Raw genomic sequence first — 61,637 nt, 5'->3', positions numbered from 1 at the left:
CAATGGAAGTTGCATCATTGTACTGGACTTCTAACCAGGAAGTTTCAGAATAATGATGATGCTCACTGAAACAGATAAAACAGTTCATCATTGTGTTTCTAGAAAGTACTGTAAAAATTCATTCCTATATTTATCAGAGATGTAAGTGCTGACTATACAATTAGAACTATCAATATAGCTTGCCTGTAAAGGTTCTGTAACAAATCTTTATGTAGTAGAACCTCAAAGTTGGCTAACTTAGGCACGACATTTAGCTTTTGTAAAACTTGCAATCCACAGAAATAATTTATACTCGCATGTTATATCTTCCAGGAAAACTTTTTGCAGTATTACTGCTACAGCATGTCTGCTACAAAGGCAGGCAGGCACCAATTTAGCTTTGATGAAAAGCACAGATTTGGTTTTATGCAACTGTGTAAACAAGAAAATAAGGGGGTGGGGAAATAAGGATACAGAGTTCTCTCTAAAGTGGCTCACTGACATACATATTACATCATCCATTTGGCTGTACAGGGAATATTTCCAGACAAGCTATGCCGGTAGCCAAAACCTGCCAACCTTGTCTCAGACATCCATTTAAGCTTAAAAGCAGCATATCAAATGCAGAATTGCATGTTGGGATCCACCAGTTGGCTTGGATTCCTGCTTAGTTCACTGCTCCCCAGCATCTTCACTGAGTATATTCAGCCACTGTTGTAAGTTGTCCCTTCATTACACATATTCTGCTCATTGTTCCAAGATCACATCTGATGCAAAAGTATCATTGAAAGAAAACATACACGTGAACTGTGTGCAAGAACTTAAAATGGAATTAAAGAAAATGGATGTCCAGAACACATGCAGGACTCTCACAGTCTGGCTGGACAGCATTCAAAACTAAAAGTACTCAGCTCTCTCTTCTTCCTTTCCGATCCCTATACCTTTGTTTTAGAGATACTAGTTAGGATACTAACAATTGAAAGGTTTCAGAGTAGCAGCCGTGTTAGTCTGTGTTCGCAAAAAGAAGAGGATTACTTGTGGCACCTTAGAGACTAACAAATTTATTTGAGCATCCGATGAAGTGAGCTGTAGCTCACGAAAGCTTATGCTCAAATAAATTTGTTAGTCTCTAAAGGTGCCACAAGTACTCCTTTCCTTTTAAAACTGAAAAAGGAACAGTCAAGAGAATAAACAAAGTGACAATTTCCTGTGCTTTTAATAGGATCATGGCATTCATAACAGATTTAAGAGGTGCAGTGAAGTAACATTAATAGACATAACACTATCTGTTGGCCCTGGAATGAGTGGGTAGGAGAGAGTTAAGAAAAATGGAGTATAGGAGATCTGGGTGAATGTAATACCATATACTTTTCTAATTATTTGAGGATCAAAAAGCATTAACTAATTAATAGTCAGCTATATGCCTATTAAGTGTGTCTAGAGAAAAAGATACTTTTTATATACTAAAAAAACCCAACGAGCTAGCTAACATGATTTGAAACACTATTTAGCACCTAAAGCTGACAGTAAGTGTTGTTTCAAATTATGTTAGCTAGATCAGGTTTAAAATAAAACGACACCTTTTCCCATTTTAGACAGATCCCTGCTGTTGAGCGTTTAGCACTATTGAATCAGGCTACTGTTATTTACCTAAATATGGATTTAGATATTTAACTTTAGATATCCAAATTTTAAAATGTTGGCTTAAGTTTCATTTGTAAGTTGTATTTGGATAGTTTTAATTTTTAATGATTTCCCCCCGCACACACAAAAACTTAGTTGTTTTTACAGTGTCTGTAATATTTTTAAAATTTACATTTTTGTGCTTATACTGCATAGTTTTTGTCAAACTGGATAAAGTGTTCTTGCATGCATCTGGTATATATTATACAATTGAAACACTCCGTAGTCTCCTCAGAGATTAGAATAGCCATGTTAAAAGTCTCTATATCCATACTAAAATATCCTTAGTTTCTAAAGGATTCAAATCCTGTGTTAAGAGAATTCTATAATTTACAAGGTAAATTATAACTTGTTTGTTATACACTAAGAAACATTTTGGATCTTACAGTTTTTCCACTTCAGTTTGCCTGTGATTCTTTCCTGAAAAATGATGCAATACTCCAAATAAAGGCAATGCAGAATGAGTACTTGCAAGCAACAGATCAATGATAGATGAGACAACAATGTGTTTACAAGAGCAGAAAACATTCTGAATATCAAATATCTACAGAGTTGTCTGAACTGCTCTGTATCTTTGCCATGAATAGTAGCACAGAAAAGCGGTATCATTAATCCCCAAGACACAAATGCTTTATAGCTTTTCATTCAAAGTATTGCGCAGATATACATTTACAGCAATCTTTTCTAATGCAATTCACAACAATCTAATCTTTAATTCACACAAAGACCTGCAAGGGGAAGAGTGAAGATATGCATATTAATACCTGCATGTTTCATCAACATAATTTAATCTTCATTTGTGAGTAATTACGGAAACCAGAGAGGGATTAGCCTGTGGCCCAAAGATAAGTTTACTGAAATTAACATATCATGCCCACAATTGTAAAAGGTGAATTTTGAAACAAATTAAACCAGGTTCTATTTGTGTACAAATTTAGTTACATTCTTATTCTGAAACAAACACTAAGTCAACCACTTACAAAATACTTCAATGTAAAAAGATTAACCATTATGGTTCAAGTTAGGACCTTTTAGTTCTTCAAAACACATGAATTTTGGCACCTTAAAAATCAAAGTAACTTTATTTCAGTAATATCAAACATCTAATATTGTGCCTCTTATCCTGAAATCAATGTGTGCTCTGGGTCATTATGCATGTATTCCTCAACATATTTGAGAAAAAACTTCAAAAGTCATACATATATGCGATACAGTTAGAATAAAAAACTTTTATTTAAACAAGTGTCTTTCGAAGAGGATTTAAATCCCCCACCCCCACCCGCAATCAACTTTCCCAGTATTTATGGTTATTGCAAAGGGAGACTGATTTAATTATTTTAATGAGGAAGTATTCAAGTAGACTGGGCTAAGTAGTAAAAACCAACAAATGCTCCCCCTAACTCATTTTAATGGGAGATGTTAGCATGTAACTGACAGAATGGTCAGGGCCTAGATGGCTAGTAGTACATCAATTTTCCTCAGCACTGCAATTAATACTTATAGAGAGAGTTATAAAAGCTCTCAAACCAATAAAAAACAAATTCAGAGTTAAGGCTGCTTCTCTTAACTTACTTGTCTTTCACTCTGTAAGAACTCTGCTTGCTGAAACAAAAACTGGACTGGCAGTTTACACACCAAGGCCCAGATCCCCAAACGTATTTAGGCATCTAGCTCCCACTGAATTCAATGGCAGTTAGGCACCTAAATATGTTTGGGGATTGGCCAAAAGCCTGATTCTTCTTTCACTTAGACCATTTTCAGACTGGCATTGTAACTCCATTGATGCCCATAGGGTTATGCCTCATTTACACAGATACAGATGACCAGAGAATCGGGTCCTGAGAATCTCCTTGTTTTTGCCGATTCAGAGTACAAACAAAACAATCATATATTATGCATGCAGGCACCTGTTTCAATGCCAGCTGGGGTACTTTGAGGGTATACTCTGCCTGAAATCAGAGTACAATTCATTAAAATCATAGCAAACATTACTCACTGAGCAGAGTCTGTATAATGGTTGCCAGGAACATACTGTGCCAGTTCAGTCTACTATCTAGCAGTGAATCATTGATATAACTGACTTACCTAGCCACAATGGCCAACTACTACTAAATATGAACTTTGGTGCACTGTAAGGATCGCAATTCTTTTTCCTTTCTTGTTATATGAACAAAGTCCATAAAATTGGATGCACTGGTGCCTATTTTAACCTTAAACCAATTGAGTAAAACATAAAAATGTTGCAATCTGAAGTAGGCAATCCCAAGACAGTAAACGTTAACTTTGCTGTTACTAAGTAAATGCCCAACATTAATAAGTAAATTGGTGCATTTACACATACAGTCTCTTAAACCCAGTAATCCTTCCTCTTCTTATTCCCACCCCTGCCCCCCTAAAGGCTGCAAAACTTAGAGACAGTTAGTTTCCTCTGTGAACAGCATAGAAGTGTTGATTTTCTATTTACTATATTCAGTATGGTTAATTTATTTGTCATAGATCTTCTCTCTGTTTGGTAGCTCGGTTGTCTTCGAGGGGTTTTGATTTCTTGTCTGCATTTTTTTTCTTGTTAGTTTTCTCTGGTTTGGTTTTATTTTTTACTTTTTCACTTTCTTCTGCTCCTTTCCCAGGATACACTTGACCTTCTAGAGTTACATCTGCACACCTCTCCTGATTTACCAGAAAGTCTTTGATCTCCCACGCATAGCTCCCATCACGTAGCATATAGATGGCACGATTTGAGCCAACAATAAACCTAGATGAAAAAATACTGTCAATTAGCATTAGGTCTTTGAAGTGCTAAAAACATGATGTTTCATTTAGAGCAATTCCAAGAGTAGGGTGCACTTAGTAGCATTAAGTGGTACATCTGCTTTTTTTAAAAAAAAGCAGATAGTGCTCAACCTAAATACACACCACGGCAGCAAGTACAATTTCTTATTAGTCTCTCCAAAAATTTGCTGTTATACAACTATGGCTATTAGCTACACATAAAAGTGTTGATATCTTATAATTAAGCCTGCGAGTTTGTCACAGAGGTCACGGATTCTGTGACTTTCCATGACCTCCATGACTTCTGCAGCGGCCAGTGTGCCTGGCTCGAGGCGGCTCAGGAAGCTCCTGTGCCAGTCGCATCGACCGCTGCTGGGGCAGTCTGGCCACCATGTGCCCAGCAGCAGAGTTTGGGTGTGGGATGGGGCAGGAGGTTGGGGCATGGGACGGGGTGAGGCAGATTCTGGGCAGCGCTTACCTGGGAGGCTCCCCAGAAGTGGTGACATCCCCCTTCGCTCAGCTGCTAGGTGGAGGCATGGCCAGGCAGCTCTGCGGGCTGCCTCTGCTCAGAGCGCTGGCTTTGCAGCTCCCATTAGCAGGGAGCCACGGCCAATGGGATCTTCGAGGCCAGTGCCTGCAGGCTGAGGCAGCAGGCAGAGCTCCCTGGCCCCCCTGCTTAAGACAGAGCTGAGCGAGGGGGGTGTCGCCGCCTCCAGGGAGCCCCCCAGGTAAGCACCGCCTAGAGCCCGGCTCACCCCGTCCTGTGCCCCAACTCCCTGCCCCCTCCCACATCCAAACTGAGTCTGCTGCCGCAGATGCTGGGAGGGGGGGTGGGGAGAGGCGTGGAGGCAGGTAGGCAAACCCACCCCCGCAAGTTTTAGTCATGGGTATTTTTAGTGAAAGTCAGAGACTGGTCACGGGCCATGAATTTTTGTTTACTGCCCGTGACTTTTACTAAAAATACCTGTGACTAAAACATTGCCTTACTTATAATAAATACTCATTAATATGTATAAAACAAAGCAAAGAGGAAAAGTGAAGAATATAAGCTCAAAAACTAAGTAAGAACCAGGACATTAAATTATCTAAAGTTTGTGGCTGTACTGAGACTTGGTGCCTTCAAGGAAACCACAGAAAGACACATTTGCCTATGTTTCAAAAATGTGGTTGATGAATACTTAAGAATATATGAAAAATATTACAAAATTCCATTAAGTAGCTCATAAATAAACTGCCAACATGCATTAAATCTTTCATATAAAAAGAAATAAACAGTATTCCATTACTGGTTGTAAGATCAATATAACAACAGAACTTTGTCTGCCTTCTCATCAGCACAGGCAATCCATCATCCTTCTATTTCAAAAGGATCTCTGAACGTTTATTTTTAGTAAAAGGAATTAAAAGCTTAGTGGTGACACAGACTTCCAGGTGCAATGCTTTCCCATCAAGCACATAAACAATTACAATTAAAAAGACAGATGGCTGGATTGAGTTAGAAAAAGGCTAGGCCATACAGACACTATGACTAAGGGCTGGTCTACACTATACAGTTAGGTCGACATATGGCAGCTTATGTCAACCTAATTATGTCAACGTCTACATTCCAGCCTTCCTCCCACCAATGAAAGTGCCCTACCACGCCAATATAATAACTCTACCTCCATGAGAGGTGTAAGGCTTAGTTGGTATAGTTAGTGCAACACAGTGTCTGTGTAGATGCTGCATCCCTTACACTGGCTGTCTTGTCAATTTCACAGCAGGCAAAAGAAACCCCCCCCGCTCCCTGCAGAGTTGGGCGGCTGGACCCTGCCCCCAGCTGAGAGCCAGGGCAAGAAGCCCAGGTGGCTCCCTGCCCGCTCCTGGCACTACTGGCAGGAAGCTACCAGCGGAGCTGAGAGACTGGGTTCTCAGGTCCCCACACTACCCCTCTTAGGTTGGTGGAAGCGCTGCTGGTGAGGATGCACACCACTGACCCAAGGAGGGTAGTGTGGACATGCACCACCACAGAGATTACTTCGATGGCTGTAAGTCGACCTCATAAAGGTTGACTCACGTTTATAGTCTAGACCAGGGATCGGCAACGTTTGGCCCGTGGCCCGCCAGGGTAAGCCCCCCGGCAGGCCGGGTCGGTTTACCTGCCGCGTCCGCAGGTTCAGCTGATCACAGCTCCCCACTGGCCGCGGTTCGCCGTGTCAGGCCAATGGGGGCTGTGGGAAGCGGCGCAGGCTGAGGGATGTGCTGGCCGTGACTTCCCGCAGCCCCCACTGGCCTGCAGCGGCGAACCGCAGCCAGTGGGAGCTGTGATCGGCCAAACCTGCAGATGCAGCAGGTAAACAAACCGGCCCAGCCCGCCAGGGTAACGCAGGCCAAACGTTGCCGATCCCTGGTCTACACATACCCTAAGTTTTAAAAAGCTTTGTATAACTGACCACATTACTACCAAGGAGGCTTGAAGAAAGGTTAAAAAGGTATAAACAGTGATTTAGGAGAGCAAAGGGACTGAAAGAAACAGAACAGCTTTGAAGAACACTCTGAGAAAGAAACATCAGGGTCCTGTCAAAGCAATACAGAACTTTGAAGACAATTGTTTACCTTTGTACATCATAGTTTGCATTGAAGAGACTGCCCTGCCACAGGCTGGTAATTTCCTCAGTCTCCTTTTCAGTGGGATTTCCTGACACTGTGACAAACATCATAAGAGTCTTCCCTTTTTTGGTCATTTTCAGGATACTTTCAGGCTTGCTTGGATCAATTTTGGAGAAGTCTATTGGTGCTGATGGCCTTTTGTGTTCAGGAAGATCTCCCTCTTCTATGTCATCATCTTTCTGTTTTGAAACAAACAGATTTTAATTACACATAAAACTTAAGATGCCACCTCGATATAAACTCCAACCTATTGCAAAACTATTCTTTTAATATTTGTCACTGTTTAGCTTAGAGAATTATTAGACGCTGCTTGTGATAAAGAGAATGTTGTGTTTGATTTAATGATGAGGATTCCAAAATAAAGACAAATATAGCAAATTGCATCTCCTGAACTCTTTACTGGGAGACTGCTCCAATTCTTAAGCGATATTTACTGACCTTCTGTGAATCCTTCCCTTCCCTCCCCCATCACCTTATATATGCCACATGCTTAGGGAAGAATTCTGCCCTTATTCACACCCCTGAAGTCCCACTGACTTCAATAGGGATACAAGGGTAAAAAACTACAAACAAAATTTGACACATTCATTGCATACTACATAAGAAATGTAATTTAATTGGCACCAAGACAGTTACGTCATCCACATGTTCTATATACTCATTTATGCAAGACACAAAGAAGCAATAAACACTTCAATGCATCTTGTGTACTTTGTGGAACAAACAAAGGCAGTGTTGCAATGTACATGTACAACCCCCCCCCCGCCCCTTTCAGGGTTAGTAGCTTTTTTTTTTTTTTTTTTTTTTTTTTAAATTTAGGTCTCCTGTACATTTACTTTCATTTCTACACCATGCCCTATACCATCTTATGTATCAGGTATTATCCTCTGACCACAAGATGGAGACAGGAAAAGACAATGCAATGTATCTTCCCCTTTAAAGGGGCTGGTTCGGATGAATGAGTGCAGCTGTTTTCCTGTCTGGAACAAGTGGAGTTTGCTTTTTTACTGATTAACCTAAGTTTTTAAATTGAATCTCTATCACAATGTTGTTCTCCAGTCTTTTACTTTGGGGAATTAAAGTGTCACTTCTTAAATAGGTATTTAAGCTTTTCCTTCTTCAGTGCTTGCAAACTAGTTTTGATTGAACTTTTGTGAGTTGTGTATAGAAAGCATGGCGGGAGGGAGGAGAGAACAGTTGCCTAATGGATTGAGCTCAGAAATTCTAACTGTGTTCCCAGCTCTGCTACCGATTTACTGTGTAGCCTTGAGTAAATCATTTATGGTGGATTTTTCACAAGCATCTAAGTGATTTAATACCACAAACCCCATGGGAACAAAAAAAAAAAAACCACACTTCTGAAAATCCCATCTTTATTCTCTCTGTCTTAGTCCCCATTCCTGCAAATTGGGAATAGCACTTTTTGGGGATGCTAAGAAAAGCCATGTTTGTAAAGTATTGTGAAAGCATAAAGCATATTACTGAGAAATAATTTTTCGGAAACAGAAAAGCAATTCTCAGTACTATTTTAAAATTAGCTTAAGCCCCACAAATGTAGCTTATTTTGTACTTGTGAAAAGGGGAGCTAGGAATACAAAGTTTCAGCTAATCCTTATACTTTACACAAACTGGCTAAGACTGCAGTAACAACACATGCCTGTTAATATCCATTAGCTGAATGGCTGTAAACATTTATTCGTTTTCTCAAAGTAGTATTGCTTTGGTTTGAGTAAGTATAACCTTCCATCAAAAGGAGTGATTGACAGCTTCTCCACATGGCACTTCATCACTTGAAGACCTCTCAGAAAGCTTTATAAGAGATACATATTACTGTGTGAAGTCCAAAACTACTAACTGAAAGCAAGACAAATAAGTGATTTTCAAGTTTAAAATGAATACGTACGTCTGCCAGGCAAGTATGAACATGAAGTTTCACAAAGAAAGTACTAAATGGATTAAATGATACACATACATTTCTTCTTTATCTGTTTTCTCCTCACATACCGCTTCCTGAACTATGAATGAAAAATGAACTCTCTCTGTTATTGATTTCCACATACTGTATTGTATATATTTCTATTACAGAATTAGCCAAAGAAACTACAATGATTTATGAATTTAGCTCTGAGTCAAGTCTGGGGAATGCCGAAGTTTAAAATTAGTGCAAGAATAAATGGTTTTAAAGAATATAGGTTTTAGCCATGGAAAGAATTCTGGCGCAGATTTTGGCTCCACTTCTAGCTCTCTTATGCTCTTTAGACTATACAAAGTAGAGGGAAAGCAACCGTGGAGGGGCTGTTAGAGATTACCCTGACATTTTGGAACCCTTGGGTGGCATAAAGAAGATGTACTGTGCTCTATGCTACTTGCCCCCCCTAGTATAATGGGAAAGGCCTGAGCACAATGCATGCTGGCCAATCACTGCCCTCTTTAACTCCCCCTGGAGCCATTAAAAGCATAAATTAAAAACCCTTAAATTCCTTTAACTGTTACATGTCTGGTTCAGTCCCATGAGCTCGCAGGTTTGAGACAGGCATAAAGGGGGCTTAGTGGTAACTTTGCCTTCCTCATCTGTGTCAAGAATGAGTTCAGAACAATTGAAGATTATGCCCTGTGTATATAAAAAGATATATGGTAGATTATTTTAGGATGAATACAAACTTTATTTAATAATCAGGAATTAATCCTCAAAATCCCGGTGAGACCAGCAAATATTTTCATTATACAAGTGGGAAAGCTGGGGGGGGGGGGGGGGGGGAGAAGGGGGCGTAAAGTAACTTGTCCAAAGCCACCCAGTAAGTTAGGAGAAGTCAGGAAGTATTAAAATTCAAATCCTGGCTCAGCTAACACTACAACCAACCATTCTTCCATATGGTCTCATTTTTATCAATCACATTCTCTGTTATAACGCTCCTTTTCTTCCCTGCCCTTTATCTGCCACTTCCAGTTTGCTCATCCCACACATTTACAACTACTTCAAATTTCCCTTCCGACACCCAGAAGGTTGGGGGAGTGGGTGACAAAGGCAGGGGGACATGAAGAGGAGGAGGAGAGTGCACATATAGCCCTCTTACAAACACTTCAGCCTCCCAAGGCCTGTGTGCTCTTTTGGCAGCCCCCTGGGAAGGCAGGGTGTGACTCCCACTTTCCAATCCTTGCTGTTGGTTACCATAGAGATAGGAAACACTAAAAAAATAAGGCTGTTCACAAGGAAATATATTAGCTAGTCATGATTACCATCATTTTAAACCAAGGGTTAAATCATGTTTTAACATCATTTTAGTTAAAATATATTAGGTTACATAATTTCTAATGCAACGCTTTTTTCCTGTAGACAAGGCCTTAGTGCCAGTTCATCGAACGAGAAGTCCAGAAGCTGTTCAACAAAAATACTCAATTCAGCAGAATCAGGTGGCTTTTCTCTTCTCTGCAAAAATCTCCTGTGTGAAAGGCACAAGCAAAAACCAGTTCCCACACTTTGACTTGGAACCCTGTGTAACTGGGTACAGACAAAAGTGATATATCTTCACCTCTGCTCTTTTCAAAAACTGAACAAAACATTCTGGATAAGAACCATAGGGGAAGGAATGGAATCAGAAGGTTCTGTGGCATTTGGGAGAGGCAAATAGAAAAGACAGCAGATGGGGAGGAAAGAAATAGAAGAGTGTGTAGCAACAGAAGGATCCAGGGAGAGACAGGGAACAGGCAATAAAGGAAAGTTAACAGAACATAAGAACCATCTGACCTAGTATGGCCAATGATCCATCTAGCCCAGTATCCTTTCTTCCTATAGTGGCCGATGTCAGATTCTTCAGAGGAAATGAACAGAACCGGCAATTACTAAGTGATCCATCCCATTATCTGGCAGTCACCATTTTGTATGTATAGCTGGGATTATGTTTTCTAGCGTGCATTACTTTGCATTTAACAGCATTGAATTTCATCTGCCATTTTGTGCCCAAACCACCAAGTTTTGTGAGAGCTGCAGTCAGCTTTGTAACTTGCTGCAGTCAGCTTTGGTCTTAACCCTAACCCTAACCAATCTGTCTTGAGTAATTTTGTATCATCCCCAAACTTTGCCACCTCACTGTTTACCCCATTTTCCAGATCTCGTATGAATATGTTTGAACAGCAATAGCCCCAGAACAGATCCTTGGAAGACACTGCTATTCACCTCTCTCCATTGTGAAAAATCACCATTTACTCCTTCCCATTGTTTCCTTTTAGCCAGTTACTGATCCATCCTCTTAGCCCATAACGGCTTAGTTTGCTTAAGAGCCCTTGGTGAGGGACCTTGTCAAAGACTTTCTGAAAGTCCAAGTACACTATATCCACTGGATCCTCTCAAAGTGACTCTTCCCCAACTAAAAAGAAAAGGAGTACTTGTGGCACCTTAGAGACTAACCAATTTATCTGAGCATGAGCTTTCGTGAGCTACAGCTCACGAAAGCTCATTCTCAAATAAACTGGTTAGTCTCTAAGGTGCCACAAGTACTCCTTTTCTTTTTGCGAATACAGACTAACACAGCTGTTACTCTGAAACCTTCCCCAACTAATTGTGTTCATCTGTGTGTCTGATAATTCTATCCTTTAGTATAATTTCAATCAATTTGCCTGGTACTGAAGTTAGGCTTACCAGCCTGTAATTGCCAGGAACACCTCAGAAGCCTTTTTTAAAAAAACTGGCTTTTACCAGCTGACTGGTAGATAGCTAATGTAACAGGCTAATTTAAGCAATAGGTTACATACCACACTTAGTAGTTCTGCAATTTCATATTTGAGTTCCTTCAGAACTCTTGAGTGAATATCTTCTGGTCCCGGTGACTTATTACTGTTTAATAAATAAAGTTATTAACATGTATGAGTTGTACATGTCTGCAAGATTGGGGCCTCAAATAGGAACCAGTTTGAAAGTCAGTCTAGTTGGGAAGAGACAGTGGAGAACAAAGTGGGCTACAATTAGTTGAACCGAGTGATATGTGGTACCTTAATTTGTGCTCTTAACCACAACTACCTAGTAGAAGTCATTTATCTGTTCATTCAATCTCACAAAATAACAATCTACTTGCTCACTAGCGTTGACCACAGCAGAGCTCTCAAGCAGGGAGGGAATCAAGTACTGGCCATGGTGAAGTGGAGAGGGCTCAAACTGCTCGCTCCCAGGGTTACTTGTACTCAGCCCAAACTGTAACTGGGGGTTTCAGGAAGATGAGGGAAGGGGGGTCAAGGGTGACTAGGGTCCTACCTATTCCATCAACACCCCCCCCCCTCCAACCTTTTAACGCAACCACCTGATGGAGGTGGAACATGTCACAGCGGGGCCGAACCCCTTGGTCAGCCGGGGAACCCCGACGCCACTAGCACAGTTCGCCCCCCCCCCCTTGCCAGGGGAACCCCGGCCCGTTCTCCCCCGCCCAGCGGCGGGAACTGGCCATCGCGCTCCCCGCCCAGGCGCACACCGGCTCCAACAGCGGCTTTGCGGGAAGGGCCCCGCCGCCCGTTGGGGCAGCAGAGCGCCCTCCCATCGGCCGCGCCCGAGCTGCGCGGAGCCCCGGGGCGCGGGAGTGCAGCGAACAGCGATGGCGGGGGGAGGATCCGAGAGACCGGAGGCGGCCGAGGGGCCAGCGGGGAGCACACGTCAGTTGGGGCTCAGCGGTGGGGGGCGGGGAAGCTGAGCGGGGACGTGGACACAGGGGGAGCGGTGAGGGGCTGAGGGGGGCTCAGTGACGGGGGCACCATGTGGCCTGAGCGGGGCGCCGCGGGTCCCCGGCCCAGCCCGTACCTCCCACTGCTCCAGCAGCCGCGCCATGTCCGCATCGTTATAATCCCGAATGTCCTTCTTCTTGGCGGGCTGGGCCCGCCGCTTCCCCTCCGGCTCACCGGCCCCGGCGGCCGCGACCAGCAGCAGCACCACCAGGCCCAGGCGGGCCCAGCTCGCGGCCGCCGCCATCTTCTCCGCGCGGAGGAGGTGGCTCCTCCGCGTCCCGCCTCCGGGGGGCGGGGGCAACAGCGGCTCGGCCTCTGCCCGGGGGCCCGGCCTGAGATCCGGGAGCTGGGGCGGCGGCCGGCCGGCGGGAGATGGCGGTAGGGCAGCCGCTGCCCCCGGCCTGCGTGGAAGCCCGAGGGAGCTGGAGCAGGGGCTGGCCGTATAGCGGTCAGGGATAGGAAACCCGAGGCAGGAGGCCCGCCCGCCTCACCCTTATCAGGAAGGGGTCACGCCTCGATTCCCAGCCGGGCGTGACACTGGGGGCCAGCCTCTGCACGCGTAGGCCCAGCTCAAGCCCTCCTGGAGGCTGAGGGACTGCCTGGGCGTAACCCAGGGCGGAATTTGGCCCGGTCGCTGTAATGAAAAGACACCCAAGGTTTGAAAAGACCGTTCAAAAAGTGATGTAAACGTTTAACGTCTTTGAGAGATTGCTCACCGCTCTCCTTTCCTTCAGCAGGGTGAACGGCTGCCCCAAATGTTCAAAAGTCATGAGTCAAGCTTGAGATTGGCTTTAAAATCATGAGACTATGTAAAAATAAGAGCTGTAGTGTTTTTATTTGCTATCTGCTTTTTGAGCCTTTTAGACGCACTGGGTGGGGAGGTCACATTTTAAAGCTTTCTCCACAGCCACAAGGGCGAGAAATGTGCTGTTTCCTTAAGAGCCAAGGCTGACATCATCACATATCCACTTGACTCCAGGAGCTGGAGCTTTAAAGAAAACAATAATTATCATGAGACTCAGGACAAAAGCACGAGAGTTGGCAATACTGCAGATGTGTTTAGTCTGTGCTGTAAGGATTGGCTCCCAGCGTTGGAGAGCTTCTGGAACTCGTCCCAGAGATCTCATGCATTTGTAGCAGAAGTCTTGCTTTAACTGACATGTAGTCTCTGCAGGGTGAAACAGTAATCGATGGAGGGGTCATAGCTTCTAAGGCAGCTTGGAGAGGGCCAGCACTGCTTTCAGGACCTTGGCAGGTGGACTGGAGTCCATATGACAGGAAGGGCAGCTGGATAGAGGATGTGTCTGAGTGTATGCCCAGAAGTCCAGAGTTTAAGGAAGCAACTGGCCTCTGTTCCAGAGCCAGCAAATCTAAGAACCCATGGGATCCAAGGCTTGGGTCTGGTACAGCTGCCTTGGTCTGCCAAGGTGTGCTCAGCTAGGGCTGTAAAAACCATAATATGTGATCATTTTCTAACATTTTTACTACAAATGTGCAGAAGAAACAGGAAGTTGTTAAACCATAAGCCTATTCCTGTAGTTTGTTAAATGAACAGTAACCAAATCAGTGTTTTAATTAGCTGCCATTTCACAAAGCTGTTCCATAAATTATTAATTTACATATTTGTTCAAGGATTTGGCACTGTATCTAATATCTGGTCTGGTATATCAGATTGCCATAGTTAATGTTGCTTTTATTAAAGATGATTCTGGTAACATTTTTATTGCTGGAAGATGTTTACATTTACTGAAAACATTCACATTTACAGACTAAATAGTCAAAGTTTAGAAAGCTGGATCTCTGTCTCTGATTTTGGTGTATGTAAATAAAAAATACAGTCCACTAAGTTTCTAATTTGAAATATTGTCTCTACTAACACATTCTCTCTCATAAAAACAAAAAAACCCTCTTTACTTTGTCTTCTGTTGCTCCTATTCCACATACAAGTTCTGCTTGCCTTACTCTCATGAGTAGTTCACTTTACCTAAATAGAACTACTTGTATGAGTCAGGTGAGTAGGTGGTTCTGAATATCCTATAGTGCACAATATTATGCATTTCTTCTAAATGTACTAAAGCTTTTGTATGTTGTATTCTGCATTTCAGGGACAGGAATGTTTCTTATACAAGGCTGGGATCTTACAACTGGCTCCATGTGGGCAGAACCCCACTCAAATCAATCATGGCTTGCATGGAGCCATTTGCAGGATCAGGGCCTTAGCAAGGGAATATTTCTGAGCTTTATGGTTCTTCCTACCCCAGTGATACTCATGGAAAACAAGAATAATGCAATCCTAAATATATACCATAGAAGATTGATGTGCATGTAAATAATTGATTAACTTCTAACTTCATTTATTTTTACTCAGGGATAAGTTTTTTTATTTAGTGAATTGGTTATGTTCAGCAAATCACATGGATTTATAAAGAGCACTTTTAAAAATTAGGCACACTTTAAAATCTAAAAACGTTCACATTACTTGAAAAGGCTTTTTAAAAACTTTCACTTACAGTCAAGTTGCCTACGCATTTTCTCTGCAGATCACAGCAAAAAGTAAGGCATTCCACCTCCCCAACTGAAGATTCAGTGGTCTATCCAATGGCTTAGAGAGCTGTCCAGATGCGGTCATACCAGACAACATGTGCAACAGGTTACGTTTACAGTTAGTGTAAAGCTATGGTAGAAAGTTACTAGGACTGTAAATCTATGCCCTCTTGTTAATGTAAAACAAAATTATCTACTGTGGGCTGGTCAGGAAGTGGACCTTTGAGAGAAGTCAGGATGTTCTTAAATTTATCCCTCAAGAATCCCAAATTGGGTTTTTCTTTTTACTTGATTTAAATTGGTATCTATATTTTTAACTCTCAAATTATTTCCCATGTGCAAAATGTGTTGCGTATACCGTGTTCCTTTGGAACTCGGAGATTAAAGAACCTGGTTTTTGGCTGAAGAAAGACTCTCTGTTTTTTCTGTTTCCTAAATATTAGAAGGAGGAAGAGGCAGCAGCTGGAGGACATGCAACTGGAGGTCCAGCTATGCTGCAAGCCAGGACCTGTTTGAGACTACACCACAGGCCAGTCAGTCCTGGCAGTCGAGCACAGGTGAGTTTGATGCAGGGGAAGGAAGCTCGAGCTAACTACTCGAGCTATACGAGTAGTTCCCATTACAATGATGGTGTCCCCAACTTAATAGGATGCAACTATCGACATTTCATTAATTTGTACTAGAAAAGATAGCAGTACAACAAAGAGAGGTAGGATCCGTGGTAGGATGCTCTCCCATGCCAGTCAGTGATAACTTCGGAAGGCACCATTGCAGTAAACAGGCTAGCAGAATATGAGTCTGGGTGGCTTTGGGATGCCAGCAGCAGCTGTGCTCTCCATACCTTTGTTACCCTTAGAAGTGAGATATCAGCTAAAATCACCACTGCTGGTGGACAATGGTGCCAGTATTCAATGCCATTGCCCTATACTCATAGTTTTATGCAGTTGAACAATTCCTTCCTCATTTCCCTTATCCCTGGCAGGCCATACTTACCATGGCTGGTGTTGTGAGTGGTGTCATGCAAAGCGTCAATAGGCATGTATGGTTAAAACTTTAGGGGACCAAGGGAAGGGAGTTCTGAATCTTAACTTACACTTTCCATTGTGACTACACTGACAGTGGTACCTTTCTGTGTTTTATCTGTAGCTGCTGCTGTAGTGGCCTTGAGGGGTTCCCCCTCCACACCTCCTGGAATGCCTGAGCCAGATAAGGAGGAGAAAGAAGAGGTCTTGAGATGACATGTTGAGCAAGATCCTACAAGCTGGTGCTTCATTAGACCATGAGCAGAGGGCCTGGAGGATGAATATTGCAGACTATATGGAGAAGGAAAGAGTGGACATGAGAGAGGCCCAGGAGTTCCAACAGGAAAAGGAGAGGGAGATTCACCAGGATATAATGGGGTTTTTCCAGCAGCAGCCACAGATGCTGCAGACTCTTGTGTACCTAGAGGTTCAACAATCATGGGCTCGCCCCCTCCTTTGCAATCCCTGGATAACTCAATTTTAGCACCTCCCTACATCCCCCTCAGTATTCCATGTGGCATCAGGGGTTGCATCCCTCTCACTCCATACTGGGAGACAGTTAGGACAACCATAGCGTCACACACATTGACCGGTGAGAGCCATGGTTGCTATAGGGGTGTCCCCAAAATGGATGTTTCCCCTTGTTAAGTTCTGTTCCATGTGCTGCAGAATGCCTGGTGGTACTGAAAGCACGCATTTACGCGTTATTGTACAGTATGACAACTCATAGGATCAGAGACAGTGTAATAATCATAAATGTACAGTGAGCACCACAAAATGAATAGGTGCATTGACCGTGTTATATTCATAGATGCACACCAAGCACCACACAATTGCTAATAGCCCTCAAAACTGCAGGGCCCAGGTAGATCACAGTCCACCATAACACATTACTGTGGCTGGCTCTTAAAGTGCTCCTTCAAAGCCTCCGTGAGCCCTATAGCTTTGCATTGAGCTTTTCTAATGCCCTTGTGTCAGGCTGTTTGAACTCAGCGTATAGCTGCTTCACCTGCGCCCTTCTCCCCTTTGCTTCACAAGATACTGTGCAGGACACAACTGGTAGCTATAACCATTGGGATATTTTTTTCATTGCTATCCAGTCTTAGGAGTAAACAGTGCCAGCATCCTTTCATTCTACCAAAAGTACATTCAACTGTCATTCTGCCCCTGCTGAGCTGGTCATTGAATCTTTCTTTGGTGCTGTCATGGCAAGTATATGGCTTTATGAGCCAGGGAAGCAAGGGTAGACTGAGTTCACCAGGATCACCATTATTTCAACATTGCCAATGGTAATACACTGGTTGGAAAAGGAAGTCCTGGCTTGCAGCTTTCTGAACAGTTCTGTGTTCTTCAAGATGCAAGTATCATGCACCTTCCCTGACCAGCCATTACTGATGTCACTGAAGCATCGCTGGTGATACACCAATGCTTGCATAATCATAGAAAAGTAGCGCTTTTTGTTGACATACTCTGAGGCAAGCTGGTCCAGTGCCAAAATAGGAATGCACGTGCTACCTGTTGCTCCACTGCAGTTCAGGAACCACGTTGCTGCAACTCCATCCATTATGTCCTGCATTGCCAAGAGTCACACTGCTGCATAACAGGAGACTTTTAATGGCCCCCACAATGGATTTTCCACTTCCAGAATGTTTTCCCACTGACCAGAATCAATGCAAAGTTACAAGTTTCCACAGTGCAGTCACCACTCAATTCTCTATTGTCAATGCAGCTCTCATTCTGGTGTCCCTGAACTGGAGGGCTGGGGTGAGATCCAGGAATGTGGCCTTGGAAGTTGTGCATCTGAAAGTTTTGCAGCCACTGCTTGTCGGCCAAAACCTGCATTACAATGCAACCCCATCCGTCAATGCTTGTTTCTGAGGGACAGAAGCGGCATGCCAACATCTGCAGCTGCTCTGTGAATGCTACCAACAACCTTGAATTGGTTTTCACTATGTTCCATAGCAATGCTGGAGGATCATGCGTCCTGTGTTTGCAATGCTCACGAGCTTCTGTCAGAGATGGTGGACAACAAGCAGGGTTACATGGATGTGCGAGATTTCTTTTTAGAATGATTGGATATGGATGATATTATGGGATGGAGAAAGTTGCTTGCTGGGAAGTTAACCTTTAGCTCCCAGTCCCCCCTGCACGTTTCTGCCCCACCATGCATTGCCAAAACTTCCTAAAAGACAATGTGTTGAACATAGACGAGTTGCACACTGGGATACCTACCCACGGTGCATCAACAAAAGCGCTCCTGGTGAGTATGCACACCATCAACACGGGGAGCCAAGTATACATGCACACAAGCAATAAACTAACTGTGGTTGCTTTATGCCCATATAACTTGCGACAGCAAAAGTTTGTAGTCTAGCCATGACCTCAGTATCACTTCAGGAGCCTTGAATCCATTTCACTCATGAAGTGAGAATACACACTAAGTAGATTGGTTAGGTTTAGAGAACAGATATGTTGTTTGCCACAGCTAGCCAGAGCCCAGATATAGGCTCAAGCTGCAAAATTCAGGACTGAATCCAAACTTCTTCAAAGTTAGGGTTGGTTGGGATCTAGGTCATAGTCTGAGCCAGCCATGAAGCTCTGATTCAGCCACTGATTTCTCCAAAATTCAGGGCTATACTGATCTGGAGTTTAGACTTGGCCATATCTTTACAATTAACCATACACATACATACACAGTAATGTATTTTATATATATAATGACACTAGGAATTAACTGCATCCTGACTGATTAAGCCAAGCTTTTGGGGGAAGTGCTGTGCCAGTTTTGTTGCTGGAATCCATTGATTTCACCAGTTGGCACAAATTCCATAGATATAGATTCTGTCCAAGTGCTGCACTATTCAATCAGCTCCAGTAGGGCTAGACACTGTTATCTTTAATCTCTGCAATGCTGTAGAATATCCATGTTAATGTTAGTCTCATTGTAAAATTTGCTTTTATTTCAACTGCAAATTTTCACGGATTATACCTACATATTGATCACGTAGATTCTGATTATCATGTTAGGAAAGAATTAGGGGAAATGAATGTTGGATGAGGCTCATGCATCTCCCCTAGGGACTCCAGTTGTAGTCTAATTTCCCATTCCAAATTAAATTAATTTTAGAGTCTCAGTTTGGTTTTAGGTTATTTACAGCCCAGTTCTGGCACCCTTACTCAGAGTAAATAGTACTTTACTTTGCAAGGAGTCCTATTGATTTTTAGTAGGACTACTTGCAGAGTAAATTACTACTAAATGGGAGTTAAGGTGCCAGAATGAGGTACCTCTAATTATTAGCAGCTCTCCTTACAGAACACACACAAAGTGGGGAGATTGTAGGATTGGGGAATTTCTGCAATGATAACATGAAAAACATCTATTAAAGCAGGCTGATGATATACATTAAAAAAAACAAAAGCCTTTCAGAGCTGTACAGCTGCAGGACACAACCCATTTACCAAAAGAGCAATCCAGGAAGGGTGGGCCTCTGCACATTTTGTAGCGAACACTTTGATCTTAACAAAAACAGACCTAAGGGTTTTAAGGGAAGGTCTGGGATTCCTATTTACGCTGGACCATTCTTACCAATCTGGTATTCACAACTGTATAAAGTGCTTTGGAATTTCAAACCAGTCTGTGTCTACAAGCATGCTAGATTGTGTCTGGCCCTGTTTGGGTGTGCAAAGAGAAGAGAGAGGCCACAAGGAACCACTTTGCCCTCTGCCTACCCCTAGGTGCTAGCCTCATGAAATGGCTTGTTGGGAGGGAAGATGGAAACATGAGGTGGAGGTCATTAGAGCTCTCAGATTGGGCCAGCATAGAAAATGTATGCTGCAGCCTTCCAAAGAGTGGCAGAGCAGTTTTAGAGCTACATTTTCTTTTTAATTAAATGTTTTTCTTTTCTCTGTTGCTGTGTGAAAGACCCACACTAAGAGTAGGGGGAAACTGACTATATATGGGAAACAGTGAAAACAACTATACACAAAGTTGTGTCAAATAAACAAAGAGCACAAAATGAAAAAGTTTTTTTTTCTTCCGATCTCTTTCAGTTTAAAGTAATCTTAGATGTCATGTGCAGCAACAGGAGCTAAACATATTTCAAACGTAAACTGTGATGTTTAAGGTGCTGGTATTTTTCTTTAATTGTATTTTTCTCATGTCACAAATAGAACTTTTGATTATACAGCATGAAACTAAAGTTGCTCAAAATGTGAAAAATCAGGTCTTTTTTTTTTTTAAAGAACACTGCTACTGTGCCAAAAACTAAAGACATACAATTATTTTAGAATATGAAAAATCAAACTTGTGCAAAGATATAACATTTATGTTATTTGTATTTTGCTGACCGTCACAGTTACCAGTTTAACTGGGTCCCTGACTCCTCCTGGTCTCTCTGAGTACACCCCCAATCCAGGTCTCAGGACTTGAGCAATCATGTCTCATGGGATGAAATCATGGGATTCTCCTGCTCTCAGACCAGGCTTTGGGTTGCAATCCCTGGTGTATCAACCATGATTACTTCAGCAGATCTGACTTGGGCTTTGACCCTGCCATTGTGTTCCCTCAGGCTCAGGGAGCAATGACAGTTGTAACCAGTGACCAGACAGCTTTCTTAAAGTAAAATATTATTTATTTAGAATCAAAGTATGTAAAAGAAAACAGATCTTAAAAACAAGAAAGTAGTCTACACACTTGCCTGTGTTTCCCTAAGGCTTACCATTTCCTGGATCTAGGAAGATCCAATTTCTTTCAGACTGCTCTGCAGACCCTCTCTCTGTGTCAGTTAGCCTGTCCTTCTGACAATTCTCTCTCTCTCACGCACACACACACATGCTCCTGTCTTCTTCTGAAAAGGGCTTTTTAACTGTTTAATGTCATTTTAATCTCTACTTCCCAGCCTGGCAAAACAGCTGTATAATTTCAATCTGGATCCCAGTGCCATTGTCTTATAATTGCCACCTCAAGTGTTTTGTCAGAGGTTACTTATCTGGGGAGCCATTGTGTTGCCTTCCTATTTCTTCTTCCCACAGGCCCCTATTAAACTATCTGAGTGCCTTCATTCAGGAAAATCTTATAATCTATACCCAATTTATAATACCCTCCCCTCACTGACCAGGGAACAATTCATCAAATTGTTATATCTCAATATTCTTAGATTATTAAATAGCATCTCCATATCTGTCACATTGGAAAATCAATCTTTCTTTCACATTTCCATAAAGCAATAAAAAAGTTCAAGTTTCTGCAATACGGAAGCCCAAGGTGATCTAGAGAAATTATAACATGATCGAAAGACTCAGGAAACAAAACTCCACCCAGCTAGTTAAAGCTTTTCATTTTTGTTGTTGTATTAAGCACAAGGAAAGGGAAGCATGAAAGTGGCCAAAGAGAAGAGCTCACACAAGTGAGTCAGCCTCCCACACACTGCTAATCCATATTAAAAAGCATTTTTAATCCCTTCCAGTGTAGCTATGCAAGCAATTATTAGCCTTGAGAGTCGTTTGAGCCTCGTACATGCTCAGTGGAATCTCTCAAGCACTGCCACCTGACTTCCATGTCTGATAATCAAGCTAGGAAGCACAAAATAGGAGGTATGATATCTTTGTTGACCAGTTTGTCAGACGGACTATTAAAAAATGTCCTAGAGTTACTCTTTGAACGCTGCAGCTGTGGAGCCCAGCAGATCTGCAGAGGCTCTCTTTGGAAGAGAGGTGCAGAGATCTTTCTAAAGAGCCCATACAGACACTATTGAGTCATTTAAAAGTTTAATCTTAAACAAGGTAGATACATCTACTGGATCCTAAAAATGTAAGGAGCAGATCTTTAGCTAGTGTAAATTGGTGTAGCCCCACTTAAGTCACTGGAGCTAATCCTATTAATACCTACTGAGAATCTGTCTTAAAATAAGACATTGTTTAAACTCAAATTATGACGTTCCCCAAAACTGCTGTAATAACCAGCATTGTCACTATGAAGAGAGGGTGCATAGAGGGGTGAAGAACTGCCATATTCTGGACCCACCCAAAACACAGTGTCCACGTTCCCCCACCAGCTCTGAGGCAACACTTTCTTTGTTCAGAACGGTGTGCATCCTGCTAACATAATTGCTTTCAGAATGGTTGTTCATCCTGCTAACATCACTCTCAGATAAAAATGATCAGGTGAGTCAAAAAGGCCAATAGGGCATTCAGTCAACTGCTGAAAATCTGAGCAAACAAATCTGTTGCAAGATCAATCGAAATCTCTGTCTACAAATGCTTGCACTCTATCTGGCTTGTGGTGCACAATGTATGGTGCTTACAGAGGCACTGATGCAGCACATCAATGGGAAGAACTCAGTAGCAGATGCCTCAAGAGATTTATGCATGTCCTAGTATAGAAATTAGAGGAGACACTAAACAAATACTCCCAGCTCTATGATTAGCAATAGATCAAATCAGATCATGGTCATACATGATCATTAGGTCATGGTCATACATTTCATTTGCAGAGGAGCAGAACATCAACTGTCACTGGGGAGGAAAAATACACTGTAAAGGACAGATGGTAATTTGGAGACAGAGTATCAACAACACTGAAGGGCAACATTTGCTATTTTTGCTCATCACCAATCCTGAGGCTAGTGAACAGTGGTCCAGTCTTCTGGGGCAACTTAGAGAAGCCTAAAGGTTGTCTGCTTTAAATTGTGTGGGTTGCTAATGGCCCCATGGGACATTCCAGCAGCTAGGAATCATCAGGATTATAAAGATCAGCCATGTCCCTTGTGCTGGCAGCTGGGAGGAAAGGTGATATAGGAGATGGTACAGAGATTCTACCCAACCCAAGGATCTGTCTGCTTTGGCCCAGGAGGAATGGCACAAAGCAGACTTAATATAATGGAGAAGAACTAATAGGTCACCTACTAGTTCTTTCTGCCAGTGCAGAGACTAAACAGCTTCCAAGATGACCTTTCAAAGCCTTCTTCAAACTTGGCCATCCTCAATAATTAACTAAGTTCATATTTAAATAATAGGTGCCCATCTTGGTACATAAAATATATGGTTTTCCTTTAAGAGTATGGCTGGAAATATTTGAAAATATAAACTAATTCAGAATCTGGCCATTGATTCTTATTCTTCAGACTATTTTGAAATCAATTTTACAGAGCAGGGGTGGCCAAACTGTGGCTCCCAAGCCACATGCAGCTCTTTTACAGTTAAAGTGTGAATCTTGTAGCCCCGCATGTCCCCCAACCCCCATTCTCCACCTACTAGACCGGGGCGGGGGAGGGCACTAAGGACCTCTGCCTTGCAGCAGCGTGGTGAGATAGGGGCTGCTCAGCGGGGAGGGGAGGTCTCAGGGCTTCAGCCCCACAGGGCTGAAACCCCGAGCCCCGGCAAGCGCATCCTGAGGTCCAGAAGCCCCGACTCCTGGCAGGTGTGCCCTGGCTCTCAAACTTCTGAAGATTGTCATATGTGGCTTGACAGGTCAGTAAGTTTGGCCACCCGTTATAGAGCTTTTCAAAAAGCACTAACTGGCAGTTGGTAAAAACTGCTGGGTCAAGAATGCAGATGTGCAGCATGGGCCTGATTTGCCTCTAAACCAAGGACACACCACTCTGGCAGTATAAATGTAAAGGACTTCAGTCTAAATGACAATCAGGCCCTATGTATTGAGTTAGACTTATGTATCTGGTAGCCTTCGTTACATTGCGAAATAAATTATACACATATATAACAAGGAGTTTGACTTATAGGAAAGTCAAAGTGATATGAAAGAAGTCAAAAGATTAATATTATCAGTTAACCCTTGCTTTGATGAGTTAACAGCAGCAGCAAAATATATAAAAACATAAGCTGTGGTCACACTTTGGGCCTGAGTCTCCATTGCATTACACCAGTTTTATGCCGGAAATCCAGTCACTTCAACAGAATTACACTAGCATTAAAATGGTGTAATAGCTGAGAATCAGACCTATGGACTTCAAATATTTTGCATCATTCATCACCACTTCATTAAAATGTAAATTTTCTATGGAAATGTCCCATTAAATATGACAGTTGTATCTTTAAAATAAGTAATTCTCATTTCATTCTTATTTAAGACTTAATTCTATTGCCTCCAAAACTTTCTTGTATTGGATGAGATGTTATGCCAAGAACCTTCTTATACTGCCCTTGATAAGTTCTGGAAGGGAAATCAGCCAGAGAAAAGAGGTTTTTTTTCTCACAGCCCTTCCAAAAACCCTTAAAGTCATCAGAGGCAGGATCCTGCCTTCCCCAGTGAAAAAGTTCTGACAAATATCAACAGATCTTTAAAATGTGATGTGCACATATGTAAGGAGAACAGCAAAATTCATTTTCACACCAAAACAATATAGGATTCAAACTTGTCCCTGCCTCAGCCAATGCACAAGGCCACTGCAAACAGTCCAGGGGAAGTTTAGATATAAACAGAAAAAGGTAATAATTGGCATTATAAATACAGTCTATTTTTTCCATTTATATTTGGTTTTACAACACCTACCTTTTATAAAAACTACGTTTGGGTCCTAAACTGACTTGACAGGGTCCAACCCATTACAACAAAATAACCCAATGAAAAGTTTTCAATAAATTATTACAATATTAACTGAACTATGAACCAGATTCTTCTATTGCAATTTACTAATTCACAAATTGCATTCCATATTGCAAACCTGATAGACTATTAAACTTTAGACCATGCTTGCGCAAAGTATTTTACTTCATTGTATAATGCAGAACACGTTGTGATAATGCTGGGAATTTAATGGGCACATCAAACTCCCACTAAAAACTTCCTACTCAGAGTAGCAGTACTGTAGTTGCAGATAGAATGAATCACTCCGCCATGGAAATCTGCAGCAAGGGAAGTGTACATGTACCTGTGGCAGAGCCTTTGCTATATTTATCTGACACAGTCGTCTTTGTGAACTGGTCAATTTGCGTGTGGGTGTGGGAATGTTTTTTTCTATCAATTGTCTTTTTTCACCATAGTGTCTTTTCCATCTCCAACTGATATGACTGTCTTGCATGTTGTGTGCTTTCACCTAAGAGGTCACGGAGGAACCATAAGCCAATCCTTACAGGCTGATCTCATGAGGCAAGCCCCCTTTCCTTGTGTATTTCATTTTCCTGCTGTTCTGCCGTCCCTTTAATCTCCTCCCTCTTGTGTTTATTTGAGCTTGATTAATAAATTAAGAACGACCCCCTCCTTTTTAATCACCTTCCCTAGGGATCGCGTGAACCTGCTTCTAGCCAGGAAAGCTCCTGATGCACCAGCGACAAGCCCCGGGCGGGGGGATGCTAAACACAGCAGCGTCTGGAGCCATTGCTGTGCAGAGCGCGCCGCCGGGGCAGCAGCCGGGCGGATGAATGGGATGGGGCCGGCCACAGCAAGGCGCTGCTGCCCCCTTTCCCTGGGAGGAGCGTCAAGCAGCGGGCGGGGAGAGCGCGGAAGGGGGGAGGGCAGGATTTGAACGAAGGGCGGTGACACCGCACCAAAGATTTCTATAGGCTGAAGTGAGGTTACAGCAAAGGCAACGGGGAGGGAGGCAGAGGGGGAGGAGTGGGCGCAGCAAGCAGCCTCCCTGAGAGCCATGCAGCGTCTGGCTGGCAGATCCGCAGCAGCCGCCTCTTCCCGGTAGTTTGTTTTAGGGCCCGGGCAGAGGAATCGGCGGAGAGAAGGCGGCCGAAGGGTTGTTCCCCCCGCCTCCTCCCTGGAAGTTGGTGATTCCGCCAGAAAAATGGCAGGAGGAGAGCGAGGCCGAGCGGGTCGCAGCATCTGCCGCTGCTGCAGCCCGGAGCCACCACCCTTGTTTGCGGGGAGAGTCTAAGTTCGTGCCGCGGCAGCCAGAGGCCACCGGGGAGTCGGATCGGATGCGCCCACGTCCGGAGGGCCCGCGGAGAGGAGGGGATGGAGCCAGGCGGCAGGGAGCGAGCTCGGGGCGGCTGGATGCATGAGCAAGGGAGGAAGGCGTGAGGCAAGCCACAGAGGGAAGGGGAGAGGATCCCTCCCTTCCCCGCCCGCAGCCGGATCCGGTGGCTCTTTGGCTCCCCTCCCCCGTTGCACCGAGCTGGGGTGTGTGCACTGCGAACGGTTCGAGATCCCAGCGGCGCAAACACTAAGTCTGTGCCCGGCTCCTCCAGGGCTCGTGCAGAGCGACCGGGCCACACCCTCGGCTGCGCTTCCTGATAGCAGGAGATGCGGGTCTGCCGCCGCCTGCGACTGACTTCTCGGGGGCATGTAAAGGAGGAGCACATGGTCCGCAGTCACCTCCTTTCGGACCAGTGGGGTTTTTGTTTTGAAGGAGTTAAGCGGTAGTAAGTTGGATGTTTCTTGTCTAATTCATGTAAACTGGTTTGCATCCGTAATTTATTCACCTGGAAGAGGGAACTTTGCAAAATCCCGCTGCCGGGAAGCAAACCAACCCCCACAGCACAGATCGGCGTGCAAAATAAAATTAAAAATTAAAAAAAAAAAATAGATCATGCCGGGAAGGGACCCGGTGGCTCCCCCAGAGCAGCAGCCCGCCGCTGGCCCGGAGGTCTAGCCAGTGCATTGCAAAGGGGAGAGGCCGGGGCTTGATCAAGTGGGGAGGATTTTGTTTTCCACCCACCCACTCCCAGCAGCCCCAGCCCCGGCGCCCAGAGGGTTTTTTTTTACTCGCGGAGATTAATGGAATGATGGTGCGGAAAAGGCAGAGCGATCCTGCCGGGCTCAGTCGGGACTGCTCGGGCGGCGGGAGAGGCGGTGGCAGTGGGGTCGCAAGCGGCATGCGAGTGCCCCCCCGGCGCGATGGCTAGCGGTGGCTCTGGCAAGTCCATTAGCGAGGTGTCCAGCAGCGCCGTCCCCAGCAGCAGCTCGCTGCAGAGGAAGAAACTCGTCTCAATCTGCGACCACTGCAAGATCAAGATGCAACTGGTGGCGGATCTGCTCCTGCTGTCCAGCGAGACCAGGCCGGTGAACACCGAGAGCCTCTCGGTCTTCGGGGAGTCCTTCGAGAAGTGCAGGGACACGATCATTGCCAGGACCAAGGGGCTCTCCATCCTGACCCACGATGTCCAGAGCCAGCTCAACATGGGGCGCTTCGGGGAAGTGGGGGACAGCCTGGTGGAGATGGGGGACCTGGTGGTCTCCCTCACTGAGTGCTCTGCCCATGCTGCCTACCTGGCTGCCGTGGAGACCCCAGGGGCTCAGCCTGCCCTGCCCGGCTTGGTGGATCGCTACAAGGTGACCAGATGCAGGCATGAGGTGGAGCATGGCTGTGGGATCTTAAAAAACACCCCTTTGGCAGACATGAGCCCTCAGCTCCTGCTGGAGGTTTCCCAGAACATGTCCAAGAACTTGAAATTCCTGACAGACGCCTGTGTCTTGGCCAGTGAGAAATCCAAGGATAGGTTTGCCAAGGAGCAGTTCAAACTCAGCGTCAAGTGCATGAGCACCAGCGCCTCTGCCCTCCTGGCATGTGTCAAGGAGGTCAAGACTTCACCCAGTGAGCTGACCAGGAACCGGTGCGTCTTGTTCAGTGGACCCTTGGTGCAATCTGTCTATGCTCTGGTGGGCTTTGCCACTGAGCCCCAGTTTTTGGGTAAAGCTGCCACCATTAATCCAGAGGGCAAAGCTGTGCAAACTGCCATTCTAGGAGGGGCCATGAGCGTGGTATCTGCTTGCGTGCTCCTGACCCAATGCCTCAGGGATATAGCCCAACACCCAGAAAGTAGCACCAAAATGACAGATTACAGGGAAAGGTTGAGGAACTCGGCTTGCGCCGTCTCAGAAGGTTGCAACCTGCTATCTCAGGCACTAAGAGAACGATCTTCACCCAGGACTTTACCGCCAGTGAACTCCAATTCTGTGAATTAACCTCCACCCCGGTTTAGATCTCAGTCATTGCTAAAGGAAAATAATATCCCACCTCCCCAAGCCCTAGTTTTTGTATACCAAAGAATTTGCTTAGATGAGCCCAATCCTTTGATTTTATGTGGTGAGGGAACACAGCGGCAACATACTTTAAACTATATATACACAAGAAGATGTGGTCAAAATAATTAGTGGCCAGTTTAGGGATTTTTGTAATTGAGTAATTATTCACAAATATATTTCCATCAATCAATAAGGTCTATATACAAACAAAAGGTAATCAAAAAAGTTTTATACCTGAGGAGGTGGGGGAATCTTAAAAAGCTTTAATCGCGCTGGGTGCGGTTTTTAAAGTTTGTCTTGTCTTGTCTTCCAAAATTTCCCTTCTAAATTCCACTGTTCAGTTGTGCAGGAAAAAGAAGTTACCTCAGTTTTCACGTATTAAAAACAAAAACAAACCAACACCACCTAGATGATGGATGTAGCTACTTTTGGGGTGGGAGTGGGGAGAATGGGGGATCTAATTTCTTTTGAATCAAGTGTTAGGTTAGAGAAGTGCATTTGGTGTGCAGGAGTGGAGATTGTGATTATGTTTTCCTTGTGTTGATTTCCAAACTGGGGGAAAAGCTACTGTGAGTGTTTAAACAAACAAAAAATTACACTATAACTAAAATGATTTTTAATTTTTTCCAATGTCAGTTTTTATCTTGCATGTACTGGAGTATTTATTTCATCTATTAAAATATTATGTTTCTCAGATGTCTTTCTGTGAATCTCTTAAAACCTGAATAATTGAACAACTAGGCCTGTTTGCATTGTATGTCACTTTCCCCAGGGAATGCCTGGTACAAATGCAACTGTAATTTAGACAGAGCAGCATGCAGACTTGAATTCAATTATTTTATTCTAACAAATACTTTTCTTCCTCTGTTTTCCCCACTCCTGTTCCTCCCCTCAAAAGAGAATCCATTGAATTAGTCTGTTTTTTTAAAAGCTGGACTGTACTATGTGTAGAGATCACACACTTGTAAAGAAGTGGTTGTTGGTTCTGGGTGGCACAGGGAGGGTTTGCAAATCTATATTGTCAAGTTAAGTAAATTCCATGTAGTCTTTGAGAAGTTTTACTGTGTATTTTAGCTTTTGTTGGTATTATGGATTCTAATGTGTTAAGCCTGTAAGTTTTGGTAGGAACACATATTCCTGCAAACTTTTACCTGCACATGAAGTCCCATTGATTTCATTGGGCCTGCTTTGTGCATAAAGGTTTGCAAGATCGGGCCCTATGATCCCACAAAGACTTGCATTTGTAATTCTTTGACATAGGTCATGTATAACAAGTTTAATAATGCATGTACAATTAAAGGTTTGCTGACTCAGAGACCTACGCTAGGCCTGGTCCAGCAATGGAAGTTAGACTTGGCCTATAAACAGTACTGTAGAATTTTACAGTAATTGTCTAAAACTGGACCTTAAAAATATGACTACCATGTTTTGGACCACTGCCATAGACTATTATATTTGTTTAATAAGAAGTAAAGCTGATGTCTGCATTAGAATATAAACCATCCTAGACTATTGAAGTGTCTTCCTATTACATCACTGTTTAAAGGCTGGTGGCAGATATGGTGCTTTTATTTTCCTAGCTTCAAACATAAGAAAAAGATCAGTTGATTCACTAGGCCCTAACAGTTTGAGCTTTTTTTTAGATGAGATTATATGTATCTGTTTGTACAGCATTTCATGGGGTTTGGAAGGATGCTTGCTATAGTTTTCTCCTTAGTGAAATTCAATGGATCCTGAAATTAGGATATTTTCCTCATTGAAACTAATTTGAGTTCAGCAACCTTTGTGGCTAGGATTTTTATTTTTGGAGGAGCAGCCCTGAGTTTAATGTCTTTGTGTGTTCCTCACTAAGTTATTACTTTATTTTGTGTCATTTATGCAACACCGGTATAGGTGACTGCAGCTATATAACTCTCGTGTAAACCCTCTTAATGCAATCTGATGGTTTCTTCAGGCGTAACTTTCTAATTTTGGCTCAGATAATCCTCTCCCCCAGGAAGAGCCCACATGAGGAAACTCCCTTGGAGGAAATCTCCATGAGGATTCCCTCAGATTCCCCACATGCACATTCCCATTAGGATGGCAGGGTTTGTCTTTCTCAGGAATGGTTTTGGAGGCCCTGGGGAACCCACAGCAGGCCAGGGGCATCTATATGGAGTGCTATGCCGCTGCACTGTCAGTGATTTATATGGCTCTTCTTTCCTTGTCTTCATAGTAGCCTGCCTCCATTAAAACTAAGCTACTAGGGCCTCCCGCTGATTATAGCCACCCTTAGGGCAGAAGGAGAGATGGTTCAGGGGAAAAGATAAGTCTCAGCAGCTATTATCTTTTTTGACTAACTTCCCTGAGGAGGGATAGGGGATGAGAAGTGGGCGCCACCCTTTTCTTTAGCACAGACCCTTGACCAAGTGAGAGGTGACTGTAGGATCTGTAGGAATGGTGCTGTGAAGGCAGCAACCGCCTCCAACCTGCTTCTCCCTCCCACGAGACATCTTTCAGAGGGTCCCCTCTGTGCATGTGTCTAGGTGGTATCATCTCGCTCTAATTTATTTTAATTTGCTATGACCTAAATTTCCCAGGCCTGCTTCCAGATATAAAAGCCAAGGATTCTGAAGGGCAGCTCTGTAGTGTAACTGACAGAAAAGTAATGTCCTAAAGCATCTTTTTATGTGTGAACTTAATAATTATTGGCATTGCTGTATAATTAGACTCATTTTGATGCATTTATATGTTGTTAGTGAGGTTATATGAAACACAGTAAAGCCTTCTTATTACCTCTGAATATGAAAGGCAATATATTTATTATTAATCACAATAGTGTCGATTTTGTTGTGGTAAGATTTTTTTTTTTTAGTGGTTTAGTGGTTTAGTATATTACTTTAGTTTTAACAGTAATGCCGCAGAGTTTTCTCCACTCTCTGTGATGTACTGATGTAACATACTTCAGAATTTAGTTTTTCTAGACGTTCTGTAGTAAAATGTGCTGCTCTAGATTACTTTTTCTTGTGAGGCGTGAATTATGTTTCACTGTTAAATGAAACCTGGGAATAAAATCTGAGAAACACAGTTGTCAGGGTCATGATTTTCATTAGTGGAGATTTAAAAAAAATGTAATCAGTAACTTGGCAAAAATAATTTACCATAAATTTAAAAACTAATTATTTAAACACTTCTCAAAATACTCAGGGTAGGCCATGTACTAATTTCGTTCCATAGCAGAACGTCCCCTGATGGCAAAGGGAACTGCATGCCTATGGATTGAGTTCAGAGTATATCCCTGAAAATGGATTCACATACTTGGAATGTAAAAAAATTTGGGGGGGGGGGGCGGGCGGGAAAAGACTTTTGATATGAACTGATACAAACGGATATTTTTGTGTATGGAGTTAATGAGGAACCAAAAAAATAGCATCTTTTCAGCTGGAAAAAGCATGATTTAATTACAAAGCAAAAAAAAAAGATTTAGTCTCATGTTTATAAAAAAATTAACTTATATTGTGATAATTATCATGGAATAGTCAAGTGTGGTATAGGAGGAAGTATTCCAGCAATGTATTTATGTTGTTGATACCCTTTGGATTTTCCAAGTCAGAGAAAATGAGTCATAGAAGGAAGTATTTCTATATGGGTGTGTGTGTGTCTGTGTAGTGAGGGTGATTAAGTTTGGGTTTTTTTCCTTTCACCTTTGTAGATAGAGAGCCATTATAGAGGGTCTTTGATTATCTCCTGCTTTTGTATTTCATACTTTAGGCCCCAGTCGTCCAAATACTTACTCGTGTGCTTAGCTCTATGCAAACAAGTAGTGCTGTTGATTTCATTGTCAAGTCAGGTGTGTGAGAGTGTTTGCTGGATCAGGGCCTTAATGTTATTTGACAGCAGCAAACTTAATTTTTCAGGCAGTTTATGTCCCATTTATAGCAGATCTATTCTACTAGTACATTGAGTAAATGGGTTAACCCATTTTTTTGAAGCTCACTGTGCAAGGAATATCATGTCAGCCAAAAAGAACGCTATCGCCACCAGATGAAGATTCAATTTATTTTAAAAAATAGAGGGTTTTTTAAACGGGGGAAAAAGTGCTTTCATATTGTCTGTAGGTTGACGGTTACCTTGTTTGTTTCTCCATTATAATGCAGTTTGACTAAATAAGTAACTGAAAGGGCTTAGAAGTTAAGATGAATTCGCTTGTTGTTTTCAACAAATGTAAAAATTGCAGGAGAACCTGTAAACTAGCCACAAAAGTATAAATGAAAAGTAAGTAAGGTTGACTATTTAAGGCTATCCTTGCTATTTGCAAAACTGGGGGGGAGGAATGGGTCTTACCATCGCCTTCACATTTTGCTACAGGAAATGATCAAAGTGGCAGAAAACCTGCTCTTATCCAGACTTCTGTCAGACGGAGAAGAAGGGGTTGAGCCGTCATGGTGCCTGGAGCTCTGTAGTGTTAGGGGGTGTGCCTGATTAGAGAGGGGGTAGAGCCAAGAAAGAGGAAAATGCTCCGCAGGGGTAATATCTCTTGTAAACCACCAGGAATTTCACTATGCTAGCTAATGCTGGGACTGATCCAGTAAATGATACGGATGCCCTTTCCAAGCTATCAGATTGCTCTCTATATGGAAGGATTGGATTAGGTACATCCTGGCTGCTGTTGGAATCTGTGCTGCCATAGGGAAGAAGGGGCCTGTAGAGTAGCCGTGAGGCATCTGTGGAATTTGCCTCAGGATATCCACAAGTTTGTGAGGGTGGCAAACACTGTTACCCTGACAGGACGATTTGTTAGAAATTGTAGTCTTTGCTAGCCGACCTTTGGCTCTCAGGGCTTTAGAAGTGGAAGGGTATGAGAAGGGCCTGTGTCGTAGATTTCTTTAAAATTTTATGTTATCTTCGTGCCTGTGAAAAATGCTAGATTTACAGCTAGGAAGACAAAAGTCCCCTTCCACAGAACAGTGATACCAAACCCTAGACCTCCTAGATTGGTCTCTGGTCCATTCAGTTAAATCCTTTGGCTCACTGCTGAGAAGCCAGCAAAGACTCTCAGTGGTGACCATGGACAGCTGTCTATTGGAAACTGGACTGAGACCATCCATTCATTTTATGTAGGCCACCAAACATCTATATTTTTGGGTAACTCCCACTCGTAGCCAAAAATCAAACTGGCCAACTACTAAGTGAATGGCTTTTTCTTCCATTATAGATCCCTTAAGAAATCAGATCCCTCCCCCCCTCCACAAATTTCTATGATTTATTTGTAGGAAGTTGTTGACTCTGAATAGATTGTGTAAAGAGTTATTCTATAAGACCTTTTTGAATTTGTATAAATTGGCCTAATAATCAGCATAATTATAAATGCTTTTGAAAGGCTTCCTATGGGTATTAAGGGCCTGATCCGTAGCCCATTGAGGTCAATGTCCATTGATATTCTTAATAAAATAATGTTGTTATCACAAACTATGTTAAAATAACATCAAGATTCCGACTTATATTGCCAACTCGGAAATGTATGGACACAGATTCAGACTCACATTAACAACATGCTGTAGTCTATCACACAATTGCGAAGTTCTCTGAGCAGTAAATAATTTTTACCATACAATACACTACATGGTACTATATTTAGGCACAGTCAAGAAAGGAGTGTCAGCATTAACTCAGAATTTCCTGGCTTTTTGGTGGTTTGCCAGACCCTTGATACTGTTCTAATTTAATTTTTATCATTTCTCTTTTATGTTAAAGGTTTCTCCTGGCTGTAAAAGTTGTGATTGTCATACTGTATCGAAAGCCTCACTTTTATGTAAATACCATTTAATATATTTTGAAATCCTGCTGGTTGCCAGATGCGGCTCTTTTGGTTTGTGTTGTTAAATGCTTTTGAAAGCTAAATATTTTGAAGATTTTTTTTCCAGACTATCAAAAGTGATTATTACTAACAACTTGCTTAGTTTTATTTTAAAATTGAATTAGTTTAAGGTGAAATGATTGAAACCAAGGATGTCTCAAAGTAGTTGTTTTTTTCCTGGGTTTTTGTTTATACACAAATATTTGATAGTTGTCTTTCAGGTATGTTTGTTTGGAAGGCAGGGAAACGGCACTTCCTAACACTGGTCTAGTCAATAAATATACAGAATCCTAAAAAGCACAGATCAGGGACAGTCCTGCAACAAGATCCACATGACTGGACCCCTATGCCCATACAGAGTTCCACTGAAGTCAATGGGACTCTGCACAGGCTCAGAGATTTCCCAGCGCAGATCCTGTTGCAGGATCAGGGCTTAAAATGGAAACTCCAGTACAGTCTGGACTATAGTGGCTGCTGGTATTGCTCTAAATAATTCATAGGGCCTGATACATTGGTATGTTAAGCTGCATGTGCAGCTCCAGCATCACAAAATAGTCCTGAATTAGCTTAATTAGCCATATTGGATGATTTAGAACCTCCATGGCAGGTCCTATGTCTTCCACCTTCCTCGCTGAAGGTTTGGGGTATGGCCATTATAAAGAAGGCATAGCCTGGGCACCCCCATTCCCCAAGATTCCCAGGTACCAGAATCGCCCCGGAGGCCATTTGTAGTGAGTGTAATTTACACTAGAGAACAGACCAGTGTCTAAACAGCCCTAAAATCAAGGGAATTGAAACCACCTTTACCTCCTACACTTTCAAATGCTTATTTTTTGGCATGATCAGTCATTCAGGACCACAGGGTGCACTAGTGCAGTGGATCAGCAGCAATAATGCCGGACCAGTGTTAATTTGCCTTTGCTTAGCTTTTAGTGGATGGTACCTTTTTCTTTATATGGGTATTGTTAGCTTGGTTTCTGTTTGGTTAATATTCATTCATTAGTGAAGGGGTGCTGATGGTTCCTAAAGCAGCAGGACCTGAGTGGGTCTGTTGAAGGGTGTTTAATGGCTGTGGAGTGGATGTACTGTGGGACTCTCTGCCCCCAAACAGTGGAACTAGGATCCCCACATAGAAACGTAGGGCTGGAAGGGACCTCGAGAGGCCATCTAGTCCATCCTCCCACGCTGAGCCAGGACCATGTATACCAAGACCATCCCTGAAAGTTGTTTAGAAGGTGCTAGGGAAAGTTATAAGAGGATGACCACTGGATCCATTATGATATTGATCCATTGGCCATGAATCATCTCATAGGTGTTGCAGCAGGTACGTGGGTCCCTGGGATCATGTTTGTAGAGTAGCTGCAGATGCATCAAGTAAAAACCCGCCATTTCCCATAAAGACTTTTCTCAGTATGCTGGGATTTTAATTTGTCCACATTACACGTGGACTCTCCCTTGAATTACTAGCCCAGTGGTTCTCAAACTGGGGGTTGGGACCCCTCAGGGGGTCGTGAGCTGTCCGCCACCACCCCAAACCCCGCTTTACCTCCAGCATTTATAATGGTGTTAAATATATAAAAAAGTGTTTTTAATGCATAAGGGGGGGTCGCCATCAGAGGCTTCCTGTGTGAAAGGGGTCACCAGTACAGAAGTCTGAGAACCACTGTACTAGCCAATGCAACCTTAATGTGTCTGGGGCTCAGTTTTGCACTCTGAACATGCACTACCGGATTGCCTTTTAGAAGAGTTGCACAGAGCTGCATGTGCAGGGAGGGAAGTTAAGATTACTATGGGAAGCTTAACTTTTGCATATCCTGCCTGTTGTGTGCTTGAATCTGTAACCTTGATGTTAAAATTGATCTCATTAAAAAATTTACCACAGAATAAATTTGACTTTACAATATTAGTCACAGTAGCAACTCCATAATTAAAACCGAAAGTTTTAATTTTAGGCCATGCTTTTGACTCCTTTTTGCTGTCTTGAGACACCTGTAAGAATGAAACTTCTCTTGCTATGTGCCTGGCCAAAAAAAAAAAAAAGTGTGAGCCCTTTTTTATTTTTAAGTTGGAAGTTAATTGGACAAATCACTTCTGAATTATCGGACACAGAAAAATAGGGGTGTGTTTTTGATGGGAAAGTGAACTATTGTTTCTTGTAGTTTTTAAAAAAATTGGTTACTTTGTAAAATTGAAATTGGCCTTACGCATAAGCCCTTAAAGAAAACTTGTGCACTGGACCAGTATATTAAAGTTACACATGTTCAGAGTCCTTTAATGTTGGGAATTCTGTCAGGCACTTATACAGGGATGTATTGTAACTTCTATCAGAAACCTGGTAAATAAATCCTGTGAACGCCATGTTAGAGGAGCTTATCCCAACAGTCTATGCCTGTGGAGCTTGTGACTTCGTGGGGTGTGTCTACACTCCCAGCTGGGAGTGAGCGTCAGAAAGACTTTCACCAGCGTGGCTTGAGCTAGCTAAGAACAGCAGTGTGGACATTGCTGCACTGCTAGAGTCTCAGTCTAGCCACCCGAGCTCTGACCCAGTGGGGCCGAGCTTGGGTGGCTAGACTGGGCCTCCGTTGGTGCAACAACATCCACACTGTTGGTTTTTGTGTGCTAGCTCAAGCCCTGCTAGCAGGAGTCTGTCTAGCCAGGTTGGGAGGCTCACTCTCAGCTGCAGTGTAGACACACTCAGAGAGGCCTGAAGAGTGGTACAAGCTCCAGAGGATTGGCCAGTGAAGTTTTGTGAAATCACGAGAATCGCATTTGAAATGACACCAATTTAAGTTCTGCTGGCTATGTCACTGGAGTCTGTAACATTCGTCAGCTCTAGTAATGAAAGACAGGTCTGAAAAAATCTTAACAAGCAAGATTAAGATGAGGTTGTTTGAGATCAGTGGGCATGGGAATGTGATGTGACTATTAAGGAAGAAAAACTGAATTCTGTGCTAAGTTTGACAGTATGTGGGTTTTAAAAACAAAAGTTAACAGAATGTTGTGGTAAAAATAAAACACTACAAGGTTGTGTTGCAAGTGCAATTAAGGTTGTAAACTACCCTTGTATTCCTGCCCACTATCCTGGCTTTCCAATATGGGTCAGTGGCACTGCCCCTGCCTATGCTCTGTTTCTGGCTGACTACTCCACCCAACTTGCTTCTCATGGTTCACATGCCAGCACCTTGCATATTACATTCATTTATGAGCCAGAGGCTTCACCTCCTCCATCTTCCATGCCCACTACAACACCCTGATGTGGAACAGAGACTCCACTGTACTCCATGCACTCTCCCTATATTGTATGCTCCAGGGTACTTCATTTCCCCTGCAAATTATGGTCTGACACTACACCATCCAGATCAGGCTGGAAGTATACCTCTGCTCCATATGTACTGGTTCCAGATTCCACCTCATGCATCCTTCTACAATGCAGGATAGAAATTCTTCTGTAGTCAGTATACCCTAGATGTGTGCTTTATGTAGTATGTCAACAGCCAATAACAATGCAATTCCGATACACAAAGCAGACTTACATTTCTTTTATGTGGCAACTTTTTTGCTGTTGGCTCATCTGTTTTGCAGAGGAGGTAGTTTGGGATTGGCTCTCTAGCCTGCAGGTGGAGAGAAAATGGGTGTTAGTGACTAAATTAAGGTTGTTGATGTTGAAGCTTCAAGTGCAAATGTTCAAACTATGTAGCATTTAGTTTTTTTGTTTTGTCTGTTTAACTATAACTTTACACACACATTTTTAAGTGGCTGGGTATCCCGAAAAGCTTTTTGTCTTGGCTTGATCCTGAACTTTGGATTTAGTAGTAGAGAACCAGTGCCTGGATCCACACCAGTTCGTAAAGTCTAACAACAGTTTCTGTTTATTGCTGCATCTCCTAATAGATCTCTGTGTTGGGCTCGAAATCTGCTTGCTTTGAGTTTGGTTTTGTTTTAAATCTTACAGGAGCAAAAATTCTTAGCTCCTGCCGTCATCTCATGGGATTTCTAGAGTAGTTTTTCAAGATTGTCTTCATTTTTTTCCAATTAGGAAAAAAGTGCTTAGTGTGCTTTAAAGACTGGTAGGGAAATGGATAATTACACAATCATCATAAATAGCCCCAAAACACTTCCTTTTCATTTTAATTTTCAAAAGCCCTGCTTGAAGGTTGTGTAGGGTGTTTGTTTGTTTAACACACCTATTGTTTGGATATGAAGGGGAAAAGTGCATGTTATTTTCTATACAGGATTTAGTTTATTTGCATGACACAACTAAAAATCAGATGGGCTGCTTGGATTGATTTATGTGAGGCTAGTATCTGCAATCTGCAAAAGTGTGTTGTGACTTCAGTGGGTTTTCTGTGTGGGCACAATGGGTCTTCCTGTGCAGATGCAATTGTATGTACTTGTAATACTGAGAACTTCCATCCACGGATCCGATCCTGCATGCTTTACACAGACAAAATTCTTCATTGACTTTAGTTGAAAGTTTTCCTTGAATAAGGCAAGAAGGCTCAAGCCTGAATTATCTGCTAATTGTTTTATAAGATCTCGCTCATTTGATAAAGGAAATGTTTTAATTACATCTTGTATTCTGTGCTATTCTATTCTAAAACAGAGAGCACGTGCTACACTTGCTCTGTAGTGATGGGATGAAATAACCCACTCAAATATCTCTGAAATCCTTTGTCTTTTCCTTTTATTTGGAAAATGACAATGCAGTCTGTGAATGACTCTTTGGGGGATAAATATGCTTTGCAGCGTAGCACAACAGGGGGCTGAGTGGTTTGCTGAGTAGAAGTAGTTTTTTTTTTTAAACCAATATACCCATCTAATAAAAATATGAGTTGCCAAATAGTGGATTTTTCAAAGCCTTTCCAGGAATATTATTTTAGTGATCGCTTCTTTGTTGTGCTCATTTAACTTAAACTATGTTTGATATTTCCCTCCCCGAGAGACTGTTATAGTAAGAGTTTGTTTTACTTAAGGAAGATTTATCCATTGTAATCATTGGCTCACATTATATCCCTTTTAAATAACTCACTCAGGGCCCTATCCTGCAAGGTGCTGAATATCCTCTGCTCTCATGGGAGCCTTTGATGTTCTGGTTGTTTGCACTGTTTTTAAAATGAATCTAATAATTCATGGTACCACGGTACAAACAAATATAGACAGGGAATAAAACATCAAAAATATTTTAGGACAAGTCTAAAAGAGACCCTTTCAGATGCCCCAGTTCAGATGTTTATTTTATTTATATAGAATACCTTTTTACTCCTACAGAATAATTAAGTTTAAAATACCGTAAGACTTGGATTCATCCAATCTTTTTAAAAAATAAATGCAGCTTTTTCCATATAGTGTGATTATGTAGGATCAGAAGCAAGAAATGAGCTCAAGGGCTGTTTCATTACCATCTCTAGTCTAGACATATTTTCAAATAAAATTTTTCATGTTTTCTCTTTATTTATTTTTTTGGTGCCAGAAGTTGGAAGAAAACCCATTGCCAGTTGTAGTGGGGAAGCATGATCAGTGAGACATTCCCTCCTGATCCCTCAGAAAGAGCAAAGGGTTCAAATGTAATTAATACCCCTTTCACATACTAGAGGCCATATACTTACAGCTTAACTCGACTTACTTACTGCACTCAGTAAAATGATACTTCCTTAAAGTCATTTTCCATACATTCCCCCTTCACTTACATCTGTCCCCTAGTTCCAGTCTGTCTGCTGACATCAAATAGATCACCTGGCTTCATTTTCTAAAAAGACTTACCTAGTTTAAATACTTCAGTCACATCCTATCTGAATCCTCTTTACTCACGACAAAATAACACCCTACCTAATCATTTTTATTAAGATTAATTCTGGGGGGGAAAATTGCCCAGGTCAGAAGATGAGAGGTTTAGCTTAATAATTGTAATGGTAGTTGCATTTGTAGAAGCTTGTTTTAGGATTTTTTCAAGTCTGAAGCAAATTATTTTTAAACTATTTCCTTTTGCCACAACCTCCTGAGAGTGCATCACTGTCTCATCCCCAGCTCTCCCGCTATTTAGGAATTAATGTTTAGTGAAGTATATTCAGTAAAAAACAAACAAACAAGTCATTCTGATCTAGTTTGCAGTTGTTTCTACCTAGAGTTATTCTGTTTTGGACAGATTTAGTGTGTGTAGTGTTTGTGTTTAATGTTGGATAAGGCATTCTGCGTCTTATTGAGATTGATTGAAAAATTCCATGTGTCCCAAAGAGTTCCAGGCTCCTATGCTTGTAAGAGTTTCTCTCAACCTCCTTACCCTTCCCCATCTGTTTGTGGAATTATAAAATGCTCCTGGGAGCTTTTTGAGTGGGGATGTATATTGTCAAGGCCAGTCACTTCCCCTTGTTAACCCTTGGCATTACCTAAACAAAAATTAACTGCCTTGTGCCTACATGATAGTCTTGTATCCATTGAAGTCAATGCAAAACTTTCATTTGTTTTCAGTGAGAATGGATCTAGCCCAGATATCCCCAAACTGTGGGGTGTGCCCCCCCCCTTGGGGGGCACAGAGGACTGTTCGAGGGAGGCATGGCTGGGCCTGGGCCAGCCCCCATGGGGGACAGGGAGGGAGTGCCACCCAGCCCCACTCTGCCCCCAGCCTCAGCCCCTGTCTGCAGCTCCGTTCCTACTCCCAGCACCAGCCCCACCCCCAGTTGCAGCCCCATCCTCGGCCCCTTTACCCCTGTCTGCATCCTCACTTCCAAGCCATGGCTCCGTGCGGACAGGATGAGGGAGGTGCAAGCCTGAAAAGTTTGAGGACCAGTGATCTCGCCCATAGTTTTCACCACTGACCTTCAGTCCTTACTGGTGATGTTGAGATGGAGGATGAGCTTTGAAAATGATTGGCTTTGCCTACGATCCCAGCAAGCAGAGTATAGGCAGGGGTTCCACTTAACTGGCATGGGACATGGAGGAATCCAGTCAGGAACATTTTGGGCTGCTGGGGTGTTGTGGTCCTTCCTGTGGCATGTGATTAAAACTTCACTCCCCATACCTTTGTGGCCCCAAAAGGGTACCTTCTCCCTGGGGAATAGCAGATCCTAGGCAGGAGGGATAGGGACCTTGGCTGGGCAGGAAGCCTGGGATTGGTCAAGTTGTCCATAGAAAATGTTTCTTAAAAAGACAGAGTAGAGAGAGCCAGGTAGAATTGGCAGGACTTTTCATAATCCTCCATTATACAATTAAATAGACCCTTGAGAATTGCTCCTGGAACGTGTGAGAAACATGTAATTTTAAGATGGATTAATGTAGACCTGGAGATCTATTTGTCAAAGGGAGTTTAACCCCTTCAGCAGTACTTAATCTAACATGTTTTGTGATAGTTCTCTCCAAATATGTCACTCATTCCAAAGCCCAGAAATCACGTCTCCTCCACGAGACCCAAAAGATCCAACAACTGCAAGGCAGGGTTCTGTATCAGGCAGGCAGCCCTTGTGGCAGTCTACTCAGTTACCCTTGAGTGGGAGAACTGTGCTAAAGGAAGCCCAGGAAGAAGGGAGACAATGGGGAAACTATGACATGCTAAAAGTATGGCTTTACATTAGCAGTAGACTGAGGACTTCTGTGCATAGGCAGAGAGTTTTGAAGAGGCAACTCTAGTAATAACATGTATGGTCTTTCTCAACATGTCCTGCCAGAGACTTCAACCGTAACAAAGAAAGACGGTCTGTGGCTGTTAGGAGAAAGGCAACATCTATGCTGATTTCTTCATGGGCAGAATTAATTTGTGTGTTAACTCTTGTTACTCATTGTGTGATCTAGAGCTGTAAATTGGAGACTCAGTGCTCTTCCAGTGTTAGCTTGGATCAAGATGGTACGCTAAATGCTGGGATCTGGCATATGTTGAACAGGGAAATGTGGCCCACAGCTGAGCAAGGGAACTGTACTGTAGAGCTCTGTTAATGTTGGTTAACAACACTTTTAGCCAAACCTAACTTAGAGTCAAGAAACTACCTCACTGACTGGAGTGAAAGTTTCACTGGTGAGCCACTACTGTTCACCCTTAGGCCACATGTCTTATCCTTTTCAGAGGTAAAGGGTTCTGACCATTGTTTAAAATGCAGGTAAAGAAATGTACATCTCTCTCCTACAAAATAATCGAGGCTAGGTGAAAACACTGCATTCTTTTCATTGACTTGCTCCTGAGCATGGTAGTATGTAATACATCCCAATGACGGTGGGTTGCGTTGTGTCTTGTTTTTGGTCACTAGGATGTTCCTTGGTGTGTGTTGTTAGATTAGAAGCCATTCCTCACTTCTGCTGATTTTTTTTTTTTGGTTCTTTTTAATGCTTACAGTTTTGTCCAAAAATCATTCTTGCTGGCTTACAAAAACAGCAGGAACTGCAGCATCACTCCATTTTAAGCCTGATTTGTGTTAGCCATTACATTGGTTCCACATGCTGCTAGGGTGGAGACATCATTTAAATTCCCAGCACAGCCCGTCAGGCCAGGAATTGCAACCCTGTGGTAAGTGGCAGTGACTTTCTAGTTCTTGATTACGTTATGCTAGAAAAGAGGATTGTTCCCGGAGCAATTTACCCAGAAGAAATCATGGAAATAGAGTTCGAGGATGACCTTACACCCCAGTGATCTAGTTGGCTGGAGTCAGTTATTACTCAGCTTCTCCATCACGGAGACCGCAGTCGTCTCATGCCTTGTCATCACTACTATGTGGGTAGATTTTGAGCTCACTGAGCACTTTATATGAGGGTATGCATGTGTATGGCAAGTGAGAGAGGGGTTTATGAATGTGAGCAAAACAAAATATGCATTTTATCGGAGACAGGTTTTGGTCCTGTTGGTGCAGATTTTAAACTTGCTGTCTTTAGAGCTTTCTTCCTATCTCTTTTTTTCAGAGCCACTGATGCTGGGGTGTGTTTTAAAGGAGTTCATCTAGGGCAGTATAGCCTGGGATCCAGGGAAGGAGTGTTGTAGAAAAACCTCTGTAGTGAGACAGTCCTGTAAAATGCTGTTTCATTTCAGGACACAGAGCTTGAAAAGTTTTTCCTAGAAACGTGCAATGGGTCTGTCAGACAACACACCACTCCCCTTCCCAGTAGTTTCCTGCTGAAGTCATTTAAGGCATTTTGCTGCTTTCATCCGTGTATATAGCGAGTAGTTGTGGGCCAAGTTTTTTTAATGGAATACAAGTAAAAAATTTTGCTCTTAAAAATCATCAGTGAAGAGAGTTGGAAGTTGCTTTGTATGCAAAATTAGCTCAGCAACTTACCAGTTTCTCATTTCCATTCTTTCCTCAATTGCAGTGAAGTGGAGGTAGGTGTTTTTCTCCTTTAGCTACTGCTAAGAGCATGGGTTTGCACTACCTTAAGGGGTTGCGCGGGAAGTTGTTCTATACATCACTTCAGGGCTGTCTGTTCAGGGCACAGGAGGTGACTTGGAAAGGCGCATGAATTCCATTTACTGTGCACTCAGACCTGAAAATCATAGTAAATTCAGCCTACACTATTTGCTCTGTAGGCCAGAGCTGTAGTGCAGTGCCTTTTAAAAATCTTTCCTCTCCAGGAATTGGCAAGCAGCCCTTTTACAGTTACATGCGTTTAACCGAGTTTGTTCCCAGTTCAGTTCCTTATGCCAAAGGAACAGTAAACTTTTGTTATATTGCTACTTTATTCACACTTCAGTCTAGACCATAAAAATAATGTAAGGATGAAATTTACATCAGCGTAGAGGGACCGCACCCCATGTAAACTCTTTATTAAGGGTTTAAGTGGGAGCTATGTGGATTTAGGGCCTTGTGCACTCCATCTGTATTGGGTGAATTTCATCCTCCCAGCTTTCCCTCTTCTCTCCTGATGTTCTTATTCTTGCACATGTATACTAAATAGTGCTTTTTGTCCACAGATCTCAAAGCATTTTACAAAGGTAGTTGGACATTATATATTATACACACATTTTAAAAAGTAACTGCTAATTATCTAGTATGGCAGTACTTTCCTCTTTTGGTCCATTGGATTGATATGAAATTTAAAAATTTGCATTTACTATTAAACTGTTCACACCTGATGCATATTTTGCTGTGTCTGCAATGCATGGTTTAGTGGATTGGGCATAGGACTTGGAGTCTTGAGACTGGCTCAGCCAGAGACTTGCTGAGACTAATCCATCTTTTATGAAGTGCTTTAAGAGCCCCTGGTGAAAAGGGCTTTATACAATGCTAAGAACCTCTGCTTGACAGTAGGGTAGAAAAAGTTCTTGTCATCTTGGAAATAGCTCTGAACTGAAGTCAAATGCCATAGGTTCAATATAGCTGTGTGATGGGGAAGGGGCTGGTGCACTTCTTGAAAGACTGACATGGGACTGTTGGAGATCGCATTCAAGGATTTGACATCTGATCTCAAGAGCTTTATGTTTTGTGTTAAGTGATCATAATTTTTTTTCAGCTAGTCCTGAATTCTTGTGACATCTCAAGGCTGCCAATCCCTGTTTACTTTTGTGGTGAGTTAGCAGCTGGAATTAGAGGTGCATGGTTTGTTTTCATTGTGATGTGGATACCTTGCAGGAGCCAAAGAACGCATTAGTGATTGGTTGCCTATGAAAAGCTCAACCGATCAGTTCAAAATAGAGGTGGGGTTTAATCCTGACTCTAATATTTGAACGGACAGGATGTCCCAAGAAGGGGAAGTATGTCAATCAAAGGTTGCTCTCTGTCATGATTTCTCTCTCCCTCCCCCCGACTTCAGCACAGGATGTCCTACGGCTATTGCAGTAACTGACTAATTTGGCATCCGTTTCTGTGCATGCCTAGCTTTCTAAATGGCAAGCACACACAGCTGGCTGTTTAAGGCATGCAATGTACGGAGATAGCAATAAAACCAGTGAAAGCAGTAAAAGGCTTTCCCCTCTCACAATAAAACCTTCACAAAGTTGTTGACTGAGGGTGATAAGCGGGTCAGTGGCTCTTTAGGTTAGGGAAGGATTGGGTGTGACCAGCAGCAGGATACTGTTTGTTTAGGTTTTGTCCCTTGGGAGTAGTTCAATATTTCAGGCACACTGGGGAACTCCTCCTCCCCCCCTCCCACTTCCAAGAAGGCTGGGATCAGAAGTAGACATGGGAAGATTTGAGAGAACAAGACTAACAAAGCCTCAAAAGTGCTTACTTATTCCATGGTACCAGCCTTTTCTGGATAGTTATATAGAATCTAGCAGCGCTTGCTTACGAATTCTTCTTTTTATATAAAATATACAAGAAGATGGCTGTCCCCAGTTGTAGATGCCTGACAAAATATCAGAGTTACAGCCATAACAATAAGATACAATGGAAACCGTCCCAGTGCACACCGTCTCCTGGGGAAGAGATGGGTAGTGTTTTACACATAACTCTCCTAACAAATACTTTGCCTTCCCTAGGTGACTGTGTGTGCGCGCGCCTATGCTTAGTTTGCATGTACCCTCCAGCAAATGGACAATGAACAGTTGTTTCCTTTAGTTTGTTGGCTGGGGGGGAAGGAGGATTACTTAAAGAGGAATTGGGTGAGTGACTTTGTCAAAAGTATGATCAAAAGGTATAATTGTTATATTTAAAACTACTAAAAGCAGATGAGAAACAGCCACGAAGAAGGAAGGGGGATATAGTTTTATAAATCAATACTTTGAGATCATGACGCAAAAAAAGTCTCTGACAGTAAGAGCTAGTAATGGATTAGGAGAATGGAAATTGTTAGAAGAGCAAACAGGAGCTGCCAGAGTCATTGCCACAATAATTATGCCATCTAGATGAAAAATAAGGGTGACAGCAACAGTACACGCAGAGGAGCCCAAATGGCAACACCTAGAGGTAATCCATACAGTTGTCTAGCTAATAGTGCCCCTGAAGGCACTAGCTGTCCCAGAGGATCCAGGGATAGCTCAGTGGTTTGAGCATTGGCCTGCTAAACCCAGGCTTGTGAGTTCAATCCTTGAGGGGGCCATTTAGGGATCTGGGGCAAAAAAAATTGGGGATTGGTCCTGCTTTGAGCAGGGGGTTGGACTAGATGATCTCCTGAGGTCCCTTCCAACCCTGATAGTCTATGAGGTCTCCTGGGTGGATATGCAGGGAGTAACATACTGCATTTTCATAGGCGTTCTGAGTATTGAGCCTCCCTAGGATAGTCCTTCTCAGAGGATGATAGGCAGCTCTGCACACCCCCTTATTGTGTCCATCAGGCACAACTGAGCCCTATGTGCAGCTGTTGCATGGTGCCATTTAAATAGAGAAGGCCATGAATGCCATCCCTGTGGTATGCTGCACATGCAGAGGATTCCCTCCTCTGGCCAAATGGGAGGAGGGAATCGGAAGTCAGGGACTCTCTCCTCAGGAAGCCCCTCTGAAAACTTATTACTGGCTCACGTAGCTTTCCTTGCACCATAACGTGCTGCAGAATATTATTGCAACGAATACTTGTAGTAATATTCAAAGGATTTGACCTTTATGTGAATAAGACTAGAGGCATCTGAACATTATCACTAGCAATAATAAAATAAAGGGCTGTTGCTCCCTGTGCATCAGGGCATAAACTACTGACCAGCTGGGGTCAAGAAGAAATGGCCCATCCCTAAGGGTACAGTATTTCACATGCTGTAAGGCTTGGAGGGGTTGGCAAGGGGTTGGCCTCCTTTACAGCATGTGGCATTGGTCAATATCAGAGACAGGAAATGGGAGTAGATGGAGCACTGAGCTGTTCTCATACATCAAGCTCTAGGATCTGCAGCTTTCTATCAAAAATTCTCTCCCTTAAGACAGCATTAGAAATGGAAGGCAAAGTGACTGAAGTTTTGGCTTTGAAGTCCTCTTGTGAGATGAGACTATCCAGGCTCACACAGGAACAGCCGCCTTTCCAGGTACAGCTCAAATAGGACTGAAAGCTGAAGTAGTTATAAATGCCATTCAAGGCCTAATGTAAAGGTCAGTAGAAGAGGCCTTTTGTTTTAGGCTGCAGTTCGTCATTCTAGTTCACACTGGGATACAAAGCAGCCAAAGAAATGTAGAGTTAAACAAAACAAAACCAAACCCAGTTTGAGCTTAAAAGGCAGAGCAGTACATGAATGGCTAGAAAAATTCTGCTGGCTTTTTTTCACTTTTATAACAATCTTAACTTTGAGGTTATTGTACTGAAAGTCACCAAAGTGACTTTGATTTGTTTTGAACGGTGGCTAACAAAACATTAACATTTACCCACAGACACCAGAGTTTTTCTGTATGCTTATTTCTTGTTCTATGTTACCACTCTATTCTATTATTATTATCTGTTCTCAAATACCACTCTTGTGGTGACTGATGGCAAAAGCTAGGGTTTCTTTTTAATGGCACCCATTGTAGCAATCGAACCTCTCATGTATCCTTGTACAATACCTCAGAACCGAAAACGTAGCGTATGCCAGTTATATTATTAACATAAAGGTGGCCAGATACAGTTCTTGCTGTTTCTCCTGTTTAAGTAAACTGTTAAAAGGAACACAAACCTCCTATTCAAAATCCAAGTGACGTGACACTGAAAACAGAGTGAATCACAACATATAAATGAATGCTTTTCAGCTGAAGTCTCTCACTATTGAGCTGGAGCTGTATTGTGCTGCTGTTTAATGTCCTCAGCTACAACAAGCACGCACAAATGAAAGGACTGGTTTTAATACATTCGAAGGAAGACTATACAGCTAATATAGACTACTGCAATTTTACTATAATGGAGTTTAAATCAACACTAACTTTACACCATTTTTATAAAACTTATTCCCCTCTCCCCCCCCCCCCAAAAAAAAAAGATTTAGCCCATGTGAATTTATTTTCTGCATGTGGATTTTACTTCATCTGCTCCAACTGAATAACTAAAAACCATACTCAAACACTGTATGGTTTATTCTTTTACTTTTGTTGTAAAACCACACCTGTCATCTACATTGATGTTCAAGTTTTACCATATTTACTAATCAATCTTTAGGAGTACTGCAATAAACATACATCAGAACAACTTTGAAATTGTCATTTTATGTACGAATACATATACAGGAATTACTTGACCTACCACTGAAATGCAACCAACCTCGACGGTGAGCAACAGAAATTAAACACCATGTAGCGACACCAAATAAGTAGCTACTTAGGACAGGAAGTGAAGCATACTGAAACCGTATGGGGACTTTCAGCAAATAGAATGTATAATTGCGTGATCTGGAGTTTGGCCAGGATGTTGGATTACATTCCTGTTATTGCAGAAAATGACTTAGGAACTTTAAGGACTGCAAGTATTCAGGACCTTGAGATTTGTCTTATCCAAAATTGTCAACACCATTTTGTGCATCCACCTGTATTTTTCATGAAGATCTCTTATATGAGTATCAGACAAGTCCAGCCCTGATGCAATCAGTCTGAGATGGTACAGCACACTTGAGAGTGACTGGTTGTTTGTGGTAGATTTGTAGCTACGTTGAGAGATATAAGAGAGACAAGGCAGGTGAGGTAATATCTTTTATTGGACCAGCTTCTGTTGGTAGAAGGGACAAGCTTTCAGGCTTCACAGAACTCTTCCTCAGGTCTGGAGAAGGTACTGGAGGTGGCCAAGTGAAATACAAGAGGGGGGACAGATTGTTAAACATAACGGGTTCATAGTTGTAGGAGACCACTTTAAATGAAGTGGGCAAGTAACAGCCTGCACTCATAGGAAAATGGAAAGGTAGTAGTGGGAGGGTTAGACAGTGGGGGTAGCAGGGTATGTTACAGATTGTTGAAATGGGCCATAAAATCAGTGTCTCAAGTCCATGGTTTTTAGTGTCCAGCAATTATGAATTTAAGGGCTTGTCTACACTTGAAATGCTATAGTGCAGTTTTGTACTGGTGACCCCTTTCACATAGCAAGCCTCTGAGTGTGACCCCCCCCCCAATAAATTAAAAACACTGTTTTATATATTTAACACCATTTTAGATGCTGGAGGCAAAGCAGGGTTTGGGGTGGAGGCAGACAGCTCGTGACCCCCCATGTAATAACCTCACGACCCCCTGAGGGGTCCAGACCCCCAGTTTGAGAACCCCTGCTATAGTTGCATAGCTACAGTGCTCTAGCACTTCAATATAGACACTACCAATGCTGACAGGAGGGATTCTCCCATCAGTATAGGTAATCCACCTGCCAGAGAGGCAGTAGCTAGGAGAATTCTTCTGTAGACCCAGTGCTGTCTACACCTGGGAGTTAGGTCAGTTTAACTGCTCTGTTCAGGGGTGTAGATTTTTTTCACGCCCCTGGGCGATGTAGTTAAGCTAACTTAATTATCTAGTGTAGATCAGGCCTAAGTTCCCATGCTCATCTCTTGAAGGTGTTGCACAGGTTTCCTGTGAGGATGAAGACTGAGAGGTCAGATACGGAGTGATCGCTTTGTGAAAAGTGTTCTCGCGTGGGTGATAGACAAAACATGGCGTTCATCATTTTTTTCTGAGAGTTTATTTGAGAGCATAGTGATTGGTTTCACCCATATAGTTGTTGTTGGGGCATTTGATGCATTGGATGAGATACACCACTTATTGTGATAGGCATGTGTAGGACTTATGGATCTTGAAAGGTATGTTGTAAAAAATTATAAATGACAAAAACACCATATCACCCAGGAGCAAACACTTCTTACAAAGCAATAACTTCATATCTAACCTCTCAGTCCTCATCTTCAAAGGAAACCTGCACAACATCTTCAAGAGACAAGCCTGGGAATTTCAATTCATAACTCTGTGGAAGTAAAAACAATGGACTTAACAGAGACGCTGGTTTTATGGCCCATTACAACAATTTGCAACACACCCTGTTACTTAAACCCTTCATTGTCCTATGACTGCAGAGATGTTAATTGCCCACTTCGTTTTAAGTGGTCTCCAATGTGTATGAACCCCCTATTCTTAAACAGTCTGTCCCACCTTGTATTTAACTTGGACATTCTTGTTCCATGCTCCAAAGCTTGTCCCTTCCACCAACAGAAATTGGTCCACTAAAAGATACTACCTCACCCACCTTGTCTCTCTTATGCATCACAGTAAGCTGTATATAGATGTATCACAATTAGGGCTCAGTCTATATCTAAATTTATGTTCAAAATACACTCAACCAGATCAAACATTATCAGAGAAAGAAAAGGAGGACTTGTGGCACCTTAGAGACTAACAAATTTATTTGAGCATAAGCTTTCGTGAGCTACAGCTCACTTCATCGGATGCATCCGATGAAGTGAGTTGTTATCAGAGAGTAACTCTTGGTTATCAAAGTATAGCTGAGTGCATAAATAACATCTGAATTGAGCATCTTTTTCTGCTAGTGGATTGTCCCACAAGCACCGTAAGTTTTTCTCTAGTCTAGTCATTATTTGAAATTATTCACCATATAATTTGTGCAAATAATTCTGAGTCTGCAGATTGCTTGTCAGCCATTCGCTACATCTGCTGTTCAAAATTTCAGTTGTACTCTTTAATTCTATGTAGTTGCATTGATACAGTTTGGAAGTGTTTGAGATCAAAATTTGGTTTCCGTGAATATTCTTTAATATTAATGTAGAGGCAGCTGTTGATATCCTTACTTATGTTGAGTAGTGCCTTACTTCACAAAACAGCCAATTACCTTCAGTAGGATTATTCATGGATTCACTATTCAATGGGAGTAAAGGTAACCTCAGATGATCTTGCCACTGAACTCACTTGTTAGAATATTTGTGAAAAGCAAACAAATTGGGGTGTGGACAAGGCTGAGTTCAGTTCAGCTGTTTTATTTGACCAAATATTCATGGAAATGATTCTGAAAGTATTTACTTTGCCACTATTGAGTTAATTTAAGAAATACATCTGGAGATTGTCTTATCTAAAACGTTCCTTTTTTCACTCACTGTGTAAGGGATCCTTGGAGAAGATTTCCTTAGCAAAAAATCTCCCCACTTTCCTTTAGTGTTCATTTGCAAGTTTGGTTGATGTAAGGTTGCTCCTTAGTGCTGTAGTACTGACAGAGTACCTTTAGAAATATGTAAAAATCAACAGTTTTGATACATAGCAAACAAAACCACCAAGGGGCAATTGTTTTAGTCAGTTTCCAATTTTGTGAATCCAGCTTTGCATCTGCAACTGACTGTGTTTGGAAAAATGTAGACATGTGGCACGGGGGGGCGGGGGGGAGGGGAGTGCGCGGGGGAATGGTGTGCAGTCATTTTGCACATGCCAATTCATGTTTTCTTTAAGTATGGGGCAGTTACCTGGTACAACTGGTTGGGCATGAAAAATTTGAAACTGGGATGCTGAAAATTTGGCTTGTTATCTAAAAACCTATCTGTACAAGATTAGCAATTTAAAAAGATCTAAACACAATTCTTATTTCTAAAGATTCTTAGTTCTGTTGTCTCAGGACTGCAAACCTCAGCTCTACGGTCTTTAGAGCAGTTCCTTTTGTTTGTTTATTTTCCCTTAAAAAGAGAATGAAGTAACATTTTAAAGAGAGAGTTGTTGGATAGCAAAACACATTTGTTACTACTCAATGGCAAGAGTTCAAATGATAGCAATTTTAAATTAATATATACTCCCGCAAATTTTGAGAGAACATTTCCATACATAGTGTACAAACAAATGTCCTTAGGTGACACCAAAATGAAGGAGAGTCACTTTTGACAGGCCAAAGGCTAAATGTGGTTCTGGTTCTTGCAGGTGTGTTCTCACAAGGCTGGGAAAGTCTTTATTTTTGGGGGTTTCCATGGAAATGCTGGCAGTCTGAAATGGAAACAAAAATATTTAAAAGGAGATGTTTTTAAAAAAAGAGCATGATTCAAAGATGACTGAAGTTTGTGTTTTTTTAGAGCAGAAAGCAGAAATGTTGTTGTACATGGATTTTGTAGATCTGTCTTTAGTAAATCCAAAAGGAAAGCGAAGGCACATTTTTACAAACTGTTGCGCATTTGGCACCATAAAAACAAACAACACTTCTGGAAAGTTTGTTTCAGTGTCAGCAAACATGGATTCGCTCTTTTAATTCATTTTAGTTCTGTGAAAGAGGCAGTTTTCTATAACTGAATTTCCACACAATCAAAATAATGCTTTCACAAGGATGAAATTTGTGACCACCAAATATGACCACCAATTATTTTATGTCAGAGAATCTGCTCACTTATTTAAAAAAAAAAGTTTTGTTTAAAGATGTACTTTGAGACAATTTTTCCTGATTTTATGTCCCTTACTCATAGTTTAATTAAAGTGCAGTCCTGTGAGAGGCCTCAGCTCTCATTCAGATAAGCAGGATTCCAATGGCTCCAGAGGGCGAGCACCTTACAAGACTAGTCCCGAAAGGGAGAAATGGCCCCTGTACTGAGGCTATTTTGTACTAGCTATTTTGCTGCAACAGGGTTAATAAGGCTCTGGAGTATACCCCTGACAGAGGGAGCCTCTCTGGCAGGTTCATAGCCAGCTGTGCATTCCTCCCTTCACACAGGACCCTTAGTTCAGTTCAGGAGGCTGCTGCACTGCCCATGGGGCTAGGGTAGCTTAGGTAAAAGTTAGGATAGCCTTCAGAGATGCCTTAAACAAGCACTGGAGGCTGAACTAGTCCGCAGTATCCCCAGTATCAGCTCCTCCCTTCTGTCCCTGTGATGAGCTCCCAAGTAGCCATCCAGAACTAGCTGATCTTAGGCAAAACAAAGGCCATGCACAACCCCTTTCTCCAGCCTCGGAAGACAATAAGTAAGATGATCAAGTGACGAGGGAGCCATTAGCAGTGCTAGTTATATTACAATTGGAAAATTGCATTTGCAAGTGCCTCAGTTGTAGGGTCCCACTGAAAGAAGAAAAAAATCCAGCATCTGTGGAAACTTCCAAAAATTGCCTCTGTGTGGAAACCGGATGTATATTTTGTTGAATCAGGCTCTTAATTATGGAGCATACAAAGGGATTTCTCCCACAGTATACTTCCTTTTAAACAATAGTGTCACACCTGCTTCTCTGACAAGCCTGGTAGCACTTGATGTATTGTCTGTTTCCACAGCAACGTCCTCCTAATCAGCAATTGATCCTCCTCTTTTCATTTTAGTGTCTCTGCTGCCCAAATTTCTTCCAATTTACTTGTCATTAAAACAGGGATCTCCAAGTGACCCCCAATCATCTGCCCTTCCTGTCCATTCCTGGTTATGCCAAAAACTGTTAGTTCACAACAGGAAACCAATAGCTTGTGCTATCAGGAGACATTTCCTTCACAGCACAAAACGTCTGAGTAATAATTTCAAGCAAGGCTTCACCCATTTCCTGTAAAAGGAGGAAAGTTTGCCTATCCCAGTCCCTCAGAGCTCTCTGTTTCCATCCCTTCTGTGATGTAATGCCTTCTGTATAGGGAAGATGGATCATTTTCCCTTAGCAGTACTAAGTTCAATATCCTGTATAAAGATTTGGTACAGCTCTTTCAGTGATGAAATGTGTAATGTTTACAAATAATTAAGAGATCTGGCACAGTTTATACATGTGGCATCCCCTTTTCAAAATAAGTTAAGGTTCTGGAGTCTGGGGAGAAAAGCTACGATGGAAGTAGAAGGCTTAAGATTCACACATGTTCTGTTTTATGAAATGTTTTGCTTGTAAAGCGGAGTGTTAGCATTACAGCTGTAACTTCTGAACATCTTTCCAGTAGATGTGAGGGCTCAGCTAGTTATCAGAACACTTGCTAAATGCCAGAACGCTAAGGATTGGAGTGATAAGTACTGTACTGATTAGGTATGTTACTCAAATACATCAGAGAGAGAGAGAGAAAATACTGTCTTACTTGACTCAACAAGTCACTTTTGCACATGCTTAAGTCCCTCCGTACTTAGCAAAGCGTTTAAGTGTGTGCTTGCTTAAGTGTTTTGCTGAATTGGGATTTAATATAATGTTAAGGTGGCACAGTTAAAAAAAAAAAAATCAAACTATCAGGAACTACAAAAGTTAAGGTTCCAGAGGCAGTAGACATGTGTTTTATGATGCATGTTTTTAGACAGCAATGTATTAAGCTATTCCTTTAACAAGCAAAGTAGGGATAGAAAATACATATGTTCAATGGGGCTATGTTATTTTGATTAAACCTAATTTTGCATTTCTTGGCCTTTTTATTCTTATTAAGTAACTGCAACATTGAATTAACACATTCTTACCCAACTTATTTGCTAGAGATTTCTTTAAAGAACCAAAAGGCTCGTGAGTGGGATTTTTGTTTATCCCATATAGGCAAAACATGCCAAAGCCACTTCATAGTGGGAAAAAAACAGTGAAATCTGTATAAGCTTTTAAGCCGGTTCAAGTCCGGAAGGCTGACTGGTGCTTAGAGACCTACAGTAATAAGTGTACACTTTGGGGAAGATGTATGCACAAAATACATATCCAAACTCAGAACAGAGTCGTATTACGTACAAATCCTTATGTATTTCAAGGATTTATAACTTCTAACCAATTTTTAATCAAAACTTAATCCCTAGTGACCACATCCATACCAAGTTCCAAACTTCTGCTGCTTTTAGTTATCTGTGTAGAAGAGTGGGTGGCTATCTTCACTAAAGGAAGAAAAAGTCTCTTCCCAATTCACAATCAGCTACAGCTATTTTGCCCAAACTTTCCCTAAAAAAACAAAACAAAAAAACCCCACCACTTTTTGGATGGAGACCAGGCATCTCAAAAGGAGAATTTGTCAGAAAGTTTGAGGATTTGAAAATGGTCTTTATCACAATTGTTTCTCTGTTACGAACTGCAGCATTCCTTACTAAGAAAAAGCTATAATAAATAGCTGTCAATTCTTTTGAAGGCAGAAAACCTTTTATTATACTTGTGTCCTCAGTCTCTCTCTTTTATGTTATCTGAGCCAACATAAAAACACCACACCGCTGTTGTTTGAAGTCACTCATTCCAATCAAGATGCCCAGCACACTTAATCCTATATTTTATGTTTTGTTTCCTTTTCCTTTCTCTTTAACAGTCTCCATCTGTGGTTCTCTCTCTGTCTCTTCCATCAGCTAGAAAGCACACACCAAATATACCACCACATGTTCCTCAGCACAGACTCTGCTCATGTCTACAGTAGCTAAAGAAACCGTTTTAGCACCTCTTGGCAAAATGGGGCTTAAGCATAGCTTTGTGTTTCAATTAGCTCTTGCTTGAAAGGGGTGAATGTGGTTTTCCAGGTGAAAGTAGACGGGACTTTAATGCTTTACATTTCACAGTCTGCTTCTAAGCCAACACTTGCCAGTTAGTGGTACAATGCCGTGTGGAGTTAGTGCTATTCTCAGGAAATTTTGCCTAATAAAACTACAATCTTAACTGCACCCAATGCCCAGTCTCTAGGTCAAATACAGTAGATAATAGATACATTGTCAGTCTCTGAAGACAGCCAGTTTTTTCAGTGGAGCGAGGGCAGCATTTATCCCAAACTATCATCATCCAGCAAAAGAGTCACGGGGGGAAATTCCTAGAAAACACTGTTCACTGCTATTTCTAATTCTAACATACAACTGAACATTGTGGATTTTTTAATTTCAGTACTTTTTCTTCTGAAGCTGACAGTGCATGGCAACTTGTTATTGGTCTTTCACCATTGGGGCTTATAGAGCACCTTTCATCAGATTATCTGACAATGTTTTATTAAGGTTAGAAGAGCTGAATATAGTTAAGCTGAATGACAAGGAGGAAGAGTATGTCTTTCCAATACTTGTATGTAGACAGTTACCACCACAAGAAAAAAAAATATTATTTAGGGTGCTTACAAGGGCATAAGTGCAACAGGATGAAATTAAGGGAAAATTTAGGCTGACCATCAAGAAAAGTTTCCTGCTAATGTTCTCTGTTAGTTCAGAGGATAGTCTTCTATGGGAAGTAGGAAAAGCCCAGATCAATTAGGACCTTTAAACATACACAGATTAAGCACTAGGGAATAACCTGAATTGGCAGGGGATGACCTTAAAATTCCCTCCCCCATCTCTAATTTGTGTAATATTATATAATCCTGCAGAATTTAACAGAGAATGAGAACTTTTGAAGAGAATTTGTAAACCATCCGATAGAATGTATTAGAGAATTATATCTCTCCTATAAAATTCATAGGTAAATAGTGCTTAAACTCATCTTATTACTCGATAATCAGAGGTTAGAAAGGTTAAGGATATATCTGTACTGCAATCATGGGTAGACACATCTACACTAGATTTAATCTAACTAGCACAAGTACAATGAAGCCTCAACAGCATGGACTTCAGAGCAAACCAGCGGCTTGGGTATGTGTCCTGGGTGGCGTTGTACAGCCTGCGCTGAAGCCCATGCGGCTTCATTACTGTTGGCACTTAAGCTAGCTCAGGTATGTCTACGCATGCTGCAATCACTGTGATGGGTTGGATCCCCCCTTTCTGGGGTGCCACCTGATGTGCTGGGGTCCCACTGAGCCTGCCCATCTCACCAGCCCGGGTTTCCCTCATTCTGTGTTGCTGTGACTGGCTCTCAAGCCCCTTTCCAGCACACACACAACTAGGGACATACCCAACTGTAGACTCACACACAGTCTGTGATCAGCTCTTTGTGGGAGGACTCAGCTAGGGGAATAGGCCAGCACTCCTATGCACACCCCCCTCTGGAGTGTAAACCCAAAATTATATGGTCTTACACTGTATAGAAATCCATATAGCGTAAGCTCCTGAAATTCACCCTCTCCCTCAGTGTGGAGGGAGATATGCACAGCTTTTTGCTCCCCCAGATATGAATTGCACAAACTGGGTTTTGGAATAAACAAGAAATAAGTTTAACTACAAAAAGGTAAATTTTAAGTGATTATAAGGGATAGCTTGTAGAACAAAGCTGATTACGGAGCAAATAAACCACACAAACTAAGCTTAATACTATTTGTAATCTGTTTCTTGAGTTTAATTTCTCACCCTAAGGCTATGTCTACACTGGCAATTGAACAACAAAACATTTGTCTTTCAGAGGTGTTCACAGCCCTCGTCCCTCCGGAAGACAAAAGTTTTGCCGTGACAAGTGCCAGTGAGAACAGTGCGTTGTCGACAAAGCTGTCTTTGGGGGTGGACGTTTTTTGTCAGCAGGAGAGCTGACACTGCACAACTTTTAGCAGCACGGTTGTGGTGACTCAGCCATGTCGCTAAAAGCTGTGTAGTGTAGACAAAGCCTTAATGTTGTTTTAGGCAGCTTGCAGAGTTTTTGCAGCTCACAGTTCCAGTTACGTCTCTTTACAGGCTAGACCCTTGTCTCAGTCTGCACTCAGCCCTTGCCTTTCCCCTGCTTAGTTCCTTTGTTTCTTCAGGTGTTTTTAGCAGTCTTCCTTCTTGGGTGGGGAGGCAATGTAGAAGAGCCCTGATTGACTTACATCCCAGCCTTAAATAGAATTTACATAAGGCAGGAATCCTTTGTTTCCAGTGGAAAAATACCAGCAGTGTCCAAGGTGGTATTCCGTACCAGGTGACATCATCACTTGACCCTGTCCTGTCAAAGCAACATCCCAGGGAAGTGGGAGATTAGTATCGTCAAAGTTCTATTGTCCTCCTTAAATGGCCCATTCAGACTGCTTGTCTGGTGGGCGTTCCCCGAGATATAGACCCAGTTGTAATTGTTACATAGTCAATATTCCTAACTTCAGATACAGAAATGATACATGCATACAAATAGGATAATCACATTCAGTAAATCATAACCTTTCCAATGATATCTCACAAGACCCATACTGCATTAAATACAACTTAGTTATGTTATATTCATATCATATTATTTCTATGAAGAATATGGGGGTGTAACATCCCACACGCATCCTGATTGCAGTGTAAATGTACCCTAAGATGCTTACTCAAAGAGACACAACAAATCAATGACAATGACAGGACTGATGGATCCTTTACGCTAACCACTTACAACCACACATTCTAAAATGAAGCTTCTTCTCGTGTACATTGAATAATGTCAGATGGCAAGTGATTCTAGACTCACCATTGTTATACAAGTCAAAACTGGTGACGGAGGACCAGAGATCTCACTAAGGTAGCAAGATGTTTTCATAGATGTGTTTGGGGGGAGGGTGGAGCTTGTGTAACGAGTCCACATGTAGTGCAATCCAAATACACTGTGGGATGCTGGGAGCAAGGAATGGCTGAGTATCCCCACTAAATTCACAGAGATAGGAAGTAGCTAATACCTGGCACTTTTTAACGATGGTCTTTTCATGCAAGTCAAACCAGAATGATCAGAGCAATGATGTGAACAATATTGCATATATAACTCTTAGCTTCATTCAAGTTACGTTAGGTTGCAACACAGTCTTGGAAACTGGATGTGTTTATAACCTATATTCCTTAACTAAGTGAAATCCCTCTAACACCTTTCATGCCAATATTTCTTCTACATGTTGTTCAGACTCTCATTATGTTTGACATTTTATTTCCACTATTGCAATGTCATCTCCTTGTTTTGCTCATTCTTTCAATATATGTTGGCCAATCTACAAAAAATGTAATGATGTTTTAGACTAGACTAACATCATATTTTGACTACATCCATTCTGACACAGAGGGCTGCAATGCAACCAGCTGTTCATGATTAATATGTTAAACAAAGTCCCCAGTGAAAGCCTATATACTAACTATATGATGCAATGAAACTTTGGGTCATGTGAAAATTCCATCATCATATCACCCAACATTCCCCTGATCTGTAAAACGTCAACTAACTCATGAGAAAAGTCTCATTAACATGTTATTTGGAAGTGTAATTGGCGAAACTGATACACTGCATGTTTTATATCTATGTCCTGTGTGCTACTGTAGTAAGCTCTCATTCCCTCTGTACTATAGGAAATGGCTCTATGGCACTTGAAATAAAATTGAAGACTGTTTCTGCCCACTTCTCTCTCTCTGTGGTATATGTTTGTAAGGGCTATTTCTGATTAACTCTCTGTCTGGGTGCTCTTATTCCCGAATAAGAGTGCTTTATTCTGAATTAGTTTAATCCATTTTGGAAGTGGATTAAAATTCCTCTTTGAATTCATATCCTACTTTAATCTTTAATTAACTTCCTTGTGTAGACAAGCCCTAAGAGAAAACAGGGCAGGAGAGGCCATCAGTTACAAAACCCCCAATACAGAGTAATCCAGAATGATGACAAAGGGTTATGATAAAATTGAGAGGGGGGGAGGAGGTAAAAAAATGCAAGGGGTAGGACAGCTAAAAAAAGAAGCTGAGAGCAGTTAATTGTAAATGAAAACAACCCCATTGCCGACAGAAATACCATTTCTGACAGACCTGAAGAAGAGCTCTGTGGAATTTGAAAGCTTGTCTCTTGCACCAACACAAGTTGGTCCAATAAAAGATATTAGCTCAGCCACCTTGTCTCTCCCATCCCGGAACCAACACAACTGCAACAACATTGCAGACAATCCACAGTTGACTGTCGCACACACGGAGCCAAGTAATGGAATTTACACCCACTTCCAAATTCAGCCCTTGGGTATCACAGCGGCCAATGTTCAAATTTGGGGATTTAAGTTAGGATGCCCAGTCCTGCATTTGAAAACTCACCCGTGCTGACTTAAGGGCTTTAATATGGAACTGGCTTGGAAATTGGACCCCGTGGGCCTGATTTTCAGAAGTATTGAGCACACGCAACTCCAGTGGAGGTCACTGGGAGTTGCTAGTGCCCAACACCTCTGAAAATTAGGTCCCCTGTGTATATAGTGAGCTGTATCGCATGTATTTATCTCTGACATATTTGCTTAACAACATACTACGTATACCGTCTCAGTTGACTGACAGCACTGAAGTAAATATAAGTAAGCTAAGGCTGGATTCATTTATATGTTTGTCCTGACTTTCTTATACATTATGTAATGAATCTGCTGAGCGGTAATAGGTAGTAGCAGCGATGGGGTGAATCTGCTGCTACTCTCTGGTTCCTGACTGGGGGATAAGTAAGCCAGGAGGGAAGGTCCAATGGCAGTTAGCAGGGTAGTTGGAGCCTTGGGGGCACAGCAATGGAGGCACCTGCTCCTGGTCACTGCTCAGAGTGTCCGCTCAGATATCCAGAGCTGCTTGGGTGTGATCGGTTCTATCCTGGTTTAAGAACAACAGGGCTTGTTTACATAATATGGCTAAAAACATGTACACAGTGCAAAAAAAAGTACACAATACATGGCTCTGTGACATAGTTTCTCTCAGCAGAAACTGACTTGCTGCAAGCCCCCCCCCAAATCTACCACTGTACAGTTGAGGGGCACTACTTGTGTTAAAAGTGGGCTTGAGTTTCCAGGGAGAGGAATTGTGAGCTGGTATTCCTGGTGAAACAAACAGCTGAGGTGTGTGCAGAAATCAAAGTTGCCCAGGAGGCACTAAATGTGGGGAAGAACACCCAGAGCAACTAGAAGGGGGCCATAACAGGGTCTGGAAGCTTCTCAGAAAGGACAGATGACTTGAAAACTGGCAAAATCAATTCGGCTGGAAATAAAAATTTTATTGGGACAGAAGCTACAAGATGTCCAAACAGATATGAAGCCCAGCTACAAAATACTGGGGTTGGCAACAGACTGAGGAGGTGACTGGCAGGTTGGCCAGCATGGACCGTCACATTTTCCAGGAAACAGAAAAGAACCAATGAGTTTTGGTCAGCTTGGAATGTGCTAACAGAAATTAACTGCAGCAAGATCTTAAGGAACTGGAGTACTGTCTAGACAAGAAAATCCCAGAATTGAATCAATTTCATTTCTGCATTTATACTTATGTACTGACTTACTTATGCATACACTTCTCTTCAGGCAGCAGTTAGCTCTTTGTAGGCACTACTATTATACAAACAACTTCAGACACGTTTTGCTTCAATAGGGATTTCAGATTTGGGGCTAGATTCTCATCTGTGTTAGGACAACTTTATGCTACCTCTGCAAGTGGAAAGCTATCCTAATGCTACAGGAGGATCCCCATATAGTAGGGTCCTTGAGTGGTATAGGATGGGGCTGGGGTGTCCCTGAGTCCCAACAAACCCCAGTCTGGGCTCTAGAGACCAACGGTAGTCCATACAAGTTAGAACAACCTGGCCCAGCTGTGCTGAGCGCTCCAAGGCTGGCACCGAGAATAGAAGTCACGGTGCAGGCTGTGAGCTACAGTTTTATACACATGCTGTGCTTAGCTCTGTTATCACAGAGGAGTCATTGAAAAAAAATCAATGGACAGCGATGGGGGAGGAGGGGAGGAAATATCACATGACTTATCCACGTTTACATTTCTTGACCATGATCCGAACTCAACCTCAGGATGACCTTGAGCCTTGCAGGCTAAAAGAAATAGTGCTGGTACAGCTGGAAGAGGTGGGTAGACCACATAACACAGAGAGAGCAAAATATAAATGGTCTTAAATAAAGAAAAAAAGTCTGTTCTATTAATCTGCATGTCCTGCCCTAACAACAGCACCTCATTATGATTCTGGAGGCTTTGGAAAGGCTCCAGTGCAGTATCTTCAGCATAAAGTTATCATGCATTTCAAAGGCTGAATGCAAAAAATCATACACAATC

At 42.3% G+C, this 61,637-nt stretch overlaps 2 protein-coding genes across 3 annotated transcripts; one reads left to right on the top strand and one right to left on the bottom strand.

Moving 5' to 3' along the window:
* Positions 1 to 1,176: 1,176 nt before the first annotated feature.
* Positions 1,177 to 13,064, bottom strand: MESD (mesoderm development LRP chaperone). 2 transcript variants are annotated; one of them, XM_043523215.1, is made up of 4 exons: positions 12,863 to 13,064; positions 11,830 to 11,911; positions 7,027 to 7,259; positions 1,177 to 4,414 (listed from the first exon to the last, which is right to left on the bottom strand). In XM_043523215.1, the coding sequence occupies exons 1-4, from the start codon at positions 12,895 to 12,897 to the stop codon at positions 4,153 to 4,155; spliced, it is 612 nt and encodes a 203-aa protein (XP_043379150.1). In that variant the 5' UTR covers positions 12,898 to 13,064; the 3' UTR covers positions 1,177 to 4,152. The 2 variants fall into 2 exon arrangements, with proteins under 2 accessions (XP_043379150.1, XP_037766225.1); XM_037910297.2 differs by lacking the exon at positions 11,830 to 11,911 and having other exon boundaries at positions 12,863 to 13,030.
* Positions 13,065 to 25,884: 12,820 nt separating this feature from the next.
* On the top strand, positions 25,885 to 28,974 carry TLNRD1 (talin rod domain containing 1). The gene has a single exon (XM_007066840.4). It carries the CDS (start codon positions 27,151 to 27,153, stop codon positions 28,216 to 28,218), a length of 1,068 nt encoding a protein of 355 aa, XP_007066902.3. The 5' UTR covers positions 25,885 to 27,150; the 3' UTR covers positions 28,219 to 28,974.
* Positions 28,975 to 61,637: the final 32,663 nt, after the last annotated feature.

Source organism: Chelonia mydas, chromosome 10 (genome assembly GCF_015237465.2).
Source record: "Chelonia mydas isolate rCheMyd1 chromosome 10, rCheMyd1.pri.v2, whole genome shotgun sequence".
Taxonomy (NCBI): domain Eukaryota; kingdom Metazoa; phylum Chordata; order Testudines; family Cheloniidae; genus Chelonia; species Chelonia mydas.
Note: the sequence above shows the minus strand (reverse complement) of the source record. Positions and strands in the feature narration are given on the sequence as shown.

Bases quoted from the DNA above. Each gene is read 5' to 3' on its own strand.
- MESD (XM_037910297.2), bottom strand. From the start codon at position 13,030: ATGGCGGCGGCCGCGAGCTGGGCCCGCCTGGGCCTGGTGGTGCTGCTG. The intron at 7,260-12,862 runs GTACGGGCTGGG...GTTTCAAAACAG, and splicing joins GGCTGCTGGAGCAGTGGGAG to AAAGATGATGACATAGAAGA. The intron at 4,415-7,026 runs GTAAACAATTGT...TTTTTCATCTAG, and splicing joins GCAAACTATGATGTACAAAG to GTTTATTGTTGGCTCAAATC.
- TLNRD1 (XM_007066840.4), top strand. From the start codon at position 27,151: ATGGCTAGCGGTGGCTCTGGCAAGTCCATTAGCGAGGTGTCCAGCAGC.